General features: G+C 41.3%; 6 protein-coding genes and 1 long non-coding RNA gene across 13 annotated transcripts; 4 read left to right on the plus strand and 3 right to left on the minus strand.

Moving 5' to 3' along the window:
* The first annotated feature begins 2,601 nt into the window (after positions 1-2,601).
* Positions 2,602-8,385, plus strand: CAH14 (Carbonic anhydrase 14). Its single transcript, XM_064690943.1, has 2 exons — positions 2,602-2,800; positions 7,397-8,385. Exon 2 carries the CDS (start codon positions 7,434-7,436, stop codon positions 8,304-8,306), a length of 873 nt encoding a protein of 290 aa, XP_064547013.1. The 5' UTR covers positions 2,602-2,800; positions 7,397-7,433; the 3' UTR covers positions 8,307-8,385.
* Positions 8,386-9,340: 955 nt separating this feature from the next.
* LOC135434396 (uncharacterized) lies at positions 9,341-9,909 on the minus strand. The gene is made up of 2 exons (XR_010437235.1): positions 9,568-9,909; positions 9,341-9,495 (listed from the first exon to the last, which is right to left on the minus strand). It is a non-coding gene; the product is annotated as an uncharacterized LOC135434396 (long non-coding RNA).
* Positions 9,910-12,639: 2,730 nt separating this feature from the next.
* Positions 12,640-13,003, minus strand: Dso1 (Daisho1). Its single transcript, XM_064690954.1, has 2 exons — positions 12,844-13,003; positions 12,640-12,764 (listed from the first exon to the last, which is right to left on the minus strand). Exons 1-2 carry the CDS (start codon positions 12,917-12,919, stop codon positions 12,712-12,714), a joined length of 129 nt encoding a protein of 42 aa, XP_064547024.1. The 5' UTR covers positions 12,920-13,003; the 3' UTR covers positions 12,640-12,711.
* Positions 13,004-14,205: 1,202 nt separating this feature from the next.
* Dso2 (Daisho2) lies at positions 14,206-14,552 on the plus strand. The gene is made up of 2 exons (XM_064690970.1): positions 14,206-14,366; positions 14,436-14,552. The coding sequence occupies exons 1-2, from the start codon at positions 14,300-14,302 to the stop codon at positions 14,507-14,509; spliced, it is 141 nt and encodes a 46-aa protein (XP_064547040.1). The 5' UTR covers positions 14,206-14,299; the 3' UTR covers positions 14,510-14,552.
* Positions 14,553-14,596: 44 nt separating this feature from the next.
* On the plus strand, positions 14,597-24,651 carry Ipk1 (Inositol phosphate kinase 1). 6 transcript variants are annotated; one of them, XM_064690964.1, is made up of 10 exons: positions 14,613-14,816; positions 14,884-15,554; positions 16,463-16,615; positions 17,373-17,473; positions 20,062-20,358; positions 20,480-20,538; positions 21,133-21,279; positions 22,449-23,052; positions 24,202-24,407; positions 24,470-24,651. In XM_064690964.1, exons 2-10 carry the CDS (start codon positions 15,188-15,190, stop codon positions 24,618-24,620), a joined length of 2,085 nt encoding a protein of 694 aa, XP_064547034.1. In that variant the 5' UTR covers positions 14,613-14,816; positions 14,884-15,187; the 3' UTR covers positions 24,621-24,651. The 6 variants fall into 6 exon arrangements, with proteins under 6 accessions (XP_064547035.1, XP_064547034.1, XP_064547036.1 ...); XM_064690966.1 differs by having other exon boundaries at positions 14,884-15,344; XM_064690965.1 differs by lacking the exon at positions 21,133-21,279 and having other exon boundaries at positions 14,597-14,816.
* A 1,240-nt stretch (positions 24,652-25,891) lies between these two features.
* Cib2 (Calcium and integrin binding family member 2) lies at positions 25,892-43,922 on the plus strand. 2 transcript variants are annotated; one of them, XM_064690981.1, is made up of 5 exons: positions 25,892-26,116; positions 26,177-26,211; positions 26,465-26,607; positions 26,750-26,872; positions 43,862-43,922. In XM_064690981.1, the coding sequence occupies exons 1-5, from the start codon at positions 25,925-25,927 to the stop codon at positions 43,894-43,896; spliced, it is 528 nt and encodes a 175-aa protein (XP_064547051.1). In that variant the 5' UTR covers positions 25,892-25,924; the 3' UTR covers positions 43,897-43,922. The 2 variants fall into 2 exon arrangements, with proteins under 2 accessions (XP_064547051.1, XP_064547050.1); XM_064690980.1 differs by lacking the exon at positions 43,862-43,922 and adding an exon at positions 29,501-29,718.
* On the minus strand, positions 31,625-59,350 carry otp (orthopedia). The gene is made up of 8 exons (XM_064690982.1): positions 59,137-59,350; positions 58,673-58,942; positions 49,873-50,183; positions 49,131-49,286; positions 33,669-33,873; positions 33,447-33,572; positions 32,679-32,842; positions 31,625-32,614 (listed from the first exon to the last, which is right to left on the minus strand). The coding sequence occupies exons 2-8, from the start codon at positions 58,701-58,703 to the stop codon at positions 32,207-32,209; spliced, it is 1,401 nt and encodes a 466-aa protein (XP_064547052.1). The 5' UTR covers positions 58,704-58,942; positions 59,137-59,350; the 3' UTR covers positions 31,625-32,206.
* Between the last annotated feature and the right edge of the window lie 11,066 nt (positions 59,351-70,416).

The raw sequence follows: 70,416 nt of genomic DNA on the forward strand, positions 1-70,416 counted from the left end.
CTCTATGCTGAAGAGCCCAACATAAGCAAGTCTAAGATGAATGGTAAAGCAAAAATACAGGGTATTTATTATACATATAAAAGTATGTACTTGAACTCTTGAGAAATATGAGAACTGCTTTCGACGATTAAGTGTCAAAACATGAATTATGTATTAATTTGATTGCGTGTCGAAATTAGAGCTAAATATCTTCACAAAGGGTATGTATTACACATATTAGACTGTGCTTAAACCAGTTGAGAATTATAAATGAAATTTACTTTCGTATGCATTTAGCGCCCATGCTAGAAAGTCACAATAGAAAAAAGTCTATATTGAATTGATGAACTATAATATAGTTGAATATCTACTTACAGGGTATTTATAATATATGCTAACTACATTTTAGGGTACGGTAAAGTGTTGCACAGTTTTTCACATGCAAACTTTATGTCAGCTGGTTTTCATTGATGATATCTGGCAATTTCATTTGTAAATATGCCGTAGAAAAAGAAACCACGGCTGCTTCAGTCAGCTTTCGCTTTTGGCAAGTATTTCATCAAAAGTTTCAATCAAAAAGTTTGCAGTAAACAGAGAATTTACCTTGCGATTTGTATACTAAAGTAGCTTTGGCGGGCATCATATACTCGCTCGCTTGTACTTGACGGATTAATCCTTTTAATTTTGAAAGTTTTCGCAAAAATATAAAAAAGGCAAACATGCGACGCACTCAATCTCTTGCTCTATCTCGCTTTACAAAAAGTTTTTTAATAACATGGCCCAAAAAGAGCTGAAGACAGTGCGCGACCCGACCAAGTTATCAACTCGGCCAAGTAATGGGAATAAATTTCAGCATTTCCGCACGTACTCTGCATACATTTCTGCACTTGGTCAACAACAACAACAACAGCAGCAAGAAGAAGAAGAAGCACTGCAAGTGGAGTGACTTCTCGGCCCGCATTTTGGCCAAGTCTGGCAAAACTTTAGCATCAACTGCGCCTGGGGGCCACCTCCCCCATCCCCCATCCCCCATCCTCTTGGACAGCTCAACTGCAAATACAAGTTATAATAATTTCTTTTCAATTTCCTCAAAGCAAATAGCAAAAGCTGAGCAAGATGAGCTGAGAGCACAAAAATTTGGAATGCAACCAACGTTGATTCCGGCACAGGATTAGAAACAGGCTTCCAGGCTTCAGCTGAGGGGTGTGTGTGGGGTGTGGGGGGGTTAGCTGGGTAAATAGCATAAATCCTTGACTCGATGTCTTGGCCAAATGTAACTCATTTTCCATGGCCATCGTCATTTTTGCGAAATATCTGCTGAAATTTGCATAATTTCAAGCAAACAAGCAATTTGTTGCCATTTCAGCCATTTTACAGACGCCATCTTGAGTGGCTGTCAAGCAGCAGCTACTCAACACTGGCTACAGTTGCAGTCACAGTTACAGTCACAGTCACAGTTACAGTTACAGTTGCAGTTCCAAACAATTGCAATTTGATCGTATCGCAGCCATCTTGCTGCCAGCTAATTTGATTAAAATAGAAAATAGAAAATAGCAAGCAACAAATTGAAAAACAAGCTTGACAAATAGCAAGGCAAAAGTACTTGAAGGAAATTAAAACTAGAATTCAACAATAAATGAATTCAGAGACTGCAATCAAAGGTTGGCAATTAAATCGCAAATAAACAGAAAAATACTCTTCGAATAAATATAAATGTTTAAATATAAGTCAAGTCTGTGGGAGATATAACAAATATATCGCATAGCTGTCGGGAAAGTAATATTGTTATCTATTCTTCGATTGAAAAACTATCAATACGGCCAGCTAATTAATGGTCTCGATAGTAGATTAAAAAGTATCGATAACGCCAGCTACTCAATAGTTTCAATAGTCGATAATTGTCACTAAATAAGCGATCGACTACATTGCAATCTTGAGGCGAAGGCATGAACAAAGACCCATTCCTTGTGGAAGTCGGATGAGATTTGACCGATTTATGGTGGCGGGACATTTTCACTTATGTCCACATAGGACATGTGAGGGTACCATTTTCACATTAATTTCGAGTAAAAATAATGTTGCCAGAATTAAATGCAAAATTGATCTAGAGTTCAGACCATGAACAGAAACACAAACTTTAAAAAGATCGGATGAGATTTGACCGACTTATGGGGGTGGTCAATTTTGATCTATATCTATATAGGATAGCGTGTATGCCCCGGCCTTGCATTAATATTTTAAACATAAATTCTCTCAAAGATCTTTGAAAATGAGTTTTAAGCCAATCGGATAAATAAATAGTGTGAAAGTAAGAAATATGGTAGCATATAAGATCTGATTACAAGTGAATATGAGTACAATTTTCCTGCTAGCTTCAAAGCTATCGATAACTGGTTTCGATAGTTTATAAGCTGCACAAGTCATAGTTTGAAGTATTTCAAATCTATTATTTCAAATATATTTGAAATAAACTATTATTTTCTTTCACAATTAATTCCATATTCATTTCTATCGATAGTTCTTTCTATTAGTTTTTCTTTACTTCTGGCTGAGAGATCAAAGCAGGCTGCTTTCAAAATTGCTTCGTGATGCAAAATAGACAGTCCGACTCGAAGTAAATAGCCAAAAATTATAAAAAAAAAATTAAAAAAAACAATTTTCCAAGTATTTTGCAAGCTTCTTGTCAAATTTCTTTAAATAAAAAAAAAACAAGCAGCTCGTGCATTTGAATCCATTGCGAGTCACGTGCTCGGGCACTCGTTTAAGGCAATTGACTGTTTCGGTTTTGGGGCGCGGTTTGTTATTTTGGGGAAATCAAAAGGTGAGTCCATGAAGCGAACACATGAATAATGGCAAAAAGTTGCTGCTGGCATAATTCAGAAACTTATTCTGCACGCAGCTGTTAACTTGGCTAAGAGAAGTTTGCTGCGATAAAAGCCAGCATTGCGCTGCAATAACAAAAACAATACAGAAGTAGGAGTGCCCCTTGTCGAACGTGCTCGACTGGGAGATACCCTGTTGCCTGAGAAGAGCTGACTTTATAAATAGTTAACCAGGAGCACACACATACCCTGAGCTTCTTCTTCCCTATGCCCCATAAATGCATTCTTGATTAACTTCGGTGTTTATAGTCCGATCTGTATGAAATCTTAAGAGCTTAAGTATGACATTGAAATGTGCGTATATACCAAAATCTCTGGGCTTTAGCTATAAAGATCAGCCCTTTTTCTAGTTCCGGATTGGGTCGGGATTGGGAAAGCTATCGAAAATATGATTCGTAATCTGTGTATACTATGGGGTAACCTACCAAGTTTTGTGTATGTAGCTTTTATAGTCCTCGAGTTAAGTTATATATTGAAATTGTAATTAGATAATGACAAATATTGATACCTCAAATGTCAAGCCCTATACAGAGGGTCAGACAGAGAGAATAAGGACAACTAGCTGAGTTGATTTGAGATAAGGATAAGAAATATTTATATCTAAGCGCCTTCGTCTGCCTGTTACAAACTTACCCACACAACCATCATACCCATCTTACCCATTTAAATGGGTAGAGGGTATAAAAATGGGGCCCTGCAAAATAATTTGCAAGCGGTTTTCTGTTTTGCCCGTTGCAAGTGCAAAATAACGCGCCAGACACACACACACACACACAGTGCCCAAAAAGCTGGGCAACAAATATAATAAATTCAATATTAAGTTGTGCCTATATTTAAATTTCCCCCCTCTCCCTCTCTCTCTCTCTTTCTGTGTGTGTGTAAACACACGCACTCAACAATATTTTTGCTTTGCAAGTCAAAAGTTATCGCCTGGCAAACAGACCAGGCAACCAGGCAACCAGGCAACCAGGCGGGCAGCCGAGCGTCGAGTTAAAACTTGATGCGAAAACCCCAGAGGCGGCTAGCTGCGCCCCCAAAAAAAATGGGCGTGCCTCTGCCTGCACCTGAAACATCCCCCCACCACCCCTCAGCAACCTCCCCTGCAGCCTGCGTTTACTGCTGTTTATGACTTGCTTTCGCAGCCATAAATAAACTTACACTGGCAGGTAATCATTTTCCGCCCAACACTCGCACACGGCCGCCTCCCCTCTAAACCCCCCCCCCCCTTGCCTCACCCCTTTGCGCTTCATTCCCGCCGGCTGAGCTTTGTGTGTTGTAAAGCGATTTTTTTTTCTCATATTTGGTTTGTATTTTGTTGTTGTTTTTGTTGTTTACATGCTGTGGTTTCAATTTAATTACTGCACAGCAGTTATATTGACGTTGCCCCATTAACCCACACACACACACACGCACACACTCGAACACACACACACACACAAACTTTCTGGCAACCACCTGTTCTAGCTCATAACCTTAAGCCTGTCAATTGCAAGCGATGGCTGCGGCTTTTTCTGGCTCACTGTGTGCAGCTTTTGTGAGTGTGTGTGTTTGCGTGTGTGTGCCTGACTCCCATTAACCGCAACAAACAATCTTCTTCTTCTTGAACAGCATCGGTTTGTTTGTAGAACAAATTAACAGAGTTTTAGCTAAACCAGCTTTGCATTGCAAAAAAAAAAAAACAGAAAATATTGTGCCTCTAAGCTGTACTTCAGCTTTGCAGTGTTGTAAAGTGCTCGACTGCTTGTTTAAAAAATAGCAAATATTGTGGCTTCGATTTGCAGTGCTGTAAAGGACTCGACTGCTTATTTAAAGAGTAGAAAATATTGTGGTTTAAATTTGCAGTGTTGTAAAGTGCTCGACTGTTTATTTAAAGCGTAGAAAATATTGCGGCTTAAATTTACAGTGTTGTAAAGGGCTCGACTGTTTATTTAAAGAATATACACAATAGGCTTAAATTTGCAGTGTTGTAAAGGGCAAACCTAAGATCAATCTAAGGATCGATAAACATAATGTTATCGAATTGATAAAATAGATAAATCCCAATAAATTTAGCTACTAAACAATTGTTGGACTATGAACGAGTTTTGCATCCGACCTCAACGTTTACCACAGGCGAAATTATGGGAAGGAGCTACGACCCAAATCGAATCTAATTAGTCTATTAGATATAATGTCTACATTTTTAAGATTCTTCTAAAATTCATTACGAAAACTCATTCTCTAAAACGAATTTTATTTGCATACTTTTGGGCTTATGTGCTTGTGCCCATATTCAGTGTAGCCTGCCAGATACCTTCTGTTCTTCCCTTCACCTGCTGCTTTCATGCGGAATTCCTGTAGCTTTAGCCAGATACAGCAGCTGATTATTTAATAGACTCTCGCCAGCAAATCCCAATGCAATTTCAGTTTGGTTTTTGCACGCTCAGCGACTCGAAACTTTTAATGGGCTTTATAATACATTTAAGAGCGCAGACAGCGACTGTCCTGCGCCTGTTGCCTGTGCACGTGTAATTACATGGCAAACAAGTTAAAAGAGTGCTCTGGTCGGGTGTGCACGACTAGCAGATACCCAGCATGTCAGCGGCAGGCTGCCGTGAGAAATATGCCGGCTTTATCTTACATCAAATGTGGAGAGGTGTCGAAAGAGTAAAATATTTTTAACTTGGTGCATGTTGATCTTTTAATCTTCGAGCTATGCTGAAACTCGATATTTATCGATATAAAAATTAGTGCAGATATCGAAAGAAAATGATGTACTCCTTTTATCGACTTGGAACCTCGTCTTGATCAGGTATCTATATAGGTTATGCCTTCGCAGATGCCGCCTTCTGCCTGTTACTTACACCTGCACAATGCGAATATACCCTCTGTATTCATTTTCACTGGGTGCAGAGCATTAATATACCGAATTTGGTTTAAGCTTATGGCCAAATCGGCCATAGATGGCCCAAATGCCTAGGCCGGCAGCAAGTTGTGGCCAACTCATGTTTCACAAAAACATGCATTGTGACTATTTTATGAAGCACGCGTCCGCAAAGTTTGCCAGCCAGGATGCAGGACCAACAACTGGAGCTGGAGCCGGGGCGACAGGACTCGTGTGCATTGCGTTTGCCAGGTATTTATTATATAAGTTGCTGGCAGGCTGTTGTCTTCGTGCTGTGCACGTATTCTGTGTACGTTGTGCATTGTTATCGCATCTGGTTTATGATGGCTAAGCCAAAGGTCTTTCAATTCATGAGCTCACTAAATGGCTCACTTTGGGCCGACAGAACTTCAAAGCGCCTGCATGGCCTCAGCATGGGCCCCGTCAATAGCCCTTTGCTAGCCTTCAATTGCAATATTATCATGCTGCAGGTCGGCATTCAACTGCCCATTTATTCAGTTGCAGGCGCAGCAGAGCTCCAGCAGCTCGCAATTGCCCAGTCGCCTATAAAGCGCATGCCAGCCTCCATTCAGCTCGCTTTGTGGCAACAACAGCAACAGCTCCTGCCCCATTGATCGATCATTCACAACAAAGCTGCTTACATCGACTCAGGGCCCATTCGCAGCTCTGGCTAATTCAAAGCAATATTCTGCCTGCTTCACTGATTTAGTACACTGAAAAAATATGTTGGCCCTAGATGTAAATTATTTGTGGAATTTAATCACAATAATTCTCGCCGAAAATTGTGCGTTGATTCGTGTCATTACAAATTATGAATCATTACTTTATAAATATTCATTTTTGTTTTAAAATCCTAAAGGAGATTCAACTTTGCTTCATTCACAATTTGAATGCGCGATATCAACACTCTCTTTTCATTCACAATATTTGATGGGAGAGGTGCGAAATTTTATGAACTTTCTTTCCCCAGCAGCGAGGCAACGGAAAGATCGTTTTTTAGACTCTAGAGAGACTTAAATCGTAAATCTTGAATGCAAATCTTTCTGTTTTCCGCTCAGGTCAAATGATCGAATGCTCAAATTACGAAATCGATAAATATCGAATTAAAAATTGGGTTCTTTGCCCAGATCTGAAAGATTATATATTATGTATGTTCTCATAGAGTAAAGCATCGCATTTAACACATCCTAAATATTCAACTTTTTAGATACCTGATTTCTTATAATTATTTTTATACGTATGCCATATACTCACACTTTTGTATGCCATATTAAAGCACTTAACATTTAATAAAAATTGGACTGCAAATACTGGAGTTAATCGGGAAAGCATTTTCCATACAAATTGTGGAAAGCAAAGGTAGGCAGCTTGGGTTTGAGAGAAGGAACTTCGAATGTATGTAACGTCAGCTGAATTTCGAGTATCTCCTAGTTGGGTGCAACAGATACTCACTTATTTACTTATTTATACTTATTTATACTCAAAGCACCAGTTGGTTAATAATTTAATTAAATGTTCCCCCTTTTTGCTGTGCTTAATACTCGCAGCAGGCTACTCGGCGTACTTAGCTTCAATCAAATACTCTCAGTAGGCTATTCGACTATTCGGTACTCACATATTTGACTAACATACTCAATTGTATTCGATTTAGCTAGCTAGCCAAAAACTGAACAGAATATCCATAGAACATGCTGCTTGATTTGGTGAGTTACCTTTGGAGCAGTCTCTTCACCCATGTGGCCGGAGCCATGGACTCTGCCTATGAGTCGAACTACTTTATGGGGCTGGTTAGCTGCATTATGGCGCTGGTGTTTATAGTGCATGTCAAGTCGGCCAGCATTATATTGAGCAATCTGTGCGAGCCAAAGCCGCGCAAGAGCCTAATCGAGCGTCAGCCGTCGCCCATCGATATCGCGCGACGCGGCGTCTTCCGGATGGACCACGTGGAGGCGCTGCAGTGGTACAGCTACGATGAGCTGCCTCCGGCCATATTGCTGGAGAACAATGGCAAGACGGTGATAATGCGCATCTCCTGCGGACCGGAGTGTACGCCGTTTATAAGCGGCGGCACGCTGCCGGGCAACTATTACTTTGTGGAGGCGATCTTCAAGTGGGGCGCCTCGGAGCATTCGATAGACTCGCGCAGCTATGCCATGGAGATGCAGGTGCTGCATGCCACCAATGTGCCCGATGCCGCCTACGAATACCTGACTGTGTCCTATATGTTCGCATTGTCACACCACAAGAACCAATTTCTCGACCAGGTGGTCGAGAATCTGTGGGCCATACGGCGCGCCGGTTCGGTCATCGAGCTGCCGCCGTTCGATTTGGCCACTTTGATGTGGTGCTTCAATCAGGACTATTACACCTATCGCGGCACCTATGCCAACGGCAACGTCATCCTGCCCAGCCAGTGGGCCATTTGCCCGCGCATCTTCCACATTGGCGCCGAGCAATTGGCCCAGTTCGGCGCCCTCTGCGACGAGGAGGGCTGTCGGATTGCCCTGAATGCGCGCAAGAAGCAGCCCCTGGGCGATCGCTGTGTTGCATTAAATTGTTAGCTTCGGTTCATTTTAAAAGAATTGTTTTCATCTTCTTTTTTAAATTTATGTTTTACACTAAATATATATATTTTTATGATTTGCGCTGGTTATGTTCGAAATAAATAAACCCATCCGGAGGTGGATTTAGATGCGCTTCAGGGTTGATTGTACGCTTCCCTCATAGAAGCAGGCATCTTCGACCTAATGAGGTATACATAGCTGATTAGACTAGTTTTGAACCGGCGACTTCGTGCTTCTTAGTCCGATGCTCGGAAATTATCTCTTTAGGTCCTCTAGTTATTTGTTCTTTTCACTGTATGCTCAGGTGATATATAGCATCTAAATCCGCAATTGTTGCTAGGTTTGAACCGACGACTTCCCGGTTGCCAGTCCGATACGCTGATTATATTGGAAATGAAAAAAAGTATGCGGTCGATTCAGGATGAAATTATATAGTATATATGTGATAAACATTGTAAATTGTTGCTGGATTTGAACTGGCGACTTCTCGTTTGTTAGTTCGATGCTCGGAAATTATCTCTAGGTCCTCTAGTTATTTGTTCCTTTCAGTATATGCTCAGGTGTTATATAGCATGTTAATGCGCAATTGGTGCTAGGTTTGAACCGACGACTCCCCAATTGCCAGTCCGATACGCTGATTATATTGGAAATGAATAAAAGTGTAATAAGGTCGATTCAGGATGAAATTATATGGTATATTTGTGATAAACATTGAAAATTGTTGCTAGATTTGAACTGGCGACTTCCCGCTGCTCAGAAATTAAATAAGCTTGGGCTTATTTTAATAGACTTATTATTATGATACATAAGGTCCTCCGGTTATTTATTCTTTTCAGTAGTTACTTCGATGTTATAACATATTAAAGTAGATCTTTTGCTGGGTTTGAACTGGCAACTTTCCGCTTGCTAGTCCGCTGTTCAGAAGTTTTGTTAAGTTGCACTAGTTTTAATAGACCATTTGTTATTTTCAGCAGAAAATCTGATAATATGGCATCTGAATGTTCAGAATAATTGAAAACATTTCATTTAAATAAGTTTTAAGAGTTTTTTAATGTCATTTTTTAAGGAAAGTTTGTGTTTAAATTAGATCAAAGGATATGTTTAAAGTGAATGTGTGTCTGGCGACATTTCTAGCCCGTGAAAATGCCCTGAGCATTGTTGGTTTGTATCAGCAGCGTGCCTTGAGCTGTAAATAGAGAGAGAGAGAGAGAAACTTAGTTAGAACAGGCCAAGGATTTTATATCCTGCTAGTACTTACGCTCTGGCTCGGCGCTGGCCAGGGCCACAATCATGGCGAAAACAAAGCCGCAGATCTTGACGAATTGCATGTTGTTTATATATATATATTTTATAATTGGTTTTGTGCTGAAGCGTTGTCTCTTTAACTCTGATCTAGAACAAGCTCCGGCAGCTGCTTTTATAGTCGCAAAAGCAGCTCGCGACGTTTGGGCTTTGCCCGCGCTCTCGCGCTTATCACGACGGGCTGCAAAAAAAAAAAAAAACCCGGCCAATTGAAACCTTAAAGATTTCAGTTCCGTCAATTGCGATGCGTGTCTGTGAATGCATTTGAGCCACATAGTCAAAGTCAGTTAAGGCTTCGATTTGCAGCAGTTAAAAAGCAAATAAAAGCCCATTTGGAACAATTTTTGGCAAAGGGGAATTCACTCATTTGGCCAGATAGAGAAATACTCCAGCCGGGCGAAACGTATAAATTAATTTCCAATAAACGCTGTGGGATAAGCGGGCGTGGGCATGGTCCTGCCTGATTGCGATTACATTTGGCTGTAGCGCTGCGTATTCGACTTTTTGCCTCATAATTCCCATTGGCCGCAAAATTCACTTTGATACTAGATGAAAGTCTGTGCCGGCACTTGGTCTGGTTGCCCGCCAGCGCAAATGCTCCAGCGTAAACGTTGCAAATTCCACGAGCCACACACACACACACACAGTCCAAACAATGGCTACAGTCAAGCCTGGTTATTGACTGCTCCACACACACACACACACACACACACAATGGATTGCATGGCTGTTGCCGCAGCAACTGTTGCCAGTCAGTGGAGGCGGTGCTGGGGCACATAAATTGTTGTTAGCTGGAATTTGTGCAGTTGAAAATCAAAAGGATTAGCTTCCGCCGGAGCTGGGCTGTGCTGGGGCCAAGAAATTGGCAGCCAGTGGGCAGCCGCCGCCGCCGCAAAGTCGCTCGCAGTCATACGAGCTGTTAACCAGGCAACTTCTATTACAATTTATTTCAGGCGTAAAACCAGCCAAGGAAATATTTGCGGTAAAAGTTTCAAATAATTGTTGATGTAAGGAAGCATACAAAATGGACTAGTACACAGAGGGGGGGGGGTGGGCGGACAGGGGGGAGGGGGGTTCAGCACGGCTCAAAGAGAAACAATGGCAGGTCCCGGAAAAGCGGCAGCCACAGGACAAGCGAATAGTTTTCGCTTTTTGGTTGAAATTGTTTCAAGTTTTGCCCAGTTTAAATATGAGCGGCGCTTTTTTTTGAGGTCTGCCCAATTCTCAGTTCTCGGTTCTCGGTTAGCTGCAGTCCAACCTTCTATGCAGCCCGGCCAGCATTCTGGCAAGCCAGGCAACTAAAACAAACTCCCAACTATTCAGTTTTCCAGCGCAGTGCATATATATATAGTATATATATGGTAAACAAGCGACTAGACCTTAGTTTTGCATGTCGCTGAGCAGTCTCGGGGCATTTCCAGCCTGATGTGCTATCAAATCAATTCAACAACAACAACAACAACAACAACAATGTCAACTTGGCTGATAACAAGTTGATGCGAAAACCCGTTTCCAGCATCATTCTAATTACGTATTAGTAATGCAAGCAGAAGCAAAGCTAATCCAAAAACGTGTTTCGACTAGGAAATACCCTACGCCTTACATCAAAATTTAATACTAAGTATTTCTCTGGAAATGGAAAATTAAGATGTGCAATTTAAAAAGTGTCAAGTATTTGTGATCAATTCTGATTAAAGTTCTTAAATTATGTGCGTAAACAGACTTGACTTGACTATGGAATACCCTATACTTCAAATGCTGCATACTCAATTTATTGTTTAAGAAATAATGATAATAAAATACGTTCGACTATATTTATTTAAGTAATAATGATAATCATTTAATAATAATGATTATAAAGGCATTCGTTTTATATATATATTATTAAATTATTTAAATTTTTTTTTTAATATTTATTTATATAATTTTTTGTGTATTTTTTATTACTATTATTATTCTTACATTTCTTTCCCATTTATTTATTTTATTTATTATTATTATTTTTACTTTTTTTTTCTCATTTCATTTCTATTATTTATTATTATTTTTTTAAGTTTCTATCTAACTATCTAGAAGTCCATATACTTTTCTTTAAACCTAAATAATATAATTTTCTTGTATTTCTTATAGTATATGTAACTTGTTAGTTAATCATAAATAATGTAATATTCTTGATATTTTTCTATAGTATCTGACAACTTGTCTTTTGTTCAAATCTTCCTACATATATATATATCGATATTATATAGTGCAACTGTTTCCCGTTACATAAAACTTTATGAATGGGCTGTCAATTAGACTTATTGGCTTCCTAGAATCCATTAGAGTAAACACGTGCTTGGAACTGGTTTCTGTTAAGCAAAAGCACAAATTCCCGGAAATCAAATAATAGTTTAATTCGTTTCTTGTCAACTGCTCAGCAAAGCAACTGTTGCATATAATTACGGAATACTCTATCAAAGGGTATTATAATATTGTTAAAGTGAATAAAATAATAATATACTTGCTTTAATTTATGACAGATGATTTGTTTATTGCGAATAATAACAAATCAAATAAACAAATGCACCAATTAAAAGTTTGCTGCTGCGACTTGAACCGGCGACCTGCCGACTTAAGTCCATGACGTCACGTTTGCAAAGCGAACGATTTGAGCTTTCAGTCAGAGCAGATTATAGATACATATATTCCTGTCTGTCTTTATTGAAATCCAAGATTTAAATTTAATTTCCATCTAATATTGAGCTCTATAAAAGTTGAATGGTAGAGCATATAATATTCGTTGCACTGCAAATGAATTGTCACGAATAAAATGAATAAAATTGAGCTCTGTACAATTTGAATGGTAGAGCATATAATATTCGTCGTACTGCAAATGAATTGTCTTGCTTGTTGATTTTTATGGCAAGTGAACATTTGAAACACATTTGCCTGCAAATTGTCCGGAGACAAAACAATTTGTAACATGCAATTTCTACACATTTGATGCAATTGCTGAAAATGAAGAATCCTGAATATAAATACAACATTTTAGTTTTGTTTTTGTTAGTTCAACATTTCCGTTTATTTTAAAAGCGATGCAGATATTAATTTTCAAAACTTAACCCGTGCGAATGTATTGCGTATTGTCGGTCTGAACCAGCACAGTGCCAGCTGTAAAGATATTTGAAAATATTTGAATAATAATTAGAAATTATATACGTTGTCAACAACAAAAAAATGTTTGACTTACGTTTGGGCACGGGCTCAGCGCTGGCGAGGGCGGCGATCATGGCCAGCAGAAGGGCAGCAGCTTGGAAGATCTTCATATTGATTGATTGTTTGTGTGTGCTTTGTATAATTGATACTGATCCCAACTGAGAGCCCAGTCGATCTTTTATAGCAGCCTCAGGCTGCCGCTGCTGCTGCTTCTGCTGCTGACTGCGGTTGATCTCGGGAAATTCCTATCAAAATGGAATTACGCAGGTTAAAAAGATCGCAGCTAACTAATCGCCCAGCCAATCAGCAGATTGTTGAACGTCAACTAAAAACTGGATCAGACTTCTGAGAGACATTACTTTTTTTAAATAATAGTTTGTCTATTACTCAATGAAATGCAAATGAAAACATAACTTAAATATCCTATAATTTAAATACTTTTTGCTGATTGTAAATAAATATCATTTTTATGCTGAGAAGGTTAACTGATAGATCATCTTTAAATCTTCCTGTGTCTGATTAAAAAACATATAAATATTTATATCGATTTTCTGACAGAATAAATTGATCTGAGAATCCCTTTTTATACCCTGAACCCATTGAAAATGGGTTAAAAGGGTATTATGTATTTGTGCAAATGTATGTAACAGGCAGAAGGAAGCATCTTCGACCCCATAAAGTATATGCATTCTTGATCAGCATCAATAGCCGAGTCGATCTAGCCATGTCCGTCTGTTTGTCCGTCAGTCTGTCTGTCCGTCCGTCTGTCTGTCCGTATGTATGAACGCAAGGATCTCAGAACCTATAAGAGCTAGAGACTTGAAATTTTAGCTGTAGGTCCTCCTAGTTTGTTTCCGATATTCGATAACTTGCCCCGTTTCCAAGTAATCGATAAAAATCGATATCAAAATCCTGTCTTTTGAGCAATTTTGGTGAATAATAAGAGCTTGAGTCACCAAGTATCTTTCATTTTTTAACTATCGCCTGTTAGAAGAAGAGGGTATAGGGTATCCCCTAGTCGGGAGCTCCCGACTAGAACCTCTTACTTGCTAATCCTTAATTACTCTAAAAAATATCAAAACTTAGCTCAGGCCTTAGTAAACGGTATTTGCTAGTCTAGCCCTTAAACATACGGCCTTAAATATAATGACATATACATATATCAAGCATATATATTATTTTATAGTAAGCACATACATGCATGATCTAATACTATATAGTATATATTACCGTATGTCATAGTAAATCAGCTAACCCACATTCAAGCCAAGTGCATTTAAGCATTTATTATATTAATCTTAGTACAAGTATTAGTACGAGTTATCAGCTGTGTTGTTGTTCAGGGCTTTGGGTATTTTTCTACGTATTGAAAATAAAAACTTGGACTGGAATTTCCAGCTCATTTGTTGCTCTCCCGCATTGCGGCTATAAAAGCGCAGTTCGCTGCGATCTCTAGGCATATTGTCACAATCGATCAGATAGAAAGAAACATGAACTGTCTAAAGATCTGCGGCTTTGTTTTTGCGCTCATCGCGGCTCTGGCTAGTGCGGATGCTGGTAATATATACATTTCTATATAGTATATGTAAAGTGTACTTATTTAAATTGGATTATTTATTTTTATAGCTACGCAAGTCATTAATGCTGGCGGCCACACGCTGATACAAACGGACAAAGGTCAATACATACGCAAAAACTAAATTTTAAATGGCAGTAAATTAAATAAAATAATAAAAACATCAATTAATGGTTAATTTCATTTAAAATTTGCGCTTTTGCGCCACGCTAGGTATGGTCACACTCTTGCCACTGGTAGAGAATATATGAAAAGTTGGTATTTTTATGCTTGATCGATTATCGGCCGACCGCCACAAACAGCTGCTGCTCAGTTCAAAGTCTGGTCACACTGTTCTGTGCACCGCTAAGCCAGCTTTGTGATCTTTTCGTGTTAGCCGCGACTTATTGAATAATTTAATTACAGCTGCTGTTAAATTCTGTTTCAATTTCGTAAATATACAACTGCAGCGTATATTTTTGATATACATATATGGCAATTCATTAAAGCTTTTTTCAGGCAACCATTTCTATATAAACAAGCGCCATTTGCCTTGCAAGCGGATTATCTTATCGCAACAACAACAACAACCAAGTTCAACAAACGTGCCAAGCTGCAGCCAGAGGGCACCGCACAACAACAATAACAACAACAATAACAAATAACCACAAAATCCCAACCGCAACAAGCCACAATCGGCAAAATCATCAACACTGGCGCGCCAGTGGGCCGGGCCAGGCTGGGACTGAGCGGACAGAGACTCTCGTCCGTGTCAGTTGCATTTTGACAACGCCAACGAACCGCAAACACCCGCGCAAAAGTCATGACAACTGCTGCAGCTGCTCCGCCGTCGTCTCCACCCCCGGCACAACAGCCAGCAGCAGGAGCAGGAGCGGCAGGAGCTAAGACTCTAAACGCGCTGCTGCACATGCCCGCGCAGATGGAGATGAGCCAAATTGAGTTGATCTATCGGGCGGAGGGTAATGCAAATTTGGTGCTGGCATTGCCGCAATTTAAAAAAGTTTTACGTTTGCCAAAAATGATATCCAGCAGTCGGCGTTCGCTCTCTGTGCCGCCGCACCCGGCCCAGGCACGCCAAAACAGTTGCCAGTTGCCGACGACGACCGTCCAAGCCGGGCCGGAAGGACAGCCCAGCGTTTCCGACCCAACGCAGCCAGCAAGCGCAAAAGGTTGGCTCCTCCACATACATATATCTACCATATATATATATAGATATACATATACAATCTGTATGCATGTTGGGCTGTTATTGTTGTTACTTTTGGACAGGAAATGGTTGCGTGCAACTTCAAACACCCCAGCTAAACCAAAAGCAGCAACAACAACAACAACAACAAGAAGAGCACAGCTAGCTACGGCTTGCCGAAGCTTAAATACCCTTTAAAGGCATATGACCTGAAAGGGCCTTTATACAAAGGCCTTCTTTTCGACTGATATATCCCATAAGAGCAATATAGTCCGCTTTGAAAGGGATAATTAAGATATCGTAAAAGCAGAAATGTTATTAAGTTTTAACCAATATGATAGAGTTTACCTATGTCCGTATGGATTGGCTCTTAGGATATCTTGAAAAACAAAATTTCATATTAGAATTTAATTGTTGTTCGATCTTCCCTATATGAACCGATCCCTGCCTCCTTGGCATATCTCCTCTCAGCTACAAATAGACAGATCGACAAATAGCTTTCAACTTTGGAGACTTGTTTAATGCATATATGTTATATGAGAAAATATATGTTTATCTTTTTTCAGCAAGGGTATAACAATAGCTTCCCAATGCCTAGAAGCCGCAGCCAAAAGCAAGCTGAGTTCCTCTGCTTCTGGTGGCCAATTTGTGTATTGTGCGATGCTTATTGCCCGCTTGGCTGGCTTTTGCTCTGGCTTTGTACGTACTTCTGCAGACGTGTGTATATGTACTAGGGTCATACAAATATATATTTATATAAGTATCTGTATATATATATATTTGTATGAGCGTAGTCGTATCTGTTTTTGTGGCTGGCTGTGCATCTTTTGGCCATTGCATCAGATGTGTTTATTTCATTTATCTTATTTCTTGGTTTTGCCTCTCTTCTAGCTGGCGTCTTGACAATGCCGGATTTTATGGCTTATATCGAGATAATGCGCCGTCTATTAGGAAATGAGTTTGTCTGTGCAGCGGATATTGTTGCCATACCAAAGGAAAGCGATAGATTCTGGATAAACGAGCACATACGCGACCACAGGCCGGGTGAGTTCATATCTGAGCATGACATCAGAGAGAGCGGGTGTGGGTGTCCATTAGAGATGGCCTGGACCCTTGGCCGTGTTTTACTCCGTGGCATATCGTACATGTTTCGTACAGCCTCATCAGAGTCCGATCTATTAGGTCTGATCTCTTGACTCTGAGCTGGAGTGAAACAGAATGTTAACTAAAACCTTCTTGGAAAACTTGATTCTCGACCTTGTTGACCTGGCAAGGACCGTGTTCGTGTTGAGCCGTGCTTTAAGTAGCCGACCCGTGTCCATCTCTGGTGTGCATGTTTTTATGCTATCGTCATCGGCAACATTTTGTATTTGATCAGCTCGCGCTGCACTTGCGCCGCCTTGGCCTGCATCCAAAAGCCTTTCTATCCGCCAAAGCAATCAATCATAAACGAGCTTTTTAGTGCGGACCTCGTCTCCGTCCGCTGTCGGAGTCCCATTCCCAGTCTCGGGCGTGCTCCAGTTTCTAAATTGTGCATCAAAGTGGAGCTGCACATGGGACTGATTAGTGTGGCGGCCAACGGCCAGCCAATAGTCGCAGCCATATATCAAAATTCGGTTTATATGGCAGCTAGTTGAGGATTGGCCTGGGCCAGCAACAGGCTGCAGCTCGCCGCGCTGGCCACAATTTATCATTGCCAGCCGCGCTAAACCCGGCCGGCGTCCAAGTATCTATATATCAATAATCGCAACCGGCTACACTTTACATTCATGTTCCATTCCCATTCCCTTTCATTTTGCAGTTGCGCGCCTCGATAAGGAATTTGTGGGGCCATTCGGTCTGCTGCTGCCAGATGTGACCCAATTGCCTGCCACATTCGATGTTCTACTTGCCAATATACAGGTGAGTTCCTGCTCCTGCTATATTGGCGGGCTATTGGCTCGAATATATTGTATATTTTGTACAAGGACAATATTGGCATTTTGTGCTTTTTCGGCCATATGCGCTGCTGCGGTTTAGCTAGCCTTTGTGTGGCACTAACACAAAATCCAAAAAAAAAAGGAGAGAAAAAATGAAGCTAAACCAGGAGCCGGGCACATGGTTGTGGACATGGCTGCAGCAGCTAAGGCAACATAAATCAACGGTTCTTTGTTTTGAATTAAAGTGGGCAACAGTGTAAACACATTGTTGTTGCTATTGCCAATGTTGCCTTTGTTTTAGTTGCTGCTGTTGTTGTTGTTGCTGTTGTTGTTGCTGTGGCCAGCTGAAACCTTGCCTGGACCCGATGGTCGTTTCGGTTTGTGCGGTTATAAAAGACGACGAAATTGCTTTGAAAGTGCCGCCAAAGCCACTAGTTCAACATACCCTGTACGCTATAGAAATGGCTAGCTTAGCTGAGCTACAAATTATGTGCATATATTAATTAGTGGGTATTATCCAGCTTTGCACGGGTCAAGTCCTCTTCTTCCGTCTGTAAACATTTTATAATAATTTCCACAGATGTTTAGAAACGATTTCAGAGTCGAGAGTAAACGTTTTCCGCTGATTTTCCACAGTTGCGTGTGGAATGTCATAGATAGCTGAATCTTATCGTTCTCGTGTAGTTAAGTTCTTTTGCAATTGGGAAACGTCTCACACATTTCGCATATATATGTAGATAAATATGATTAGATCGGTGTCTGATCTAGTTGGGTTCCATAAAAAGGTTTTCGATGGAATTTATGACGCCCTTACTTCTTAAACTCCCTTAGAGAATGCTTCTCATCAAATTATACATTAAAAATATATATGTATTTTGCCTTTGCGGGGTTTCGATCCCCAAATATCGTGCTCCACTGAGCAGCTTTAACCAAGCAACTAATGTATAATAAAAACTAGGAATTGAAAAGCGACTGCAGTTCTTATGCCTCAGAAATATCACATAATAATTAATTTTCCATGATAAGTGAGCCTTTTTCACGCTCGAGTTAGCTGATAAAATGTTTTTATACTAAATCCTCTCCCCCAACTTTTTAAATTAAGATTAAGATCTATATATGCCCGTTAAAGTATGCGTGGAATTTAAAATCTGCCCATTTAGATGTTTCGAAATGTTTTTAAATTCAAAAATGATATAGGAAAATAAAACAAACGTTGGCGACATCTAGCGTTGGGTTATGCAATTGATGCGCATCTGACTGCCGCTAGATGCCGCCAGTGCTTGTTTTTATATTGTTTCGATTGATGCACGGGCAAACACGCACAGGATATCTTTGGGGTCGAGCTAGGCGCACGTTGTAGCCACACTCTGTGCACGATGGTTATATATTCAATTTATGGCTTTGCTGCCAAAGCATTGACCGAAATAAAATTGCAAGAAGTAACGAAAAAAAACAATAGTTACGGCGCCATAACTAACGCCATATTGCGCGCCGCACAGGATATGCGGAGAACGCCGAGCAGCCGGTCAGCAGCGCCAGAAGCCGAAGCCGGAGCAGCAGCAGCTGGCAGAGTGAGGCCAGCGGGAAAAGTGCCGCTTTTAATTTTGGCTTTAAATGTTAATTTTCAATTTCAAGTTGAGCCGCGCGTGTGGACATGGCTGCAGGAATGACCGTTGGCATATTTTTACCTGTGCCATAACTCATCATACAATCAGCGCGGCAAGCAACAACTTTTGTTTTATGTTGCAGTAGCAGCAGCAACAGCAGCAACAACAGCAGCAACAGCAGCAACAACAACAAGGAGTATAACCAGGACAACCAGGACAATAGCAGGCAGTTACAGTTCATGTTCAGGCTGGCAGCGATAACCTGCCTGCCGACTGCTCTGCCCCAGCTGCTCAAAATGGGTATATTGTTTTTGTGCAAATATATATAACAGCTCCCAGTTTATGTATTCTCGATCAGCTTCTATAGTCGAGTCGATCTTGCCATGTCCTTCTGTCTGCGCCTCTAGCTCGAGAACTATAATAGCTATTTACTTGAAATTTCGGATGTAGCTCCATCTATGGCACACGCAGATCAAGTTAGCTTTAACTCATCGATAACTTGCTCCGTTCCCAAGTTATCGATAACAATTGATATCGATAGTGTTGTTTTTTGAGCATAACTCGAGAACTATAAGAGCTACAGTCACCAAATTCGGTATGTGGACTCTCGTAAGGCATGCTCAGAACCGGAATGAATCTGTTTTCTTAGTTACACCTGTATAAAGTAGAAGAAACTTTGGCTATTTGTAACTGCAGCTTGGTGCTGGTTACAGGGTATCTCCCAGTTGCTCACTGCCGACTGCAGCATACTTTCTTGCTTTTTTTTGTGTGTGTTTTTTTGCTGGTTGTTTGTGTCGCACTCAACTCCACTTCGCTAGTCGTTGCCATTTTCAAGTCAAAATGGCGTCAACGCTGGCAAAAGTTGGCGCACGGCCCCGCATTCAACTCCATTTGCCATGCAGCAGCAGCAGCAGCAGCACAATAAAAAAGAAAGACAGAATAAGCCAAACGAAATAATTTGTAGGCAAAGGACATGAACATGGACACGGACATGGATGCAGACATCTGCAGCAGCAGCAGCCGGAGCCAGAGCCGGAGCTGTGGAATCAGCCGGCTGGGCGATACATATGCGATCGAAATAAAACCGAAACAGGGCTGGATCCAGTTGCCAAGTGATGTCAGCGATTTATTTGATTTAATGCCAACAGGCGACGGCGACAACACAACCTCTGAACCGGCTAAGGTGCGGCCAACAACAGTTCAGTCCATGTTAAATCCAGACAAATGCAGGTGTCGCTATTGCAGCATGCAGCTCGTTAAGGTGAGTGTGCACGTGTGTGTGTGCGAGTGTGCACGTGTGTGTGTGTGTGTGTGGAGCCAACTACTTGTTATTTGATTTACAAACATTCTCAATTTCTCTTGCCTTCCCTCCTCTCCCGCAGTTGCAGTCGGGCAAAATCAAACGTTTGGGCAACTATTGTCCATTGCAGCTCTTCTCCGGGTAAGTTTTGGGCTGGGCACGGATTCGGGTTTGGGCTTTGGGCTTCTGTTTGCCGCACGCCTTTAAGTCATAAATTTTAATCTGCTCCATTTGCGTGTCCTGTCGTGCTTCATAATTCCAACACTTTCAACTGCCGCTGCCGCTGCTGCTGCTGCTGCTCCTGCGGCTTGTTCCACCTGCGGGCCCTTCGGGTTGGCACTTTTTGCCTTGCCCGGTTTCCGGCTCGAACCTTTATAGCATGGCCCGCCTGTACGGTGCTTTCTTTTTGGGTGTGTGGAATCCCGCGGCTCATTCGTTTATTTGTGGCCCGCTGTTTTAAGTCATGCGTGCATCCGTGCACGAAATTCAATTTGCTTGCGCTTTCATTCCGGTTTACCGCCTGCTTCGCATCCACTCTCAATGCGTTTTATTTCTTTTCGTTTTGGGCTTTTTACGGACTTGGCTTTGCCCGAAAAAAAAAGTGGTTTTCGGCTCGCCTCTTTTTCAGCTTGCATTTATTTCATCCATTTATATACATATATTTATGTTTTAATAGTGTTATTTCATATATGTAGACATATATATTTTTTTCTTGCTCTTCGGTTTTTTTTTTAGTCAACCCGGTCGTATGCTCGATGCCTTGAATGCACTTTTCGCTTGTCCGCAAAATAATTTACGTGTATTTCAGAGCGGCAATTTAATTTATGGCGATCACGCGAATTCGATTTCCTGCGAGGAGCTGCATACTCGAGTTTTTCCAGGGTAAGCGCAAATTGTTTGCATTTTTATCAATATTAACAGCGGGCAAATATATGTATATGTATCTGTCTGGCTGTCTGGGTTTATCAGCTAAATGCTGATCATTCCTGCAAAGTCACGTATTTTGTGTTTCATTGTTGTACTTCAGTGAATATTTGCCTGCAGAATCTCTTTGCAAATAAACCTCTTTTAAACATAATTGAGTGCTAACAGTCAGATAAATGTTAAACAACTGTTAACAGCTGTTATTGTACTATGCAGCTCTTAACAGTCAACGAAATGTTAAACAGCTGTTAATTAAGCATAGCTGTCGGACATATTGTAAATCTAGTTTATAGACATTTAGCTACCTCTTTACAGGCAATGAAATGTTTAGTTGCTGTTAATTAAGCATAGCTGTTATTAGCAGCATGTTAAAGCAGTGCAATTCAAATAAGCTGTTAATCAGCTGCTGTTATGTTAAGTAACAGCACTTCAAATGTTACAATGTTATTGTTATTGAATTTAAAGCAAGACTTAACTTTTATTTGCATTAAATATTATTTAAATACTTCATAGAATATTTCATTAAATATTTGAATGCAATTCCCAACGATTTGTTTGCTTGCGCTGCAAATTTATTGTAATCGAATGTGTTTATATTGTGCGCAACATAAAATTTCCATGCCAGCTATACAATTACGAAAACCCAACCGAATAAAAAAGAGAGTAAAAATCTGGAAGCAATTGTTCAACACGCAAATATTCAATAAATAATGCAAGCAACAGCCAAACACAAATTCTCGAGTGCCAACCGCTAACATTGCCATTCATTTCCCCTTCCCCTTCCCCTTCCCCTTCTTCCCCTTCTCTTGTTTATTTTCTATTTTCATTTCTACTTTTTCTTGTTGCCAAACTCTTGGCATTGCTTTTATGTTTTGTTCACTCATTTCAACACCTTGGCACAACGTTGACAACGACGACGACGACGACAACGACGACGACAACAAAATTGGAATGTGCATTGAAAATGCTAACAAACGAATTTTTGGAAACCTCGCCAACGCCAACGCCAATCGGACAACCCAATCCATGCCCAAACCCAATCCGAATCCGAATCCCCAATACAATCCCATTGCCCTGCCCAATGCCAACGCCAACGCCATGGTCATAAAATCTCTGAAATTCTCCAGTGAAATTATGGCGCTTATAAAACATTTGCTGGTCGCCTGCCTGCTCAGGGAATACAACAACAGCAGCAGCAGCAGCAGCAGCAGCAGAGAGGATGGCCACAGCTACGTGGCAGGCGCTGCTGCATTCGGGGAATCGACATTCAAACGTTGTGGCACCAAGACAAAAGCTACAGAAACTACAGAAATTGGCGTGGCTAATGTTGATGCTGCTGCCGGGCAGGTGAAACAGCAGCAGGAGGGGAAAGAGGAGAAGGGCGATGAGTTTGTCAAAGCTGTTGCTGGTCAGCCGCAGCGACGCGGCGCGAGAGCAGCAGCAGCTGCTGCTGAAAAAACCAGCCAAAGGTACACAAAGCGTTGCAAAATGGCAACAACAACAACAGAAACAACAAGCGAAAGGACAACCGAAAGGACAACAATTGCCCCAACCGGGTTGTCAACGAATGTGGCTCGAACGGAAATGGAAACGGAAACACTGGCGACTCCAACTCCGACTCCGGCTCCGACTCCAACTCCGACTCAAGCACAGATCAACAAAGCGGAAATATTTCACTTACCAAAAAATTGTGTGCTGCAAAAAATTTTGCATTTGCAATTGCTGGTAAAGGTACGTGATAAAGAAGAAGAAGCAGAAGCTGAAGAAATTTCTGCTGCCGTTGGCTATCATCACTTTTGTTTATTTTCCCACCCGCCCCGCCCCGCCCGGCCCGGCCCCAAGCACATTTGATGGCCAACGGCTGAGGCTTTCACCCAATTTTATACCCTAACCAAATTGAAAGCGGGTCGAATAATCAGGCAGCATAGCATACTCTGCTTGATCTGTTCGAATAACTATTTATATACCCTGTAAATGCTAGGAAGTGTTCTTTAAAGCCAGCGCCAGGTGATTAGCAAGGCTTTATTTTGGCAGCCAGTTATTAGATTTAAATGTGGAATACGTTCATGCTATCGCCAAAGTATCTCCCAAGCGATACCAATATGTTTCTTACAGCTAACACTTTCCCCTCAAACGCTTTCCTGTTCAAAAATATGAAAGCAATTTGTCAGCAATTAGTTATTAGAGTACCTCGGCCTAAAACTGACAGCTTAGCTAGACTGTAATTATTTCATGTTTACGAATACTTGTAGAACTACAGGGTATCACTTAGTCAAGCACTCTCTGCTTGCTTCTTCTTGACCAAACTAGCTTAATCTTGATTGTTAATCTCTTATGTTTACTTGTCAGAGAAGTACACATGCACAACAAACTACAGGGTATCACTTAGTCAATCACTCTCTGCTTGCCTCTTGACCAATCTAGCTTAATCTAGATTGTCATTCTTCTATATTTACGAATACTTGTCAGAGAAGTACACATGCACAACAAACTACAGGGTATCACTCGGTCAATCACTCTCTGCTTGTTGCTACCTGACCTTTTTTCTTATTTTGTTTCTGCTGCTCAAGTGCAGCAGTTGCACAAAGGCAACTACATTGAGCTTTACCTGGTTGATGTTTCAACAATGCTTCAGGCGAGTGCCTCGTGCTAAAAGAAGAAATTGAAAGGGCAGCTAAACGGGCAACGGGACAGCGGTCAGGGGATAGAGGGGACAGGGGAAAGGATGCAGTGGGATTTGTAGCTGGACGCTCGCTCACTTGGACGCAAGCCAAGTGGCTGGCACTTTTGGCACAGCTCGAAGATTTGGTGGCCTGTCTGTCTGTCTGTTCGACTGTCGCTTAACTTTCGCCAAACGTTTTCTTCTTTTGCCAATTACAGCGGCATTTTCATTACATGTGGCAACTGGGATATGCAGCACATGCCACGCCCAGCTACGAGGCGCTGCGACAGCTGCTCAGCTGTCAGCCGTGGGATAATGTGGATGAGCTGGCCGCCGAGCAGGCGTACATGCTGGGCGCCACGGCACTCGACTGTTCCATAATGCTGACGTTTCAGGAGATACGCTGCCCGGCCAGGCACAACAGGTAAGCGAGACACACACACACACACACATGCAGGTGCAGCTAATAAGTGTTAACTTTTGCAGCGCTTTGCAGCCTTGGCTGGTTTCCGTGCGGGACCGTCAGTTTCTGACCAAGCTGAGCGTGCTCGATCTGGACCCGAAGCCCGATAGTCACTTTCATAAATTTATAAAGCATACACGCGAAATCGAAAAGTGTTGCCGAGCATTAAATTAATTAAATAAACTCACGACATTCAGCTAAAAAATGCGCGCATCGAATTCGCAGCGCACAAAACTGTGCTACACTTTTTTTCCTCCTAAGCGCTGCGGCTTTTGCCTTACCCTGGCAAGGTGTACTTTAATTATGACGCTCAGAAGGAGATGTCTTTGACTCCATAAGGTATTTATATTTCTGATTTGTTGGAGCAGCTGAATAGATATAGTCATGTCTGTCGGTTTGTCGCTATGCTAGTGAGTCGCTCCGTTTTGAAAATGTAATTTGATAAAACTTATATTTATTCGATTAATGCTGCAGGCAATATCGAAATCGATCGGATCGGCATACTATATCATATATGTAGCTGTCCTAGGTGCGATCGATTCAACTTTTTTGTTTTACAATATATGCTGCTATATCAGATAGTATAGCTACTATATCATATAGCTCTATAAGAAACATGGTTCGATAATTACATTTTTATATGGAAAAAAGGCTTCTGTATTTCAAAGTATCTTAAGAAAAGAACGTATTACTATTTAATATAGCTCTACCATCTATATGATATATATGTCCATAGGAAGCATGGGTCGATAAATGAATTAATGTATGGAAAAACTTTTCGGCTTTTTAAAATATCTTGACCACAGCAATTACTAAAGTTGGCTCTCATATATGCAAGCCCGTAAGTCATATATCTGCAAGGGTATTCAAACTTCGGCGTGCTGAAGATACCCTTTCATTCTGGTTTGTTTTTTGCAGATATCTCAATCAAGCTCAGCTTAGCTTCGCTTCAATATATAAAAAAGATCTCAATCAAATTAGACTTCTCTGCCATCTGAAAACTCAGTCAAAAATAGAATTCTCTCACAACAAACAAAAGACCTTCACGTCTTTTAGTTGCCATAGAAGAATCGTATAAAAACTGAGTACTTATTTTGGCTGCTACTACTTTAAAGTGTATCTAAGGGCATCTAATATTCGGCACTCTAAAGCTAAAATGTACTCTCTGGATTTTTTAGCCGTGTGGCGCGCCTCGCGTAAACGCGTTTTGCCGCTGCCTTTTCGCTGTCAAACAAACCACAGGCGAGGCGAGGCATGGCCAGGTCACGGCAGGGCAGGGCAGAGAAACAACAAGAAAGAAAAAAAAAAGAGGAAAATATAGCACAACGTGAACACTCCTTAATTAATTTCCATGCGAATGCGGCCAGGACTAGCTGGAGCCATACGCTGTCGCTGCAAAAGGCGCCGCAGGATGTGTCAGTCAGGGGCTGGGCCCGAGTTGGGCCTGGGCTGGGCCTGATCCTGATTCAGGTTGTTCTATGCAAAGTTGGCGCTCGCGCTGTGTTTTGCCAGTCGCTCAGCAGCGTTTGCAGAAGGCAGCAGTTGGCAGTTGTCAGTTGGCCGCGTTACCCCATTTTGGCCAGAAGCTGTGCATAAACAAACACAATTGGTTAAGCAGGATGGGCAACAAAATTGTGACATTCACCGAACAGCAATTGGATGACTATCAGGTGCGAATTGCCCAGCTTTAAGCGCTTTAACCAACAAATGTTCTCGCTCTCTTTAAAAAGGATTGCACGTTTTTCACACGCAAGGAGATTCTGCGGTTTGTATATGATGATGGAATGGCCCGCCCCGCCACGGGGCGTATACGTTATTTCTGTTGTGTTAATATAATAAGCGGCAACTATTTTCCGTTCAAACACGAAGCTGTGGCGCCATTGTTTGGCGCAACCTTTTGTTGTGGCACTCAGCAAAAATACACACACACACACACACACACACATTCGCACACACACACACTGGCACAACAAAGCCTTTCATCAAGCGCCTGCGTTTGCTCTCTCCCCTGGACGCAGCGTGCATAAACGCTTTCGTGAGCTGCGTCCGGATTTGGTGCCACGCCAAATGACCGAGGGTCAGGCCTCAAGTGTCAAGGTTCCACGCGAATGCATTGAGAAGATGCCCGAGTTGCGTGAGAATCCCTTTCGGCGACGTATCTGTAAGTACAACAACAACAACTGCCACAACTATAACTGCCACAATGCCGCATTCATAAGCAAAAGAATTTCATTTTTATTTATGTTTTTTTCTTTGTTTTTTTGGTAAACGCCCCTTTGCCACGCCCACTTGCCACTTGCCAGGCGAGGCATTCTCACGCGATGGCCTGGGCAATTTATCCTTTGAGGACTTCTTGGATGCTTTATCCGTGTTTAGCGAGCAGGCGCCCAGAGATATTAAAGTTTTCTACGCTTTCAAAATTTATGGTAAGTTCTTTGTATACCCAGTACATATAATAGAGCCAAAAGTGGGCATATCCGAGACACTTAACTATATATAATCTTTCTTCGGGACGATGAGCTGAATCGATCATCTAATCAAGTCCGTCTGTGTGAACGCCTCACTCTTCTTCTTGATCGATAACTTTTACTAAGCGGACATATCCGAGACACTAGAGTATATATAATCTTGATCACAAGTTGAGTCGTTCATCTAGTCAGGTTCACTTCAATCTACTTCTTGGTCGATAACTTCTCTCAATTTCATATTATCGATAAATATCGAGTTTGAAGCTTGGTTTTTTGGGCATAACTCGATAAATATAAGAGCTATATGCATCAAACTTGGTTTTTAGAGTCTCGTTTAGCATACACAGCTTGAAAATATTTTATTTTTTCCATACCAGCCCGCTTTCCCCGCAAATCGCAAAGAAAAGTCATAGTTAAAGGCAGAGTCTTGTGCTTTATATTTTTTTGCCACATGTGAAGCTAGAAATTTTCACAAAGATCAGACAATAAGCATCGCAATTATTCCAGACTGCATTTTCCAGGGTATATGGCTGGGATCAGAAGAAGTCCAGCTATTGTGCTTGTATGTATGTGTGTGCACATGTATGTGTGTTTGTGTATATATGTATGTATAGAAGGAAGTTGGAATGTTAAGAACAGTGCTTAGGGTATCTAGCTAGTCGAGCACAACCGTCTGGCGCACTTTTACTCGTTCAAGTTCATGTTGTTCGTCTAGTTGTTTTTGTTGTTGTGGTGCACGCTTTTGGCCGTGTTGTTGGCCAACATTTGCGGGTTCTGTTCTGTGCATTTGCTGGCTGATTCTGTCTGCGTTTGTCTCTTTGGCATTTACAGGGAACGCAATGCCATTTGCCTAGTCGCGCCTCAGTTATTCGTGGCCCAGGTCCAAAACGCGGCCTCTTGTTGTTGCTGGGCCGCACAGTTCAAGGCCAGTCGTAAATTCTAATAAGCATTTTAATTGAAATTTAAATTACAAACTGAGGAAAAAATTGTCGCGCTGGAAATTGATTTTACAACTCGGCGGATTAACGACACCAGAACTGGCCGGCAATTAAGTGTGCACTTTAAACTAAACTAAACATCAACTAAATGCATATATTAGTTTCTCATATTTGCGAGCAAATTGAATTGGGACCTGAATCAACAGAGCTCCAAAGCAGGCCAACAAATCGAATAAAAACCGATGAATGATTGCATAAAACACAACAAATAAAATGTATTTATTGTATAATTTGTGTGACTTTGGGGCAGCTCACTGATAGCTTGATAAATTGAATTCATTTGCGATGCACAGAAATATATTTCTCATATTCATGTGCAAGCCAAAGGAGGAGCTAAACGCCTTTCCATATGGAAATCGTTTCAGCTTGGAGTTAGAGAGATCTTAGTAGAAGAATAGGGCTTAATTTCCAATAAAAGTCTGTTTGATTTTAGAACAATTTATCTTAGTTGAAAGTTTGCCAAATTTGGCAACAATATTTAAATTATTTTAAAAATATTTATTTACGTTCGGGTTTTTATTTATTGGTAGAAAATTGAGTCCAAAAAGTCGAGGCTCATTATAATATTTCAGGCAACAATTAACATGCATTTCCAACAAAAGATGTTCACTTCCAAGAGAATTAATTCGAATTTAATTAAGAATTAAATAAAACCAAAAAGTCGTTGCTTTTGGCAATAGTTTTAGCTACTTAAGCTGGTTTGAATTTGGACTCAATTCCTGCTTGGAAAACATTTTGACTTGAATTGTGGACACAAATCTGGTTTTTAGATTTAAATGCAGCATTAAGCTGGATTTTATTATAATTATAAGTAAAAGGTATTTAAGCTTAGACTAAGCTAAAATATTTTAAGATTTGGATACATTCCTTAGCTGCTTTAGGATTCACCTAGGTAAACATATTGTTTATCAGATTTTAATGCACTTTTAATGTACAGTTAAATCAACTGTCAAGCAAACATGCCTTACATAAATTGGCTTGGTTTTTGACAAAGTAAAATCCAATAATATCCTCTACAAGCGTATAAGAAGAGAATTTCGTTTGATTTCAGCTGCAAGTGCAATTAAAATGCAGCTCAATTTCTGACACATTCAAGCAACTATTTAAAGCTGATTGTGTCATTTGATTCGATTTCAAATACTTGTTGTATTTGTAGTTGCATTTGTAACCCTTAACCCTTGGCTTATCGAAGTCAGGCTTAGCTTTCACTTGGCTCGCAGTTGCAATTCTATGAAAATATTTAGAAAACAGGGCACAACGCGCTCTTGCCTCCAAGTGCATTATTAGATTGACACAAATTGAGGCATGCAACGCTGACAGCCAGCACATGCGATTATGCAACACACACACACACACACAGATATGCATATATGTATATATGTGAAGAGATATGCATATGTAGCTGCATAGGAATATGTGCTCGTAACTTAGTTTTGCACACATCAGTTGACTTTTATGCATGAAAATGTCAACTGTGTTAATACGACACGCGCACACACTCACACACACACACACACACACACACACACACACACACATCTGTTGTGCGACCCGCAGTACTTATGCATGTCTGGGCACGACATTGCAGATTTCGATCAAGACGGCTTCATTGGGCACGCCGACCTGATGTCCTGCCTGACAACAATGACCAAAAACGAGCTAAGTCCGGAGGAGCACCAACAGATTGCCGACAAGGTAATCGAGGAGGCGGACGTCGACGGCGACGGCAAGCTATCAATATTGGAGTTCGAGCATGTCATACTGCGCGCCCCCGACTTTCTCTCCACCTTCCACATTCGAATATAAAAACTGCATGCTACTAAAAGACAATATTTGTAGTTTTACTTGTGTTTTTTTTTTTATTATTGAATTGCTGTTGTTGCACGCAGTTGCTGCCTCTGCCTCTGCCACATTGCATAAAAATGCCATCAGTGTGATTAAGTCGGGGCAATTGTCGTGACAATGTGCATGTCAAATGTCACAGCTGCAGTCGTTATAATATTTATAAGCCACGTGTATGCATATGCTACAAAGTACCAATACGACAACCGACAAAGCTTGCACGGCCCGCAGATGCCCTGTAAAAAGACTAGCGAGAGTGGCCTTAATGAAGTGTGAGGAAAAGTCGTTTAAATCTGTTTAAAGTAAATTGCAAACCTGAAGTCATGAAGTTTGCGAGGCTTAGTTCTGTGAGCGTCAGACTGGCAAGCGTAAAGTCGCTGGTTCAAATACAGCAGCAGTTTTTTGTATTTTCCTAAACAATTTAGTATTCACAAAGAAGAAGCTATTGAATGTGTTGGGCTATGGAGAGGCCTTATGAGTAATTAAGATATATGAGGAGTTTTAGCTGAGAGAGAAGGTTTGGCATCTGGCTGAAGCTGTATCAAAGTCCAGCCTCAAGTTACGGCAGGTCAAACCGATTTACTCAGGTTTTTGATACAATAAATAGAATGCAGTTAAAATCTATATACCCTGTTTTACTTATGACTATGGGTAAGGTATGCTGGATGCAGCCACAGACGGGCCGCAGTGGACACGGCTGTTGCCGTCTCTGCAGCTGACCCCAATAATGGGGCAAGTAGTCAATAGCCAGAGAGATTTGGCCGACCTGTGTGTGTGTGTGTGTGTGTGCGTGTGTGTGTGTGCTGTCAAAGTTTTATCAATTTGGCAATTTGAGCTTAAAGTTGTTTGTGGCCAATGCGTGTGTTTTGGCGTTTTTATTAGCCAGCCAAAAGCTGTGCGGCAACATGCAATTATTGTAATTGCTTTTGTTGCAACTGCCACCTATATATGTACATATATGCAACCAAAAGGGGCTAATGCGCAGCTCTCGAACCCTGTGGCAGCCTTTAGCTAATTGGCTTGGCATTAAATTGCATTTGCAGCATATTCCGGAAAATGTTATATCTAGCCCCTCTCTCACCCCTCTCTCACTCCCTCCAGCTGCATATAATTAAAAGTGAAGCTAAATCGTTAATCGCATAACATTTACACTGAAATCAGTTTTTTTTTTATTTTTGCATAGTTTTTCAATTTACTGTTATTTAAATCACGTTCAATTCATATTTAATTTAGTTTACTATTTAATAATACGCATAATTACATACATATTCATTTTCGTGTTTTACATAATAATATATATATTTTTGTATTTCTTTTTTTTTGTGGTTTTTCATTTGCATTTGCTGTGTTTAAATTTAGGCTTAAAGATTAGAAGAGAGTCTATTACAAGTACTATATGCCATATAATTGTGTTTAATGCGTGTATCTATATATGTATGGACTCGGGTGTGTTACGCGAGCATTACGTATTCAAATTAATCCATTTGATGTCGTCTCATCAAATTCATTAATTAATTGTGCATTTAAAACTGTACGGTTTGTGGCTGATACATTTAGCTATATGATTCGTTTATGTATTTCTTGCATAGTTTATTTCCATTCAAACAATATATGTTTGCATGCATGCATGCATGCATGTACGCATGTGTGCATGCATGTGTGCATGCACGCATGTATGCATGTGTGCATTTATGCATGTATGTATATATGTAGGAGCGAGTAGAGGCAAAAGAACTAAACAGAGAAGAGCTATACACAAAAACAACAACACTTAAGTTTACATCTACTAAGCTTACGTTTACATAGTAACTATATAAGATATATATATATGTATATGTATAGTTGTGTATATATATCAAGATTTAAGCATACCAAAAATTATTGTGAGCCTTAAAGTTCTTCCATAGGCAACTCTGAGCGCTATGCAAAAATGTTTGTTTTTTATACAATTCTTCTTCTTCTTCTTCTTATTTGTTTTTTCTTTTCCTTGACTTTTATCAATTCGTATACGTTGTGTGTGTGTGATTTTTTTTCTGCTTGAATATTTATATTATAATTGTTTACTAATTGCTAAGGAATTAATTCGTTGAGTTCGGGCAGAACTACTTTCTTTTTTTTAATGTTTTACGCTTAATTTTAATACATTTATGGATTCGTATAGGGTTTTAGTTGCGCTAGTTGATGCCACTAAAGTTAGCTCAAGTTCCGCTCTCGTATACATGGTTTACATTCATTATAGTCTTTTTTTTATGTTAAAAAAAAAATAAGTGTCTGAGAGAAGAAAAGAAAACCGAAGGTAAACTAATGTAAACTGATAAATTGTACAATTGGTTAAAGTTCAAACTAAAACTTGTTGCTGCGCCCTGTGGCTGTCAAACTGTTTTTAGAACTCGTGACTGCCGCAATTGGAAAAACCGTAATCCGAAAAGCTTTCAAAGCTTTTCAACAAATTTCAGTAGACCGAATTGTGGTGCTCGTAATTGTTGTGTGCGGCGGCGGCGTGATGCAAATAGGAAGGAATTGCTGTTGCGTTTAGTTCGGATGCTCGCCGCCGCAGCGCTGCAATGCTGTGTCCCCGCCAGACATCCTCGTCGGTGGCGCCATCTGGCGACTGCATGGCCTGGTGACAGTGCGGCAGCAAATTGCCGCTATCCTGTTGCTGCTGCTGTTGTTGTTGATGTTGTTGCTGCTGTTGTTGCTGCTGCTGCTGCTGCTGCTGCTGTTGTTGCTGCTGTGTTGGTGTTGCTGACTGCTGCTGGTGCGTTAGGGTTTGTTGGTGTGGCTGTTGCTGCTGCTGCGGTTGGTGTGCTTGCTGTTGTTGCTGCTGCTGCTGCTGTTGCTGCTGTTGTTGGTGGTGCGTCTGCAACAGAAGTTGTATGTTAGTTAACATTTTGGGTTTGTGTCTCGGCTGCAGGACTACTCACCATAGGCTCGCCGTTGAGCTCGTTCTGTGTGGGCTGCGCGGAAAGCGGCGGCGGCGTCACCGATGAGCAGCTGTTCATGTTGGGCGGCGTGGTGGCGCTCGGGGAGCCGCCCGGTCCGCAGCTTACCCCCCCGCCCACGCTGTGCTGATACATCATCGAGTCGCCTAAGAGCGAGAGAGAGAGAACAATTAAAGACACGCAACAGAGTCTAGAAAACCGCCCAAAAAAATAATAAAGAAATAAACTAAAGTGTAACAATGAAAACTTTGAAAGAAGCAAAAAAAAACCTGTCTCCAAAATATCAATTAGCACAACTATACGAAATCAAATAAAAACTCAAAGTCGGAGACGGAGACGTGCCGTACAGAATGCCTTTGGGGCATTCCTGAAAATTAAACGACTGCCTGTTAATTGGGCGAGCAAATACACAAAAATCCAAAGCGAAAAACGCCAGAGAGCTCTATAAATTATTCGTATGTTTCTGCTTTTATTTTTGTATCTTTTTTCTGGGTGCTACCGAAAAAAAAGTGTTATGAGTTCAAAGAAATGAAAACGTTGTCGTGTTTGGGCAATTGTCAGCAGAACTGGATTGTATCGAGAGCTAAGTAAATAAATCGGTGGGGGGAAAATGAAATATATAAAAAAAATGAAGTAAAGCGCCAAAAAGTGTCAACGCTTTTTCATGCAAATGGAAAGTTTTTGTTTTTTTTTTGTTTTTCATGTGATTTTAATTAGGGGTTGTCTTGGGGCGTGTTTGGGGGCACCTACCCAAAGCGTTCAGGCCATAGTGCTGATAGGTGCCGGCACCGAGGGCGGAGCCCATGTTAATGCCCGAATTGAGGCCGCTATTCAGCGTGGACGAAAGCGGCGAGGTTTGATTTAGCTGACCGAAGCCTGTTCATAGTTGTTGTCGTTGTCGTTGTTGTTGTTGTTGGAGGACAGGATATAGTTAGACGTTTCGCTTTTGGTTAGTTCAATTTGTGCACTCACCTGCCGTCATGGGATTGACGCCGACGCTCCAGCGATCGCCGCCGAACATGCCCGTGCCGCACAGGCCGTCGCCCATCGCAATGTTCGTGATGTTTGCCCCAAACGGGGGCAGGCCGTGCGAGGGCAGCAGGGCGCCCGGTGTGCGGAACACATTTGTTGTCTTCTTGCGCTTCTTCCACTTGGCGCGACGGTTCTGGAACCAGACCTGTAATCAAAAGCGACAATGTTTTTTTTTAGTAATATGTCAAAGTTTTCTTTAACTGGGAGGATATGGCAATTATTTGCTTGATAAATTTTATAAATTTTGGATAATTATTTATTAATTATTTAATTATTTATATTTATTATCATAGTCTGTAGTGGGACATATTAAAACGTTTGGGTCTAATTGACTGCGCAATATTCTGTTTTACAGTGCCTAAAGTCACAGTTTGAAAGCCACATAATAAGCAATATTCTATTAACAATGCCTTAATTCGCAGTTTGAAAGCCACATATTCTATTTTACAGTGCCTTTGGGAACAGTTTGAAAATCATATACTAAGCAATATTCTGTTAACAGTGCCTAAAGTCGCAGATTGAGCGCAACATATTCTGTTTTACACCGCTTAAAGTCACAGTTTGAAAGTCACTCACTAAGCAATATTCTGTTTTACAGTGCCTTCAGTCACAGTTTGAAAGCCACATACTAAGCAACTCAGTTTGACAGTCACGGGCGACATAATTAAAATGCGCTTTTAAACTATTTTTCCAGCTGTAATTGATTTTGATTATACCACAAGTGATTGTCAAACTGTACGCCCAAGGAAGTGACTTTCAAACTGTACGTGGGAAATCTGTTTAGTTGTATTTTGAAATGTTTGCTCAGGGTTTGAATATGCCGGAAATATAGTAACACTTGATTTTGAGCGTAGCTCTTTAGTTTAACTAGTAAGGTATAAAATTGTGCTATAAATCGATTTAGCCGCAGTTAAATGTTGGATATATGCACGTTTTATATGTGTTCTATAAATGTAGTCTGTCTTTAACACTCTCTGAATTGCATAAATAAAACCTAAGCGAATTGCTTATTTATTTTTTGCTTTAAATAAAGCGATTTTGGCTTGATTGCAGCTTAATTTGCTCCAACTTGGACGCAGCCAATTAAAGCTGATGCCAGTTAAAGCCTTAAGTCCGCGGCCAAATGGGCTCAATGTGTGCGTATGTGTGTGTGTGTGCGTGTGTGTGTACATGTGTTGTCTGCTTGTAAAGCGACTTCTCGTACATGGTCTTAATCGAGATCAATTACCGTCGTGACAGTCAAAACATGTCTCGACGCACACACACTCGCACACTCGCACACTCGCACACACACACGCGCATAAATTCCATATGTAAATTCTTTATAGTCGTAGTCGTCACAGAGAACAAGGCAACAATTTGGCAGCAGCTGCCTCACACAGCCCCAACGCATCTTTGGTCAGCCGCATTCGCTTTTGTCTTATCGGCAGGTATTGCCTTGGCCAAATGCGGGGCTGGGCGTAGGGCCAGGGCCAGGGCCAGGGCCAGGGGGAAGGGGTAGGGGACGCAGGCGGAGACAGCGGTCCGAGGCCCATGTCGGATGTTGCGGGTTGTTTGAAATTGGCATTTCCATATATGCATAAGAAGCAGGCGGCAGGACTAACGGGCTGCTGTGTAGACATGTTGAGGTTTTGACATTTACAAGCAGCATCACACACACACACACACGCACACACACACACTCGCACGCGCACGCCTGCAAATTACTTGGCGAAAAGTGTTGCCTGCTTTTAGGGGCTAGCAGCGACTGCAGCGAACGTTTCTCAGAAAATATACATAACTAGAAAAAAAAGAAGAAGGAAAACGTAGCTAAATGAAGCTTCGCTGAGTGAATGACTTGTGACATGAAAACAATTTTTCCGCCGTGCATAACAAAGACAAAGGCAACGCAATCCGCTGGCGAATCCACATCACGCGGCCGGTTGACAACTTAACCGTGCGTCGGTTGCCTCAACGCCGTCGACATTGCCATGTCGCGCTTTTATAAATGCTGCCAGCCAGCCAGCCAGCCAGCCAGTCGTAGCAATCTTGAGCTGTCACCGCGTCGCACTGCCAGTCGCGCTGCCAGTCAGCGCCAGCGCCAGCCAACTAATGGCCAAGACGAGCAAAACAGACAACAACAACAACAACAACAACAACATAAACATAAACAGCCAAAAGCCAAGTAGAGAAGAGAAAAACATTTAAACACGGGCAGGCCGAAGCTTAAATACCCTCGCGGACACGGATTGTATAAATTGCCAGATTTAGCGGGTTTATTTATTTATCCTAGAGTTGATATAGTAGAGCGATATTGAGCTTCTTTATATACCATAATGTTTCCTTTTATTTTTGCTTAATTTAGTTATGAGTTCTTGGAAAACAAAAGGTTTTTTTTTTTGATTTTATAAATGCCCTATTTTTTCTTGTACATGGACTTAATTTGCTATCCCTACATTACTCAATTTTCTATACCTACATAGATTTAATTTTCTATCCCTACAAAGACTCCATTTTGTATCCCTTATAGACTGAAGTTTCTATCCCTACATAGAAACAATTTTCTATGCCTTATAGACTCCATTTTCTATCCCTACATAGTCTTAATTTTCTATCCCAACGTAGACTTCACATTCTCTTCCTACATTAATCCACTTTTCTATCCCTAGTTCCTAACTTAGTTATCCCAGCTTCAGGCGAATTGGCTCACATATAAGAAACATAGGGAAGCTTCTTGAGATATCTAGAAAAACAAAATACAAACTCATTCTTCGAAGGATATGAAGCATCATAGAGTTAAATGATATAGTACTGAGATGTTCAGAAACAGGCTAAAACTTATAATTTGCCAGTTATAGTAGGGATATCTTTAAATATAAAGAGAAAAGTAACATTAACGAGAAACTAACGATCGTACGATTATTTCTAAAACAGCTATAGGCTATAGAGCTTAGATCCAGCTGACTTAGACATTTTGAAGCCTGCAAAATGATTCTAGATCAAGTTTCTTATAGCTAGCTTTAAAACTGGAAGATTAGTTTGTATGCAGACAGAGAGACAGGCAGACAGAGAGATAGAGAGAGAGAGAGACAGACAGTCGGACACGACTATATACACCCGACTATTGCTGATCAAGAATATATATATTTGTAACAGCAATGAGGCGTTACAAATTTCCTTTGCAAATTCGAATGCCCGCAGGAAGAGCATTAAAAATCCGAGCCGAGAAAAGGCAAAGAAAAATGGCAACTTTTGTGCAAAGTAACTTTGCTTGTAATGCTTGCTGATGGTCCCCAGCGTATTTGTCATATGTCGGCCAGCAAACAGCCAGCCAGAGAGGGAGAGGAAGGGAGAGAGAGAGAGAGGGAGACAGAGAGAGAGAAAGAGAGGAACAATCAGCGACAGACAGCGGCAACTATTGGAGGACAGCAGCAGGATCGACAGCGTGCCACTCAGTATGCTCGCAATGTTGCACAAGGGACGCTAATGTGCCACATGGCGGGTGTGGCAGCAGCAGCGAGGCGACGGCGGCTTGACGTCGACTGCGACGTCGACAGCGACGGCGACAGCGACGGCAACGGCAGCGACCTTGACTTGTTTATGCTTTTAACGTGTTTATGCGTCGCTCTATTCATTAACTTTTAATTTAATAATTTAAGACTGCGTCTGACTGTCTGGCTCTCGCTCTCTCCCTCTCTCTCTCTCTCGCTCTCTCGCTCTCTTTGTTTACGACAATTAAATTTTGGTCGCTTCTTTTATTTTGCTTGCCACATTCGCATGTCTTTGCCTTTTTTATGTTTTGCTCGCTTTATTTATTTATCCAGTTGCTTCTGCCAGTTCTCTCTCTCTCTCTCTCTCTCTCTCTCTCTCTCGCTCTCTCTCGCTCTCTGTGTGTGCGTGTAGAAGCCAAAAGTCATTGCCTAGCTGTAGGCGCTGCGCCCATTAAATTGGCATAACGTGCATGACGTGCACGGCACGCAAATAGGCGTTAAAATGTCGGTTAAACAAAACATTTATTTTTTATGCAAACACATACGTGTGTGTGTGAGGGGTGTGTGTGTGTGTGTGTGTGTGTGTCTGTGCGCCAGACACTGTGCATGTTGCTTTATTTTCTTTTTACCCAACCCCGCCTCTCTCCTTCCCCCTCTCTCTCTCTCTTTCTCTCGCTTATTGACGCTCCTTTAGCCGCGTTAAATTGTGTTTTGACGGTAATTTTTTAAGCTTCGCCCTTATGCATAAATTATCAGACGCGAGCGACTGCCTGCAAGGGGCGGGGCTCTTTTTTTTATATTTTTGTGGCCTCCAATAAATAAAAGATTTGATTTATTGGATTATGAAATAGAGACACAAAAGACGAGCTATAAAATAGCTAAATATAAAGACTATAAAATTTGATTTGTGCATAAATATTTAAAGTATTTAAGAAAACAGATTGAAGTGCGGGATTTAGTGTAGGAAGACACATATAATATATATGTATATAATTTTAAATAGCTCAGAGAAGATATGTATGTATCTATAAGGTATAATATTATATATCTAGATAATATATATCTATATATCTATAAAAAATAATTTAGATTTCAATTTCGATCAATCTTTTCGATATCGAAATGGATTTCTTTAATTTGAGGCCGTTTAAATCATGTCGCATTTAAGAGTTAAGAGATAGATATAATATATCCAAAAGTTTAAATAGCTCAGAGAAAAGAAAGATAAGAGACTAAACTGGAGTTCAATTTCGATCAAACTTTTTGAAGTCGAAATGGATTTCTTTATTTCGATTCCGTTTAAATAATGTCGCATTCAAGAGTTTTGGCTTTGAACATATAATAGAAAACGAATTACTATCGATAAGAAATGATAACTATTTGAAATATATGTGGACTCTATTTGAAACGACTCGAAATGTATTCAAATTTACTCTTCCAAACCAATCTTAATTTTAAACGGAATGAAATACTCAAAAAACACGACTTGTTTCATCAAGAGCCATGAGATAATTTTAGTTTCTTTTAATACCGAAATAAGTTTCTGATGTTGCACACATTTGGCATTCCTGCACTTGCCACATGCAAATGCAATTTCAGGCCAAAAAAGACTACAAAGAAAACCCACCCCGCTGCCCAAAAGCCACCCCGGCTTGATTTCTGCTCTGTCGCAAATGGAACGGAACGCAATCAGAGCTGAGGGCGAAAGCAAAAGCCGGTTTACCGAAAAATTTCAGCCATATGCTGCGAACAAAAGCATTTTCATGTTTGGACTTTTAATTTTCACTTGCGACTGACACCAACAAGCAACAGCAAAAAAAAGACACCACCAAAAGGTCAGACAGACAGACAGACAAAAGGTGTGAGGACAACAACAACAACAATAACAAGAGCAAGAAGAAGCAGGCGGCAGGAAACTGTTGCAAATAATAAATGAGTCAAGTTCATGAAAAAGCAATTTCTTGCGGCAGGCCACAAATATTAGCACCAGCAACAACAACAACAACAACAACAACAACAACAACAACAACAGGAGCAGGAGCAGGAGCAGGAGCACCCACAATGTGCTCATCCGGCGCAGCCCAGCCCAGCCCAGAGGCTCGCCCAAAAAGGGGGTTGCTTGCAAGTCCGAAATTAAGTAGCTGCCAAATGACATGCAGCGGGTCGTGTGGGAAAGGGAGAGGGGGAGGGGGGGGGGAAGGGGGGGGGGTGAAACTGAGCCAAATGGGATAACAAGTGATTTGCTTTGATTTTATGACTGCGGCCTGGGTCGGCGGGCTCGCTCAGTTAAGGGGGGCGGCTGGTGTCAAAGACCCAATGCTATTTTTATTATCAACGTGAACCTGTTAACTGCCTCTGTGTGTGTGTGCGAGTGTGTGTGTGTGTGTGTGTGCGTGCGATTGCCAGCCATTTATAATGGTCTGTCATATGGCAAATCTGTGAAATTTTCGGCTAAGCCTTGTTGCCGTCGTCTCAGCGGCTCGTTATGCAACATTAATTGCACATTATGGCTAATAAACAGCTGTCACACTGCCCGCCCGCACACTCAGGGTCAGCACAATAGGTACACCAAGCACAACTTTACTTTAGAAGCAAATATGTTCAATTATATATTGGAAATTGGCAGGAGATATCACGCTTAAAATGGCAGAAAATCGTAAGAAGTGAAAAGAGAACATTTTGTTTTTCTATAAATTTAATAATAAATTAAAGAAAGATTATAATAATCATGGAGATACCATGAAAAAATCATATAATTTTATATTAATATATACTTTTATATATACATATATATTCTTCCCTCGATCTCATACTATGAGAAAGCCGTTCTTAAATAACTTTCGTGTCTATAGTCCGATTGTATACTGAAATTTTAAATATTTTCATATAGTATACCCATTATTTTAGCCATGACTGTATAGTGTATAGATAGAAGTTGCCAATAAGATTGCCGCTCAGCGCTTCGAACCAGCTTCCAGCCTAAAGTTTACTTTCATGAACTTGCTTTTCGACATACTCCAATGCATATTTAAGTTCAAGTTCTTAATTATTTTTAAAATGTTAACGAAACAATTTAATTGAAAATTTACAATTGTCCGTTTAACTGAGAGTTTGGCAAGTTCGACTAAATTTGTAGACTACATTTAATCTGTAAGCAAAATTGGCAGTCACTAAATATGGCTAGATAAATGCAAAGTTTACTATTGTTTCTGCTGAGAAGCTGAGTCAACGTCAAAAGCTTTTATATTTCAAGCCAAATCATTTTTGAAGAAATCTAAGCCTTGGTTCGGATTTTGTTTAGCCTATTTTTTGGCTTGATTTAAGTTTATCAGTAAGAAATGAAATTAATTGAAAGAAAGCTATTATAGCTAGGACTCGCATGTCAAATAGTGAACCAAGTCTCGGCAGCCTGAGGGATCGAATCCACGGCAAAAAACTGTAGGGAATTGTCATATATTTGCATATGCCACATACTTGCAACAGCAAGTGGCAAATTGCTGGGGCACAGCTGCAACAGCTGTACATAGAAATGCACTTTGCCAGCAGCCACTTGAAAAGTCAATTTCAAAAATATCAATCACAATTGTGAATTGTGCAGAAAAAGCCAGCAAAATCGCGTTTGCCAACTATCAAGCGGAAAGTGGAAAAGCAACAACAACAACAACAACAACAGCAAAAGAGTCGGAAAATTGCAATCAAAATTCGATTAGCTGCAAATGCAAATATTATTTATTAAGCCTGGAAACGGCGCAGTTGGCCAGCCCCCGCTCATGCCTGACTCTGTGTATTAATAAACATTTGATTGGCAGGAAGAGAGAGAGAGAGGGAGAGGGGGGGGAGGGAGGGAGGGAGGGAGGGGGAGAGAGGCAGCGCGTGCAATAATATTTGGCTTGTTTTTATTGACAATTTTTGCTGGTTAAGCTTGCAGTTATGAGTGCTTGTTGTTGTTGTTGTTGTTGCTGCTGTTGTTGCTGTTCTTTGCCGCATAATCAAAAATCAATTGGCCAGGTTATTGCATTTTCTTTGAAGCGAGCTCGTGGCCCGGCAACCTGGCAACCTGGCTAAATGAAATAACCACTCGAAAAGCAGTCAACATTCTCTCGCTCTCTCTCTCTCTCTCTCTCTCTCTCTCTCTCTCTCTCTCGCTCTCGCTCTGGTATTGGTTTCTGCGAATTGGCATTATGATTGTCCTTTGAAGTCGTTTGGCTCTTGTCTTTCGACTCGAACTCGACTGAAGCAGCTTTTTATTGTTATTGGCCAACTGGCTAACAGGGCCAACAGGGTAGCTGTGTACTTCTGAGTGGTTTATGGAAATCGCTTTTCGGCCAATATCTTTTCATTCGTGCGCATATAAAAACTGCGTATAAATTCATAAAGCGACTTGTTGTTGTTGCGGCACACAAATGGAGTCGATTTATTTTATGTTATCCTTTAAATCCTGCTTTACGAGCGCGCCCAGCGACACTTGCTGCGACTCGCCCGCCCCCGAAAACTGCCCCCAATCCCCGCACATCCCGCACACTCCCCTTACCCCTAACGCCCACGCTTGGCTTTATCCAACCCGCCGCCGCCGTTGTTGTTGTGGCTGCTGTTACTATGCCCGTCTCACTCACACTCACACAGACGCCCACCCTTCGGCCTGGGGAGTTGTCAACTGTGGGCGGGCGAGGGGTCAGGGGGGAGGGGGGGAGGGGGGGGGCTGCTGGGGGTTGCGAACTATTGGTCCAGCTGGGCAGCTGCTTAGGCTTAGACGCTGCGAATTTATGAAATAGTTGGCATTACCGTCCATTGACTGGCATTAGAGCTGCACTTACTTTTGGCGGACACTGTCTACTGAGAACTAACGGCAAAAGCGGTTGGGGTTGGGGGGGGGGGGGGGGAACAGGCCAAAGTGCAGCTCCGAGCCCATTGCAGATTTTTGGCTACGCAATGCAACCCCCGAAAATGTTGCTGCACGGTTTGTGGAGCATGCGCAGCGAAATTTTCCCTTTTTCCCAGCGAAATTTTCTTTTCTTTTCTATTTACTTTTTTGGTTTCGTTGATTTTTTTTCATTGGACGCAAACAAAACGCTTTTTGTGCAAGTATCAAGAATGCGAAACCTTTTCATTTATCAATGCTTTGCTTCGCTCCCCTCCCCTCTCCCCGCTCCCCTCGCCCCTCGTGGTCGCTTATCCCCATGGACAGTGGAGCCTGGAATGGAGGCAAAAAGTCAACGTTTGGCACGCCATTTTCACACAAACATTTCAATGAAAAGTATCAACGAAATTGCTTTCGAAATTGCTTCATATGCCATAAACAGAATGCGTGCCAGATTTTCTTGATGCTCTTTATGTGCATTTTATGCGAACCGCCCCCCAGGCACTCGCTCTCTCTCCCTCCCACACTCTCCCTCCCTCGCTCTCTCTGTCTATCGCTGCAGCTCTCTCACTCACTCTCTGGCTGGCTGGCTTTAAACTTTTAGCAGCAACTAATTCAGCGCAGGATACGCAGCTGCCGCTGCTCCTTGCAGCAGCTCCTGTCTCCTGCTTCCAGTCGCCAATCTCCAGTTAACATTTTGCTATTGCATATTTTCGTTTTGGTATTTCAATTAAAGTTTAATTAAAACGCGATGCCATGGTTATCAGACGCGCTCCAAACTGAAGCTGGAGCTGCTCTCCTGGCTTTCATCTTTTTTTTATAGTTTCTAGTCAAATTCATTTATTGAGCACCTCATAAATCCCTCACCTCACCTCCGCGCACACCCTGCCCCTGGCCCATTATTAGAGGCGGCATTAAGGGGCTCAGCAAATAAATTAGTTGTCTCTGAACTCGAGGCCAATAATTTATCACTTGCCTGGCCGTCTGGATTTGGATTTGGATTGGGCTGGCTTTGGGTCTCGGTGCTTCTGACTCTGCGGCCAATCGATGGAACTTTGCTTCAAGTTTTTGTTGGGGCTGTTAAAGAGATGTGCCATGTGAAGATTCTTAAACTCCGACTGTTTTTTATACACTGCTCCTATTGAAATTGTTGTACGTTTCAGTCAGATGGAAGTATATCCGAAGCTATTAAGTATGTATAATCTCGGTCAGCATCAATAGCCGAGTTGTTCTAACTAGGTCCGTCTGTACTTCTGTCTGAAAGCTTCGTCCTAGGCAACTAATTCAGCTAGAGTCCTAAAATTTGATATATCTACTCTGGCAAATCATACGCAAATCGAGTTTATCAATTTTTGGTCAATATCTCCTATTTTTTTTATAATATCGATAAATATCGATTTTGAGTCTTGGTTTTTTAGACATAACTCGAGGATTATAAGAGCTAGATACAACAAACTTGGTATGTATTATAGTTTCTCGTATAGTATACATAGATTGTGAACATATTACATTTTCGATGTCTCTCCATTTCCTTGAAATTTGATAACTCATTTCTAAAAGTAGAGTCTCCATTCTTGGTATTGAAGCAACATTTAGCAATATTTTATATAAATCAGCTAATAAACACGCAATTTATTCAAGAACGCGTTTTCCAGAAGGAGAAGAGAGAAGATAAGAGAAGCGCAAATTGCGACTATAGCAAATTAACTTGATGTTGTCTACTTTAGTTTTAAAAATAAGATAATAATCTTCTATAAAGAGAAAAGAGAAAGCTACTAAACTTCTTTTTCTCCTGATTATTGCAGTTACGGATTTAATTGATATCCAGGAATCTGGCTGAAGTGCCTCAACAAGGAATTCACAACTTAACTTAACCCCCACGGATATTCGTTCAATAACCGAACCCTAACAAATTATCAACATGCTGAATTGCCGGTGAGTAACTTTTTTTAATTTGAATGCAATTAAATGAATATCGAATGCCTCATATCCTTTTACGAGTGCTAATTTGTTGATGAATCAGTTTTCAATGAATGCAATTAGCAAAACAATTCGCTGTGTAAACTGAAAAGTTGTGAATGATTAAAAGAATTGAGTTGAAGTCTTTGATTACAAGAAAAAGACGTCCAAGACTTGGACAAAGTTCTTGTTATTAATCAAGGATATATGTATTTACTTTATTGGGTCAAATATATCTGCTCTTAATGCTGAAACTTCTCTGGTTCCATCTATTGAAAATGTTCTCTGAGAGCTATTCTTGGAAATTGAAACATGGACTTATAGGGAACAACTAAACATTAGACAGGACTCTCGCAAACTTCGAAGAAATTTCAACCTTTCAAGTTGTGAATTTTCAGTTAGAGAAATTCTGTTCAACTCTCTGCCAACCAAACTCTTCAAACTAAGCAAACACAATTTATGAATTTAAACAATTTTTAGTGGCTGATTAACTGGAAAAGTTTGCCCAAGTTGTGCCACTCGACAAATCAGCTCGATGCCGAATGTCTGTGTGCAAGTGCCTCTTCCACTTGCCACTTGCCGTGCTGCATGCCTCGTCTGCTTAGCAACATGCCTCGGACCTTCGACCTGGCCCCTGCCCCGCCCCCCGCCCTTTGTAGTTGCCAGGCAAATTAATCATGTGAGAAATTCATTTGGTTCTCAGTGCCGTGGTCTGTTCTGTGTGGCACGTGCTGCTGCTGGGCCACGTTGCAACAATTTAATAAACAAACCAATAAACGCAAAACATTCCGAGCTGAGCCATAACACAATGCTTTGACAACGGCCACACACTGTAAAATCATGATAAGTCAATTTGGCCTCCTTCTCCTACTCCTTTTCCTGCTCACGTGTCCTTGCCAGCTGCAGTCGTCCTGCGAGTGTGACAAGCATATTGCCTAGCCACGGGCGGTGCCTAAGACGCTTAACATTAATGCACCACGCAAATTGTTCATTTCTAGCTGTGTTACGGTGCGTAAAACACACACAAATTAACAATTGCACCACCCGCTGGCTGACGACCTTACCCCCAACCCCTCACTCCCCCTCTCACTCTCACTCTCTCTCCCATTCTATCTCTATCGTATTATGCGATTACATTTGTTAATGCTCTGCTGAGATTTGTTGACCCTTTGTAAATGGGTAAAGATAGTAAATCGGGAATTAAACGAAATCGATATAAATCGATATCGAATTGATCTATTTGGCCACATCTCTAGCCATGTCCCGATCTCAGGAAAACTACTCAAGGTAGAGACTGGAAATTTGTAATACATATTCTCCATTAGCATAAGCAGAAAGAGTCCATCATTTTCTTTCTCGATATCACCCTCTATTTTTACGATATCGATAAATATCGATTTTGAGGTTTTGGTTATTTAAGCATAACTTGAAGATAAGCAGGGCGAGCTACAGCAAACAAGATATGGAGGTTCTTTTATATCATGCACAGATTAAAAATATTTCTTTTTTATATGCTCTACTCCATTTCTGCCCAAATTGATAAGTACGCGCTTCTTTAAGTTCGAGCTACGCCCTTTGGTATATGCCCACATTTTGTCGCTCTATTTACTCCCGCAAATTTTCATAAAGATCGGACTATGAACACCGAAGTTATTAAAGAATGTGTTAGCCATAGTAAGGGCCTAAGGGAGGGGAAGATGGTGTCTTCTAGTCGAGCACTGCCAACTAGAGCACTTGTTACTAGCTTTCCTACAGTTACTTGTAGTTTATTAAATTATATTATTTTCTATATATGTATATATGTATTTTCTGTTGCAGCCTGCATAATTAAGCAGCTCATATTTCGTATCCTATATCCTGTATTTGGCCACGTAGTTCAGCTACGTGAGCTTCATAACTTATGCAGCCAACAGACAGTCACACACACACACACACACACACACACACACACACACACACACACACACTACACACTTTGGCCTGACTTGATTTTCGTCTTAAGACGCAAACCTTTTTTTTTGCTGTTGTGGGGAGGGGGTGCGCATTTAGGGGCTGACGGCTTGGGGCTGTCTTTATGCCGTCATTAGCTGCAAATCCTTGTAGATTGATTTAGGGCCAGAGACGTGTGTGTGCATATCAAATGGGCGGCAAATTTTCTAGTGCACGTAGGCGTGGCGCGCAGCCTCTTACACATTTGTGGAGTTTTCAAATAAAATGTGCTTATAAATATGTAATATGTGTGTCAGCAGGCAATCCGGCCGGCAGCACACAGTGGCTCGGGCAGGCAAAACAGCATGCAAACTTAATTTATATGCTAATTTTATTAACAGTGGCAGTGGCAGAGGCAGCAGCAGCAGAGGCAGTGGCAGAGGCAGCAGCAGAGGCAGCCACAATAAGTCCCTGCTAATCCAAAGGGCTGACATTCCATAAGCCGCAAAAGCCAACGACAAACGAAAAATCAAACATTATAGCGTGTTAATAGCATAGGCAGCAGCAGCAAACCCCTCCCCCCTCCCCCTACGTGCCACCCCCTCAGTCAGAGTGGACCCCGGATCGTTCCGTCAGCCGGATGAGCAGGATACATTAACAGCCAGACACTGATACGCAATTATTAAAACAATTTATCAAAGTAGCACATCCGTTAGGCTGGCGCGAAAAAAAAGGGGGCGGCTGTGGGCATGGCCAGCCAACTAATTGTTTAGCCAGCGGCGAGGGAGGGAGGGAGGAAAGGGGGGAGCTGCCCGAGCACCCGTTGAATGGGCCAATAAGACGCAAATGCTGGGCCAACTTTTGGCATTCATAGAAACCGCAAAACAATTCGCCAGCTGCATAGTTTTGCACAGAGACAGCCAGAGAGAGAGAGAGAGAGAGAGGGTGGGGGAGGGGGGGTTGGGGGTAGTGGCACTGCAGGAAGCGGAAGCTTAAACACAAATTTAATGAAGCAGTAAATTCGATTGTCGCATAAACAAAACCCGCCCGCATGCAAAAGGACAAGGCGCACGCCACAGGCAGCCAGCGGCCAGGATAATGGCAGAGACAACAACAACAACAACAACAGCAACAACAACAACAATGGCTAGGGAGCTGCGCCAGCCGCAAAAGGATAATGCTTACTGTAGCTGTCTGTATATATATATATATATGTATATGTGTGTGTATGTGTGTGTGTGTGTGTGTGTGTGTGTGTGCGTGTGTTGGCTTGGCAAACTTTTTGTGCTGGCTGCGGCAGTCATAAGTCGCACAGAGAGCAGCAGCAGGAGCAGCAGGAGCAGCAGGAGCAGCAGCAGCAGCAGGGTCATGCGGGGCGGGGGCGAGGGGGAGACTCGTCTAAATGTGACTTTATGTGCTTTAATAAAGTATAATTTTTGGGCGCTTAAATGGCGCTGAGCGGCCGCGAGTGCAGCCAAAATGCTCATAAAGTTGCGGAAATTGTGAATTAAAGCGCGCCAGCCAGCAAAAATTCACATTTGAAAAAAAAGGAAACATAAACAAACAGAGAGAAAAAAGGAAAACAAGACAGAAAATGCGACAAAGATCAGAGAGGGAAATGTGTAAAAGACTTCATAAATAAGCCCAAGCCTAAATTTCCCAAAGGAAAATAGTTAAAAATAAGATTTTCTAGTAAGCATGGGAAAACTAAGCTCTAATATTATATATATTATTATTTATCTAATTTTATATATTATATTATTTTGATAAACTTTTATTAGTTCGACTTGTGCCCCAGTTCGAGGCAGATCAAAATCTTTGCAGCTCGCTGTTTGTTCTACAAAAGGTTTAATAATTTTGAATCCGTTTCGTATATTTACTTGCTAATTGTTTGCTAAGCAAACAAAATAAATAGTTTATGATCTAATTAGGAATACTATATAAGTGTGGAATGTGTGCAAACTATCAGAAAGTAGCTGGACAGATATGAAAGGCAATGAAATAGAAATAATTTGAGTATATATATTTGATAGAAAAAGTAAAACAGATTTCAGTTAATAATAATATTAACAGATAATAATACAAATAAATTAAAGAGAGCTCTATATAAGTTAGCTCCCCAAGTAAGCAACAGTTGCCTTATAGAGGGAATCAATACTTCCCGTCGATCTGAGCTGGCCAGAGAAACTCTTTAGCCAGATGTTTCCTTCTAGCTCAAGTAAAGGCTACACTAACAGATTGGGCATAAAAGAATTTTAAATCCAAATTTTTTGTACAACTCCAAAGTTATCTCTTTATATAAAACTGTTTGTCCTGACTGACTGACTGACTAAATGACTGATTGACTGACTGACTGACTGATTGACTGACGCACTGACCATACAGCTAGAGCTACGAAGCTGAAATTTTCACAGTAGACGGGGTTTCGGTATATTCCACTCGCAAGTATGGAAAAAGCGCGTAAAACGACTGTATGAAACTTATTTGTTTACGTCCTCAAACTCATGTTCAAAGATCTTTGTTCAAATTGATTTGAGGGGTATCTTACACAATTTGGAAAATGCATCTCTTCTTCATATAAATAGGATTCAAATATTTGATGGGTAACGTTTCGCATTCGAATTAATTTCTTATTAAAATATGTAAATGACAATTTAAGTCTATGTTAAAGTAAAAGCTCTAAGCAGTTCTGTTAAAATATTAACAGCTGTTAAGCATTCTTATAATCAGGCAACATTGTTTTAACATAGTACTCATTCTGTAATTGAGAACTTGGTCGTTTTTCTACTCATGCTTTAAGTTTTTATTCAACGGAAATATCGCAACCGATTCCCTTGATATATTGAGGCAACAAAGGAATACGTAGTGTGATCCTTAGGCTAATAGTTTCAACTGATGCTTTTCAAAGATTTTCAAGTTAGAAGCATTTGGCATAAAACCCGCAAAAAGTCGACTTGGCTGAGTTCAAACCGCGACTGCATTTGGTTTGGTCGTTGCAAGCGGCTGCGGTTTTGCATTTGTCATGTTAAACTAAACGTTAAGTGTCAAGCTGACAGGCGGGCAACTGTCAATGGCGCTAACTGAAAGTCAAATGCGAGACGCGGCGACCGCAACAAAGCCGCACAAAGTTTAGCGACAACATGCAGTTGGTTGAGAGTATAGGGGCAGGGGCAGGGTCTGACTCACCTGGACACGTGACTCGGTGAGGCCAATGCGCATGGCAATCTCCTCGCGCATAAATATATCCGGATAGTGGGTCTTGGAGAAGCAGCGCTCCAGCTCGTTCAGCTGGGCGGGCGTGAAGCGTGTCCGGTGCCTTTTCTGCTTGTTTTTGTCCAGGTGCTGCAAGAAGAAGAGAGGGCGCAGAGAACGGGCGGGAGCCCGGCTTGAGTGTCGACAGCCTTGGCAGCGGCTAATTTACAAATACAACAACAATTACGTGAACATGAACATGAACAAGAAGAAGAACTAGAACAAGAGTAGCTACATTGATAACTAGCACTAAGACTACAATTAAAGACAATAAACTAAACGTAGCAACTAAATTAGTTAATTTTTGCATTTCTTTTTTTTTTTTTGGTTTCTTTTTGCTTTACATAAATTACATATGGAAATAAAATCACACTTACTTTTTATATTCATTGCACATAATTATTTTTATACACACACAATTTACACATTCACATATTATATTTTGATTTTTTTGGTTTTTCGTTTATTTTGTTTGGCAAATCAGTTTTTGGTTCGAATTGGTTTTTTATGCATAGCAGAGTTTTTTGAGGAAAAAAAATACATCGAAAAGAACATGGATTATTAAAAATTCAGCTTTTACTTGCTGCTAGAAGACTGCGAGAGCGAGAGAGAGAGGGAGACTCTCTCTCCCTCTCGCTAGACAGAGAGAGCGTAGTCTCTCACAGCGCATGCTCACCTGATCCTGCTGCTGCATGTTGTTGTTGTTGCTATTGCTGTTGTTGCTGTTGTTGTTGTTGTTGCTGTTGTTGTTGTTGTTGCTGCTGTGTCCGCTGGCAACATTCAGCGCATTGCTATTGTCGCACAGTCCCCCAGTCACATGCAGTCGGGCCACTCCGCCAATGCTCGCCGCACCACCGCCGCCGCCGGGTCCGGCTCCACCGCCGCCAAGATCCGCAATGTTCGGAGCGACGGGCAGCTGGCCAAAGCTATTGACGCCCGCGTGAAGTGCTGTAATTGCCGCCTTGGGTAGATCACAATCCTTGGGGCCTGTTGCGCAGCGAGACAGAGAGAGAGAGAGAGACACACAGAGAGAGAGAGAGTAAGAGAGAGAAAGGGAAAGCTAAAGATTAGTTGGCTGGCAAATGTTTCAGGTTTTATGTTGACTAAATATTTACTATTGGTTTTAGTATAAATACGAATCTTAGGCTGACCGACTAGCGGGTTTTAGCACACTCTGAAAACAAAGATTTACAAAACAAATCTCTTTCTTTAGCACAGTTATTGTCCCAGGTTAAAACACACAGAAAAAGGAGTCTGTTTTGTTCGCTTTGCTTTCTTTCCAAGCCTCACGCTTGCAATTCCCAACAGGTTTAAGATTGAAGTTAGAAGGACGAACTTGTTAGTAAAGTCTGCTGTTGTCCCTAAAATAACTATGCAGACAATCTGCTCTTGTTTTTTAACATATTATCTTGTTGTCTGTCTATATACTATATTCATATAAGTATATTGTTTATATTTATTTAAATTGACATATTTAAATTTGTCTATTATTACTTGTTTTTATTATTTATTTTTATGTATTTATATAATAATATTATTAGTTTATATATATTAAATATTTATATAGTAGTTTGTTATTTTTATATATTATATAATAAATTGACCAACTATTAAATATATATATACCAATATGACTTGGTCAATTATTAAGTTTTTATTATTCACTATATTTTGATTAAATAAATTCACATAAACATTTCGTGTATATTTATGTAATAATTAGGCCTATTATTAGTTTTTTAATTTATTTAATTTATTATTTATATCCGATTTTTATTAGTTATTTTATATTTAAATATAAACTAGCCTCTTTTTATCTCTTTAATATTTTTATATATTATGAAATATTGTAGGTCTGTTATTAGTTATTTATATATTTAAATAATAAATTTGTCAGTCATTAGTTATTTAACAATTTTTATATATTATATTATTGGTCCATTATTTGTTTTTATTTTATTATAATTATATTATTTTAAAATATGATTTTCATTGAGAATTGACTGTGTACTTCTTTATATACTTTAATAATTTCAGAAGTTCGATTTATTCGTCACAATATTTGATTTATATATTATTATTATTATTTCGATATATATGTATATAAATGTTTATTTACTTCGATATTTTTTGTTGTTTTTGAACTGTTTTAAATCAAAACTATTTTAGATTTAGTTAAACTTCACAACTAACTGAAAATCCTTTAGATTAAAGCAAATGCACTTTATATATTTTTATTTAAAATTAAATATATAATTTAATTGAAATGCTGGTCAAGTCATTGATAAACTGCGTGTGTGCGTGTGTGTGTAGTAGGTGTTTACACTAATTAAATGTAAATGAAATGTGACCGCAAGAGGTGCACTCACAATTGACACTCACTGTAAAAGTGCTGAAAAGCCGTCGGAATTTTTGTTGATTTATGTGAAATCTATGCGCAGCGCCTAACTGAAGCCTGTGATTAATTAAAAATGCACACTAAATGTGTGTGTTTTTTTCTCTTTAATTTTATTTTATTTATATATATTTTTGTTTAAACGTTTGCGCGCTTTGCCGTCGCGAGTTTCGACTGGTTGTATGTATTGCTCGGAGCGAACTGCGGCGATCGGATAAATTAAATTTTTCAACAACCTGTCATTCAAAAGATGCCAAAAACAGTAACAAACGGCGCAGAGTCGGCGACAGCAGCAGCTCGACTGAGGTGCGATGCGGAGAGACAGATACAGATACAGATACACAAATACACAGTTACAGAAACATACATACATAGCTGCAGATACATAGCCACAGATACATGGGCTTAGATAGATGTGCGAGCTGTGAGCGTAACCCCTTTTATTTCATTTTTACCTTTAGCTCACTTGACTACGTAACGCTGTTTTTTTCGGCCTGCCCAACAACAACAACACAGTAGTTGGAAATATCACGAAAGAAACAAAAAATAAAACACGAATCATAGGCAAATACAAATAGAGCCCACTGGGGTGGATATATAGAGGCAGAGTCGACTCGACGAGTCGACGAGTCGGAGACCTCAACTTCAACGTGTACCGTCTGGAATTTTTAACATGTATGTGCGAGGCGCTGCCTGTGAGAGATGTGTGAGAGACGGACGGCAGCAACAACAGCTCAACTCTTTTGCCATGTGTGTGTGTGTGAGTGTATCTTTTGATATTTCAACTCTGCTACAAGTCAAACATTTACTCATCGCCAGTTGATGCGAACTCTCGTCTCCATGCATAACCTTTTGGGCACGACTCTTTCGTGATGTTGTCATGATTTTCATATAATTATGCGTATGCCTCAAAAGCAAAAGGTTATTCAGCATCGAGTGAAGGTGTGGGCGTAGGCAAAAGTGTGCAATTTCCGTTGAAAGCGAAACCTTCAAAATGCAAATGGCACAGTCCATATTATATGCCAGGCTAGGCTAGGCTAGGGTAGGATAGGGTAGGGTAGGGTATGGCAGGGTATTCCAATTGCTTTCAATTAGCCGACTTTGATGTTGGCTGCGAGCGAGCGAGCGCAGCATCAATGATTTTTATTGTTTTCCAAATGGACTTGTTAAAATTTCGGCAACTTCACAAAGGCGCTCCGAGCCGACGCTGCAACAGCAGCAACAGGTGCGAGGCGGGGCACAGCGGAGCGGGCAATCGAGTCGAAAAGCTGGAAGCTGCTGCTGCTGCTGCTGCTGCCCTGCTGGAAGCCGAGCAGCTCATAAAAGTCCAACGAGTGCAGCGCCACATAAATTAACAAGTGCTCTAATCGCAGACGACTACGACTGCCAGCTACCTTGTAAACATGTTTATGAAAACATGCCACACTTAAACATGCTTCTTGTCTCTTCATAACACAATCTCCAATAAATTCGGAATGTTATGACACTTTCACGGCTTGAAGAGGGCAATCAAATGCGTGTGGATACAAATATCATGTCGAGCACTCATAAAGAGATATTTGCCACATTTTGAGGGTAGCGGCAATTTATTCTGATATCATTGAATACTCTGCGGAACATACTTAAGCCTTTCATATCTCAAAAATGCTCAAATTCAAGTCGATCTCGGGCCAAAAATTCTTAACTTGTTAACAGTTTTTGAGGGGCGAACGTTCGGTAAGCTTCCAAAAACTGAAATATTGTGAATCTGCGTATACGAGAACCTTTCAAATCGAACGTGGCCAGCTCTTAAAATCTTTACAAAGTGCTGATAATTGATATTTATCAATTTCAGACAAACAATGTAAACTGATAAAAAGATATATACTAAAACTAATATATTGATTTGCAAGTCTTCGGATGTCATAGATGATAGACAGACTTGGCTAAATATCGATATTTATTGTTTATATCGATTTTTCATTTATAGTCTTCGAGTTCGGTCAAATCTCTAGATCTAGATAAAACAGCCGACAGACTTGGCTTAATATCAATGTTTATTGGTTTTTAGAAAATTAGATAAATGATCGATTTTTAAGTATAAAAACTTGAAGCTTTCACAGTCTCTGAATTGGTCAGATCTCTAGATCTCATAGACGACAAACAGTCGTAGCTAAAAAGCGATATTTAAAGATTCTAGGTAAACTGGGCAATTTTTCGATAAAGTCTTCCAGCTCGGTCAGATCTCTAGATGTTATAGGCAACTAAAAGACTTGGCTTCAAATCGATATATGATCGATATAGCCTCCGAGTTCGGTCAGATCCTCTAGATCTCATAAATAACTAAAATGCTTAGCTTTAAATCGTTATTTTTTAGCTTGGTGAAAACAGGGCAAATTATCAATATATTGGTTTTAAAAACTTATAAATTTTATAATCTCCGAGTTCAATTAAAGAGAGAAACATGAGCTCGTCTTGATCTGGTATATCTATGTATATAGCGCAGCTGTTTCTTTCTGTCTGTTCCATGCATATACACAACTGCAATATGCCCCTTTCTTATATCTACTTAAAATGGCTACAGGGTATAAAAAGCAGGAAAGTCTTTTGGTGGTTGCTGCTGTTGTTGTTGTTGTTGTTGTTGTTGTTGTTGTTGTTGTTGTTGTAGCCGGCCTGTGTTAGCCATAGACTAAAGCAGCGACATTCCCTTATTCCAGTTTGTTGTTGTTGTTGTTGCTTTAGTTTTTGTTGTTGTTGTTGTTGTTGTGCAGTCGCGTTTTAAAGCGTTGCCAGCAAGTGCTAATTTTTACACATACACCCAGCGCGGCTACTGTTCATTAGCGATTTTTGACGCGCTCGATGCTCACGACAGCGCTTACATGACGCAGACACACACACACACACACACACACACACACACTCGCACACACACAGCTTAGTCTCCCATCAACTTGCAACATTGACGTTTGTCAAATATTGAAGAAAGACAAAAAAAACACGGCCGAAGCACAGCTTGAAAGCTGCTTCCGTGCCAGTTGCCAGTTGTTGACCATTTGCAGCATTTACAGTTAAAAGCAGTTGGTCAACTGCAACTGTAACAGGGCCAAGACGCAGCCAACTTTCGAGCTTTATGGCCAACTGATGGCTGCTCCAGTGTCGTGATTAGTAAATTTAAGGCGCGGTGTTAGGTGCGATATTATCTGCAGCTCCCAAAGCCAAACAGTTTACGCTCGAACTGAGCTCAGCTCAGCTCGGAGCTCAGCTCAGCTTGGAGCTCAGCTTGGAGCCAGGGCCGTTGCTCCAAGAAGTGCGACTTTTAGCATTCAAGTGTGCGGCTTCCTTCGGCTATGCGACTTGCTCTGAGCGCGGCCATGGAGATCTGGCTCCGGCCAAATAGCGCCACTTTGGTCTAGCTTTAATTTCAGCCAGCTTTTACAGTTGTGGCACATAAATACGAGAAAACAAAGCCGAGTGGCTGCAACTGCAACTGTAAATCTGTGTGAGCTCCAGACACTTGCTGGCCAAATGTTTGCTGTTGCAAGTCGAAACAAATATTTTTCAACTAGTAGCAGTCGAGCTAGAAGCTAAACGGAAGAAAGCACAGTACTTCGAATATATTTGAACTATTTGCTCTGCTAGTCAATATTATGAAGTGAGCAGAATGTGAAAATAGATTATCGATAATATAGAGAACTATATAGACTGTGAACTGGCCTGTCTGAGGTCAACAACAACAATGTAGAAACCCTTAAAAGTTGTCTGTTTAGCTATTTTAAGTTCTATCTATCATCAGCAGACTTTGCTATCGTTGCTAGATTGATTTGCTAGGCCTTGTCTTGAGTCCGCAGCTATAACCATTTGAGAATTATAAACAACGAAAAGGCGTCAAAACTAGCAAAACCGATAACTACTCTTGTGTGATGAAAGCTTCGAGTAATAGAAGTATCTAAAATGAACAAAAAACTATGTATAATTTGCAAAAATGTTATTGGCATTCGAACCTCAACATTCTTTGTTTTATACTTTTTATTTAATTTAATAACATTTACTAAGTTTCTTTATAACGATAGCATGTAACAGTGCGAAGCCATTCACATGACATAGAAGGAAATCTTAACAAGCTTAATCTGGCTGGGAATTCGAACTGCGTCTTTCTTTTTTTGTATACCTATTTTATTTATAACATTCCTTTATTTATTTATTTAATGTTTTTAAGTGACAGTTCTAAAACATTCACTTTATATAAGAATAATAGCTAAGCGCTCATTGCAAGCATAATCCAGCTAGAGGCTTTAACTCCGAGCACATTTTTTGTAGAAAATTCGTCTATATATTTGAATTGGGAGTATATCGTAGTGCTGAGTATTCCACATGATTTTCAAATATCACAGATTTCTTAGCCTTTGGGCTAAGTAATCACAACAAGCACAATCCAGCTTAACTTTTCTTAACTGAACTTTCGCTCACTTTACTTTAATTTCATTTTATAATTTAAAATTCCTGTCTAAACTAAGCATAACAAGCAAATGTCAGCTGGGGATTAGAGCCTGCTTTTTTCTCTACTACGCAACCGACTTTTAGGGCATAAAGATCCAGCTTCTGTTTCAGGCTGTTACAGCTCTATGGAGCATCTATCTGTTGGATCTCTGGCCATAATGATGACTAATTGGACATGGAATCAATCATAGATGTCTCTAATTTGGAATGGCAACGTTGTGACATTAGTCGAATGCCGTATAATGCCCGCAGCTACAATAAACATGGCGGCGCCCAACTGATTACAAGCAGAGCGCACAAAATAACTCTATGTTTGTGTGTGTGTGCGTGTGTGTGTGTGTGTGCGTGTGTGTGTTGGCGTGTTGTACAACTGCCAACGGGCGGCCATTTTGCTTGGTGGAGTTGCACGAAAACCGCACAAAGCGATTAATTAATTAAAATTGGCAAACATGAATTTATCGCGCAAGCAATTTGCACAATTTGCGCAAAATCAGTTTGGCAGCAGCTGCCGCAAAATATATGGACGGCAAGGACTAGCTGCTGCTGCTGCTGCCGTTGCAGTTGCAGTTGCAGTCGTCAGTTGCATGCACTGTACGCATAATTATTGAAATTTGGAAATTGTGCGGTCAGGCGAGGCGGGGCGGGGCGCAGGCCTATGGATTGGGGCGACCGCAGCAACAGTTGCTGCAGCCGCAACAGCCGCAAAACATTTCGATGCAAATGTTGCCCCAAGGCGGCCAATGGGCGCGAGGGGGAGGAGCGCCGGGGCGGGGGAGGGGGCACATATTTCACTGGCGCTAGCGACCGCAAAAATGCCAACGCACAGGGCCCGAAAGCGCGCTCTTGGCTCTGGCAGCCAAATTACAAATGCAATCGTGAAATTAATTTAATTAATCCGGGCACGAAAAATGCCGAGTCGACTACACAGCAAATGTTTGTTCCCCCACCCCCTCCCCCTCCCCCTCCCCCTCCCCTCTCTGCCCGGCATTAAGTCGGAACGATTTAAGTTTTTCGCGCCAGACATTCATTTGCAAATGTTGAATGGGCATTAGAGAGAGCATGAACAGCATGAAGCTCGCCCACAAAACGCGTTTCTTTTGCATGCAAATTGCGCTTAATTGGGCGCCCCCCCCCCCCCCCCCCCCCTCCGCTCCGCCCCTGAGTCCTCACTTTGCCTTGCTCGGGCGGGCCTACGCAGCGTATACGTAATATGCAAATGTTGCCGTCTGTTGCTTCGCATAGTTCCGACTGTTTAGTTTCTTTTTTGTTCTGTTTGTTGCGGCGAGGCTTATGAAATTTATTAGCAGGACATGCCGCAGCCAGGATTTGGCTGGTTGTGCAAAAAGGATTTTTCGGCGCGTTTGCCTGCATGACAACTTATTGAAATTTATAGTTTTGCTAAAGCTTGAAAAGCGTAGCGAATGCGTTTCTAATGCAATCTATTTTTGCATCGACTTTAAGACTGGAACTCTCACAATTCTTACAACTCTCTCTTAAATATATATATAAAAATATATTCCTGCCTTTAGAAAGATGTTATTACTTTTACTATATCAACAAATGCAACTGCTTCATCAAATAGATAACTTTGAAATGCATATTTATTTATTGCATAGAATATTCTGTGCATTTAGAGACAATTTTTGGATGCAAATACAAATATTTTGCCCATAATTCTTTTATGGCAATAACACAAATTGCGCATACGCCGCGTATGGCGCAACGGCTTGGCCATTGCCAGTTGGCAGCTGCGCTGCAAAAGGGGCAATAAATTAATAAATGTAATTAATTACGGGGCTGCAACTAGAGTGTGGGCGTGGCGCCTGCCCTTTGATCGAGTGTGGCGCCGCAAAATATTCAATAAAAGCGCGCACATAACTCATTCGAGTGCGAATCGCAGTTGCAGCTGCAAGTTGCAAGTTGCAGTTGCCTGGCTAGGCTATAAATTTGATTGCCGAAATTGAAAGTGCTTGAAAAATGATCAACAATGTGGTTAAAAAATATACGTACAAGTATTTATGAGTGCACAATATAAACTGATAATTATGTGCGTGAACCGGAGCCAAATGCAAATGTAATTTACAATTTGCGGCATATTTAAGAGAGCAATTATGCCAATTAACACACACACACACACACACAGATACACACACACACAGATGCACCCACAGCAGCAGCATGAAGAAGAAGAGCGCAAAAAATGCTAGCTAGTTAAATACAACTTAATTATTGCTAAATGCACGCGACACGGGGCGCCAGCTGTTTAGACGCCTCAATTATAGGCCATTTAGCGGCATCGATGAGGCTCCGGCCTCAACTCGGAAGTAACTACACACACACACACACTCGCACACACACTCGCACACACTCGCACATAAATACATCATATATGGCAGAGAGCGTATGCTCAAGAAATTAGTTTAATTATGGCCATCGGCCAGGCGGACAGATTAATGCACATATTATTATATATTAGCGCAATTCACTGCCCGATCTTAATTACAATATTATACCCTATACACCCCCACCCCCCCTCTCTCTCTCTCTCTCTCTCTCTCTCTCTCTCTCTCTGTCTGTCAATCGTTTTAGAATGTAGTTGACTTACCCAGCACATTGGCCCCAAGATTGTTCAGCATGCTTGCCGAGAAGTTGCGTATCGATAGAGTCGACAGTTTGTCGCCTTTGCTGCCTGTCTTTGGGCTCGCCAGCCAAAATTATTAACGTGTAGATATCTTAATTAGAATTTCAATTTAATTGAATTGCGTTTGTGCCGTTTGCTTGTGCCGATTCCCGCCAGGAATCTGCTCGTATACTCCTCTTATCACAGTACGTTAATTGTTGTGCACCGAATTACATTTCAATCATGATGTTGACTCTGTAAGTGGAGAAATCACATTACGAAATAATGGAAATTATATTTCTTAACAATACAATATATTATGACTTGAATATGTTTAGTAGAACTTTTGTTAATATTCCTTCTGAACTTTGACTTGATTTACTTATGAAAATCTTGTCTTGAATCCTGTTAGCTTCCCAACTTTCGGCTTCATTTCCCTTTCGACTCACCTTTTCTCTTTCCTTGGAGCCCGTCGTATGTGGCACAGGAGTTTGCCGCCGGGGTCAGAGTTCGCAGTGGGCAAAAAGGGGCAAGACGCTCAAATTGCCATAGTAAAATTAATTAAATGGCTTGACCATAAAAAAGCCAAAGAAATTAAATCGAAGTCACTTGGCCGGAAGTTGAAAAGTTTTCTTGCCGCTTACGAGACACGCACATGCACATTAACACACACACAGTTACACACAGTTACACAAACAGTTACACATACACGCACACGTAGACGTAGACGTACGCGTCGCAGGTGAGCAGCACGCAGTGTAACGGAAGTTGTATCGTTTATTGATGAAATGTTTGACCAACTGACAGCTGGACACTGTGTCCGCTCCGGTCCGGTCCGGCGACAGACAGAGACCGCAATTTGCTAGACTGCGGTCAGTTCTTGTTGTTGTTGTTTATGCGAACTTAATTGATTTTTAGCAGCTGCATTTTACGTATTTAGTATTTGGCGTTTACCAACACTCAATTGAAGCACACACACGATTTTTGGCACTTTGTTGCGATTCGGTCTGAATATTTCATTGAGCCTAACAACAGTCAAATTAGTTTGGCCTGCGGGAGCACTTGGCCATGCATGTGTGTGAGTGTGAGTGTGTATTGGTGTGTCGGTGTGTAGTTGTGTGTGTTGGCTATTTCCGGCTTTTGATTTTAGCGACGGCTCGTCTAGCATAAATATTGCTGTGCAGCAGCGCAGCGGAACGAAACGAAGCGCGTTACGTTTGCCCAGCGACTCGCTCGCATTTGAGACAAATGCGAAAAAATCAAAACGAATTGACTCGATGATGATAACGTTAACGTTAACGTGACGCTGCGCAGTGGCAGCGACGACGGCGACGACGGCAACGACAATGATTTCAATCGCCACCACCCACCCCTCGCCCCTGCCAGCGCATGCAATAGCTGCTGGCTTGCCAAACACAATCGACAGGCGAAAAGCGGGTAAGGCGCGCGTTATCTGCTTTGCTATCTGCCGACTGCTTAGCTTTCGCATTGATTTGCACAGCGTGCGCATTCGCGCTATGCGCGCAACAGAGACGGCGCTACTGTGCAGCTGCCATCTTAGCGCTGCCAGCACGCGCCTCAGCTAGTTGTCTCGCTCTGTCTCGCCGCGCCGCGCAGCTGTGAGCGAGACAACAGGCGTGCGGCTGTGCGTAATGCAGGCGCCGCCCACAAAAACGTAAGCATTGTGTGAGGGGCGGCTACCAATTGGGGGGCGAATTGTTGTATTTGTTGTTGTTGCTTATAAAGTCGATAGATGGCGATTGTTTTTGGCGCCTTGTGACTGGCGCCTATCGATAGGCGATATTTCCACCGCTGTCCACTCCCCACCCCACCCCTCCGCCCGCACAAGTACGCATTCGGTCGCACTGGCAACCGCGCACAGTTATTGCCAAAAGTCAACTTCGGGGGCGGCAACTGTGGAATTTGTATAAAGCATAACTCTCCGAGGATGACAGAGATTGAGCCGCGTGCCATTTGGGTCCTGCCATCTAAGGCTAAGACGGTAGCACGGGCTCGTTGCTCCTGGCTGCCTGCCTGCCTGCCAGCCTGGCTGCCACGTGTCAAGCGTCCTTTTGCGCCCACTCACCTGTTGTCGCCCCGGCACTCGCACTCGCACTCGCACTCGGCCCTCATATCTCATCTGTGCCGCCTCTCCAGTCGCTTATTAGTTTTTGCTCCTCCCGTGCCGGGCAGTTGTTGTCAGGGCGCTTTTGGCGGAATTTTATATTTGTGCAGCATGCAAAATGCCGAATTAGCCAACAAAGAATGTTCTCAAAATGAAACTTGCCATGGCAACCCGCAGCAGCAGCAGCAGCACTCAAAGGCGCACCACGCCCCCCCACACTCAAAAAAACTAAAACGAAAAAAAAGAAGAAGAACTCTGGCCACCACACTCGGTCTTCTCTTTCAATTCCAAGCTGTCCAAGCGCGCAAACAAACAAATTCGGGGCGTTAATTAAAAACTCAAATCACATACCTCCCCCCCCCCCCCTCCCCCCCTCGCACCCAACCACAAGAAGTACAAATAAACATGGTAAGGGGCGAGGGGGGAGGGGCGAATCGAATCTATACAAAGAAATAAATTGATGTCTGTGAAGATGTCTGTGCCCTGACTCTGGCTGTGATACAGTAAAATACATTTAGATCTGTAAAATATCACAGACAATTCTCAGATCTGGCAGCTAGCTGCCTCCCAAAGACAAACAGAGTCCAAAAATGACAACTGCTGAAAATTCATGTGAATTCCCACTAGTCTGTACTTAGAGCAAATAGTTGAAGATTGCTTATTATATGGACTGAGCATAATATATATGTATATGATATAATTACATAGAACTGATTTAAATATACAATAAATAAATGGAAGTATATATAAAAAATATATTAGGAATTTTATATTTTAGATATATGCTTCCATTTATTAGACCTCAAGATCAAATTATTTGTAATTCTATAACAGAATTTGAGCTTAAACTAAGCAGAAATATTCTATATACTGTCTTCTATCTTCAATCTTCTATATTCTATCTTTAATCTTCAGTCTTCAATCTTCGATCATCAGTCTTCAATTTTCAATTTTCTATATTTTCTAATCTATATTCTATATTCTACATTCTAAATTCTAAATTCTACATTCTACATTCTACATTATACAGTCTACATTCTACAGTCTACTGTCTACATTCTTCATTCTATATTCTATATTCTACATTCTATATTCTACATTCTACATTCTACATTCTACATTCTACATTCTACATTATACATTGTACATTCTACAGTTTACATTCTACATTCTACATTCTATATTCCATATTCTATATTCCATATACTATATTCTACATTCTATATTCTACATTCAATATTCCATATTCTACATTCTATATTCTACATTCTATATTCTGCATTCTATGTTCTATATATTCTTCTGAATATTTACGGAATGGTTAATAGATCTCAAGAAGTCGATTAATGGATTATATTAGAGTCTTATTCTCTAGAATAAACATAGAAAAGTGTATTGTTTATGCTGGAGAAATCTTTCTCAAGTTTAATCAAATTTTCAAGCTTAGCTTAAATCGATTATTTATGGCTTAACCCAGTCTCGGTCTCAGTCTCAGTCTCAGGCCCTCCATTTTGGGGCAGTGCACACAAAATAAACAAGCAAAAAAAAATCGTGAAAACAACTCAATTTCGATGTTGGGCTCGTTTATTAGAGCTTCAGTAGGTTTTCATACGTATATTTATTTATTTTTTTTTGCTACACTTTTTTGTTATCAGCTTAGTTCGAGCGTGTTAATTAATCAAAGGCGTTTGGGCTTGTGCGCATTTGATTCAAAGAGACACTGTTCAAAAACGGGGGTAAACATTTGCTGGCAACTGTTGAATTTGTTGAATTTCATAATATTTGCATTGCTCAATTAGAGGTCACATCGGAGGCGCCTCCTTCGGTTGCCACTGTTGCTAGTCCTGGCAGCATTTTGCATGCCATGCATGAACATGACATAAATCACTTTGCCAGGATATTGGCTGTTGACATTGCCAAGAGTCGAGTTGAGCTGAGCTGCACATGGAACTGCCTCTTGGCATACTAAGCTCCAAGATGATTGGGCATGCGAGGGGCAGAGGGGGGGCAGGCTGGCTGTCTGCAATCCTTGCACGCGGCATTTTTGACAATCGTTTAAGCCGCCACGCAACCGAAATCCAAAGGGGATCGGAGTGGGGGGTGGCAAGCGTACGTGCAGGATGCAGCAGCAGCAGTGGGAGCCGACTCCATCCAAAATGCGTCCAGTTAGCAGCTCCTTTCCGCTCACATCAATTGGCTTTTAAGCCAGAGCATAAATCAAGCGCCAGATTTACGCTACACAAAAAGACGAAAGCCATCGCATGCAAGGATTCGAGTGCAGAGATTTTTTTGGATGGCGTTTATTGAAAGGATAATCGATGGCAACGGCAAAATGCATTAAAGGATTTGGCGTGGCCAACTTTAAAACGGGCCACTCGAAAGCCTTTGACTTGGCCCCCTCCCCACCCTGCCCCGCTGCCCCAAAGATGTCGACGAACTCGAGACAACTTTGAAATGCGGCTCTGCGGTCAATTTAATTGAATGATGAATTGCGTTGGACACAGGCGTAGGAGTAGGGGTTTAAAAAGGGGGGAGGGGGACACAACAAACAGGCGGGGAGCACAGCAAGCGCTGAAATTTTCCTTCAACTGTCACGAGGGTAGGGGAGGGTAGGGGAGGGGGGTGACCTGGCAAGGGGAAAGGGGCAAAAGGGGAAAAGGGGACTGGCTCCTTGGGAGAGTGCACGACAAAGACGAATACGCATAATCAGTCAAAATTTATGACAAGCTCACCAGAAACTCAGCTTAAGCATTTAATTGGCGCCTGTTGCCCAATTCTTGTTGTTGTTGTTCTCGTTGTTGTTGTTGTTGTTGCTGTTGTTGTTGTTGTGCCCTGCTCGGGAGTGCTTGACTAATTAGTTATGGCATATGCTCCATTTGGCCACACGAATTCGCATTCGCATACTTTTCGCTCTCTCTCAGCCTTTTGCTAGTCGACCCAAAATGTTTTTGCCTCCGTTTTGGCCCCTTCGAAGGATCTCCATCTCCCCCGTGTCCTGTTGTTGTTTTTGGTCCCAGCGCTGACTGATGGCTCCAGCTGCAGCCGCTGCTCATCGGTAATTTGTCTAGTGGCGCCATTAGGCCCAGGCACCTCCCTCCCCCCACCCACCCACTCTTTGACTCAACTAGCTCTACTTGAGGGAGGGGGGGGGGGGGGGTTCCCGCTGCCCCTCCCCGCTGTGTCACTTTGTCTCGCATTGTGCGTCTTTTTTTGCTATGCAGCCTGACGCATAAAAAAGGAGCGAAAAAAAATAGGAATTCGCCTGCGAAGGCAGCCAAAAATGTTGTGCTTAGTGCAGTTCCATGTAACGCATTATTCTTGCTTAGTGTCCGTCTTTGTTCCTGTTCCTGTTCCTGTCCCTGTCTCTTTCTCTGTCTGCGTATCTGTCTCCGCCTGAGCATCAGCTTTCACTTTGCTTTCTTGCATTCTGGCGGACCCTTCAAAGGCGTGCTGCGTAGTTCTTAACTAAATGCGGCTCTTGAAAAACTAAATGTTATCTAAGATAACCTATTAGGATATAATCTGAAATCTGGCACGACTAATATGAAAGTTCTCTTTTTTCTTTATATACCTTTGCAACTAAAATCTTGCGATCTTACAGCCTTGATTTTTTGTATATTCTTTACACAATAAAATCTCAGTTAAGCCCTGCTAGTTTCATAATTGTGTAACTGTAAAAATAAATGTTATATGTTATAAATAACAAGGTAAAGAGTACCTCTTAGTCGGGCGCCATGCCCACATGCTTGGCTTACTCTTATAATTTATATATTTGCATAAACATATAAATACATCTATCTTTCTATCTATATATATATATAGTGAATAGATAGACCTATGATTGCGATATGGTGGCTATATTTCAAATCAGCCTTTCAAAATCTCATTTAGCCATTTCACATACCAAGCTTTTATTTAACACTTAGCTAAGTTATTTACCCCTTCCTTGCCCTCGCTTTAAACTGGTAGGTGTGAGTCCAAGATAAATGTGAAGCTGTGGATTGTAACAGTTACAGTTTGTGGAAGTCGTTTGCCCGCACGAGTTCTACAGGCTAGGTCATCTGTCATAGCCGAAATCCACACCTTGGTGCGAAACCTAGCTAAGTGCACGAAACGTTATGTATGCACAACAGTTACGTAGCGGCAATTTTGAATTTGAAATTATATTAAAAAAATATCCTCGAATATCCTATCCCATGTGTTAATGGGACCCTCAAATATCCTATGTAGACTTAGGTCAAAATTGCCCACCCCCATAACTCGGTCAAAATTCAACCAATTTTCATAAGGTTTGGCTTTTTGTTCATGGTTTGGCCTCTCAATCAATTTGGCATCAAAATCTGGCAACATTATTTTTGGTCCAAATTCATGTGAAAATGGTACCCTCAAATATCCTATATAGACATACATAGGTCAAAATTTCCCACCACCATAACTTGGTCAAATCTCATCCGATTTTCACGAGGTATGGCTCTTTGTGAATGGTTTGGCCTCCTAATCAATTTGGCATTTAAATCTAGCAACATTGTTTTTGGTCGAAATTCATGTTATAATGGTACCCTCAAATATCCTATATAGACATAGGTCAAAATTTCCCACCCCCATAACTCGGTCTTTTCTTATCCGATTTTCATAAGGTTTATCTTTATCTTCATGGTTTGACCCTTAGATCAATTTGGCATTCAAATCTAGCAACATTGTTTTTGGTCGAAATTCATGTGAAAATGGTACTCTCAAATATCCTATACAGACATAGGTCGAAATTTCCCACCCCCATAACTCGGTCAAAACTCAACCGGTTTCTATAAGGTTTGGCTCTTTCTTCATGGTTTCACCTCTAGATCAATTTGTCATCTAAATCTGGCAGAATTATTCGTGGTCGAAATTCATGTTATAATGGTACCCTCAAATATCCTATATAGACATAGGTTAAAATTTTACTCCCCCATAACTCGGTCAAATCTCATCAGATTTGCATGGCCTCAATTTACCAAAATATGCATTAATTATTATTAATTCTTTATTTCAAATTATATATGTATAAATGAAATTTTCATATATAAGTATATGCTCCACACCAAATTCCACTTAAATGCTCTAAACTGTGGGAAAAATTACACTCTCTCTCTCAAGAAATGCTGCGTGCAAATTTCTATTCAAACCTCAAGTAGGCGTATTTGTTGTTGCAAACAGTCTCGGCTAGGCCAATGATACCCTATAATAGCTGAGCGATACACATGGCTCGGCTTTGTGCCAAAGGAAAACAACAACAACAAAGCGCAGAGGAAATGCACACTTTAGAGCGTCTTTGGCGCATAATGAGGCCAAGTAACAATATTGTAAACAACAACAGGCAGGACCAACACGTCAACGCCTCTAAGCTGCTAATGAAGTAGCTGGCACAAAGGACGAGCCGAGCCACAAAGGTCGCATGCTGCGATAAGGATCACGATTACATTCACAGCGCAGCGCAGCGCAGCTGAGTGGCAAATGGGGAGGCTACTGTAGCCGAGTTATCCCGACAGCATGGCCGCAATGCGATCCTGCGCTCAGGTATAAGAAGCAGACGTGGTTTCTGTGGTTTCTGTTGTGGCTAAGGAACTGGCAGACAGACAGTCTGTCATGGTCAGGTCAGGTAGGGAGACAGACAGACATCCTCGCTGTTCATTTAACAATCGCACTCGGCTTGTAAAATCATAATCCTGCCGTTGTGTCGAGTGCACACACACACACACACACACACACACACGGAGACTTTCCATAAGCGGATTGGCCAAAACAAAGTTCGAGTTTTGTGTTTGATGTCCTGCGGCGCATATTAACATTATCAGCTGTGCCAAAGCGAAAGACAATCGGCCAAAACAAGGACAATATTATCGGAGCGCTCTAATTGTTCCGAGTTCGACGCATACAAATAATGTGTGAAATTTTACGCCTGACGGAAGGCGCCTGCTGCGCACCACAAAGAGAGAGAGAGAGAGAGAGGGGGAGAGAGAGAGGGGAGGGGGGGAGAGTCGCCTCATTGGCCTAATCAGCAAATGCGTTTAAGTGATTTAAGGATAGACGCGCTTAATGCCCGCCAAGCAGCTATCCAAATCCAAATCCAAATCGAATTCCTTGCCCCGCACTGAGACAAATTTGGTTAGCCAATGGCTCGAGAATTGCTCGAGTCCTTATCGAGTCCTTATCGAGTGTGCACAAGCTCCTGCTCAGCCCACCTGGCATTATTTGACGATTGCATTGCACTTCTGTCTCTCACACTTTCCCGCTGTACTTATACCCTAAACCTATTGGGAATGTGTTAAGAGGTATATGGCTTTTAACAGGCAGAAGGAAGCATCTCCTTTCGTGAATCAGCCGGATCGGAACATAACGTTGTCATTAATTGGTTTAATACCCTTGGTCCTTTGCGAAAAGTAGAAGGAAGCTTCTCCGATCTATATAGCACATATATATATATATATATAATCTTGATCAGAGCGAAGAGCTGGATCGAGCTGGATCTATCAAGCCATATTCGTCTGCCTGTCGTGTCTAGATTAACGCATTGTCTCGGAAACTATAAAAGCTAGAGACTGATATTTGTATGATATATGCCTCTATACTTCTAAACGAAACGATATTTCCTATTTTGATTTTGAGACATGGTTTATAAAGTATATATATAGAGTATTATAGGAGCGAGAGACATCAAATATGGTATATAAACTATACTCTAGCTTACACAGATCCAGAATAGTTCACTTTTTAGATACCTCCACCCAGTTAAGCTTATAATTATAATTAATTATAAAACTTGGGCTTTGGATGTCATATTAAAGTAAAGCTCTCAAAATTTCATAAAGATCGGACTATAGGCACCGATAGTGAGGGGTCGCTTCGTGTGTTTTTATATAAAAAGGAAGTTAGAAATTGGTTCTCAGGGCTTGCACCATATCTTCCAGTCGGGCACTCCCTACAAAGGGCACTCCGCCTTGTGTTTTTGCTCTCTTTTACAGGTTTCTGGGCAACCGCTTTCAATTGAATTCGCGTCAGTTTAACGAAGTTTTTCGAGCGGAAACGGAAATTTCTTTCGCATGTTTGTGAGGCGTCAATTTGTTTGAATTGAACTGAGCTGCAGTTAAGTGACTTGTCAGTATATTAACTGGCTGTCAAATCTGCCTGCAGAACGGCATTTGGCATTGAATATTATTCTCATTCGTATCATTATTTTATTTGCTCATCTTTGATGGCGTACTTCTGCCACGGGCCGCGGCTCCCAGGCAGGTGTATAATTTGAAGACAAAGTAATAGACTTTAACAAATCCCGGCCTCCTGCGTCGCATCAATTTCACAAAGTTGCCATCAAAATGGGCGCCCAGGGATTTGGCAACGCCTTCGACATATCGCAGTGTCTGCTCGGGGTTTTTCCATTTCAGATACTTCTCATCGATCAGATCCGGTCGATAGAAGTGTATGAAGGCGCAGAAGGCGTGGCCCGTGCTCCACGATGTGGAGAACTCGTACATGGGTATGCCATAGGGTCGCATTATCTTCTGGCACAAGATGAGCAGCTCGCGGTGCCGATCGCCAAAGGTTTTGCCATCAATCGAACATATATTGGCAGCTCGCTTCAGCTGCGAGGCTTTGTCCAATTCGGCCTGCTTCTGCTGCATTTCCTTGGGCTCCATCGAAGTTGTGGACACATTCTCACTCTTCAGACTGAAATCCAGTAGGGTATCCGAATCGGAAGATTCCTCCAGTCGGATTTTGTCTTTGACTTCGGTTTGCCTCGAAAAACATTGGGAATCTCTTATGGCCAACTCCCTGAGTGCTCCATCCAAGCTCTCGGCGAGTTTTTTGTTCATCTCTAGCTCTTTTCTTAGCTTCTTCTCAGCCAGTTCCTTGGCCAAGTGTGCACGCCGTCTCGAGGTTTGCGCCTTAAGCAGCAGCAAGCTCTGCCAAACCAGCTCCAAATCGCGTATTGCCTCTTCATTCGATAGACTCAATATCGATAGATATTCCTCATCTGCTTCCGCTTCACATTTATGCGAATCTCCCATCTTGAAATCGTTTTGCAGTCGTTAAAAGATTCAGCTTCTTTAAGTAAATGGTAAATTATAATATTCGAACACACTCAAAAGACACTTCAGATTGGGAGAAGAAGAGGGAAAATGTATGTATAAGTTTGGGTTTTAAAAGCAAGGCTAGCTGGGCTTCATTTAATACTTTAACTAAATTTTTCTACTAACTAGACGAAAGAACTTCAAGTACTCGACCATTTTTCTTTGTGGATAATAAAAAATCAAAAAACAAATATAACAATTAAACATTACTGCTGCATTTGAACCGGCGACTTCTCGCTTGTTAGTTTAATGCTCAGACACGTAATCGAACTTACCTACGATTCTTTGCATTTAAACCAGCGACTTTTCGTTTGTCTGTCCGATGCTCAAACACCCTCTGCATTTGAACCAGCGACTTCTCGCTTGTTAGTTTGATGCTCAAACTTGCCTACGATTCTCTGCATTTGAACCGGCGACTTCTCGCTTGTTAGTCCGATTCTCAAACACCTAACAGAAGATGCCTTGGGATTATTTGCAATTGAACCGGCGACTTCTCGCTTGTTAGTTTGATGCTCAGACATATAATCGAACATGCCTACGATTCTCTGCATTTGCACCGGCGACTTCTCGCTTATTAGTCCAATGCTCAAACACATAACAGAACATGCCTTGGGATCATTTGCATTTGAACCGGCGACTTCTCGCTTGTCAGTCCAATGCTCAAATACCCTCTGCATTTGAACCAGCGACTTCTCACTTGTTAGTCCGATTCTCAAACATCTAACCGAATTTGGGATGCTCTGCGAGCGCAGATCTATAAACGAATTGCAACTCAATTAACCCTAAACCCTAAACGACGAAAATGTTTGATGAAAAATGTAAACAACTGCCGCGAGCAATGCTCGCATTATGCGAACTTATTATTATTATTGTTATTGGGCACCCTCGAGCTGTTGGTTTTCATATAACAATGTTAGTGTTTCGTTTATGCCACATGCTTGCCCGGCAATTTGCGTGCACGTTGCAAGCAACAAAACGCCCGAGGCAGCAACAACAGCAAAAAGAAGTCAACGTGGCAAAAACATTTGCAACATTTGGTTGACGTCAACGCCCAACTGGCCCAGGCCCAGGACCAGACCCAGGCCCAGGCCAAAAGTCGAATCAGTTCATCAAATCAGGGCAACAATTTGATAAAAATGTCATAATTGAATCGAAACTCTAGATGGAGGGGAGAGAAGACCTCAGAGGAAAGGAGAGGGAGTGAAACCTCCACCGTTTAAATGCAGCACGCACTTTGTGGGCGGCTGAGATGGAATGTGGGCGTGTTCAGCTACTTTGATTGCCTTTCATAGTTTTATGCTAATCGGAGATCTGCTCGGGTCGCGGTTCGCGGCCAAAAAGGTGTCGAGTTACGGCCAAATTTTCGCCGGACCCGAAGCGGCAAAACTATGTTGTTTTTGGCATTTTGGCAAAACTAATTAAAATACAATAAAAGTTGAAGAAGCTCGAAAAATAATTTCCGCTTTTAATGCTCATTTCGCGTTTTGTATACAAAACTA

Source organism: Drosophila montana, unplaced genomic scaffold, assembly GCF_035044405.1.
Source record: "Drosophila montana isolate Dmon_TW-CO22-7 unplaced genomic scaffold, ASM3504440v1 contig_3319_1, whole genome shotgun sequence".
Classification (NCBI taxonomy): Eukaryota; Metazoa; Arthropoda; class Insecta; order Diptera; family Drosophilidae; genus Drosophila; species Drosophila montana.

Bases quoted from the DNA above. Each gene is read 5' to 3' on its own strand.
- CAH14 (XM_064690943.1), top strand. From the start codon at position 7,434: ATGCTGCTTGATTTGGTGAGTTACCTTTGGAGCAGTCTCTTCACCCAT.
- Dso1 (XM_064690954.1), bottom strand. From the start codon at position 12,919: ATGAAGATCTTCCAAGCTGCTGCCCTTCTGCTGGCCATGATCGCCGCC. The intron at 12,765-12,843 runs GTAAGTCAAACA...ATATCTTTACAG, and splicing joins CGCTGAGCCCGTGCCCAAAC to CTGGCACTGTGCTGGTTCAG.
- Dso2 (XM_064690970.1), top strand. From the start codon at position 14,300: ATGAACTGTCTAAAGATCTGCGGCTTTGTTTTTGCGCTCATCGCGGCT. The intron at 14,367-14,435 runs GTAATATATACA...TTATTTTTATAG, and splicing joins TCTGGCTAGTGCGGATGCTG to CTACGCAAGTCATTAATGCT.
- Ipk1 (XM_064690964.1), top strand. From the start codon at position 15,188: ATGACAACTGCTGCAGCTGCTCCGCCGTCGTCTCCACCCCCGGCACAA. The intron at 16,616-17,372 runs GTGAGTTCATAT...TTCATTTTGCAG, and splicing joins CATACGCGACCACAGGCCGG to TTGCGCGCCTCGATAAGGAA. The intron at 20,359-20,479 runs GTGAGTGTGCAC...CCTCTCCCGCAG, and splicing joins GCAGCATGCAGCTCGTTAAG to TTGCAGTCGGGCAAAATCAA.
- Cib2 (XM_064690980.1), top strand. From the start codon at position 25,925: ATGCAAAGTTGGCGCTCGCGCTGTGTTTTGCCAGTCGCTCAGCAGCGT. The intron at 26,212-26,464 runs GTTTGTATATGA...CCCTGGACGCAG, and splicing joins ACACGCAAGGAGATTCTGCG to CGTGCATAAACGCTTTCGTG. The intron at 26,873-29,500 runs GTAAGTTCTTTG...ACGACATTGCAG, and splicing joins CTACGCTTTCAAAATTTATG to ATTTCGATCAAGACGGCTTC.
- otp (XM_064690982.1), bottom strand. From the start codon at position 58,703: ATGCTGAACAATCTTGGGGCCAATGTGCTGG. The intron at 32,843-33,446 runs GTAGGTGCCCCC...TCTCGCTCTTAG, and splicing joins CTATGGCCTGAACGCTTTGG to GCGACTCGATGATGTATCAG. The intron at 32,615-32,678 runs GTGAGTAGTCCT...CTTCTGTTGCAG, and splicing joins AGCTCAACGGCGAGCCTATG to ACGCACCACCAACAACAGCA.